The following is a 70,550-nucleotide window of genomic DNA, read 5'->3' as shown; positions in this document are numbered from 1 at the left end:
CCTAGGCTCTCCCGGAGCCACCCCGGGCCGGACCTCGGCTCTCCCGGAGCCACCCTGGACTGGACCTCAGCTTTCCAACTAAATCACAAAGTTTGTTTTCATGGTGCAAACAGTTGTTTCATCTCTAGTTCTGTGGTTTGAAAAGACAGCTACTTTCTGTGGTTGCATCTCTTAATTTTTTCTTAAATCTTACAATAATCCATCTAACCAGACCTACTTAAAACAAGCAGTAGATAATCCCTGATGGATTTAATATTAGTGCCTAGATATACTGCATTTGTCTAAAAGTACTATGAAAATAGTATATAATGGAAGGATATAGACATTTATTTTCTGCTTCATATTTCTATTATGAATAAAAAATTGTTTCAGAAAATTTTGCAGAATTTGAGAACTATTACATAATTCTACGGTTTTTTTAAAAAAGATTTATTTCTTTTTATTGGAAACTCAGATATACAGAGAGGAGAGACAGAGAAAAAGATTTTCCATCCACTGGTTCACTCCCCAGGTGGCCGCAATAGCTGGAGCTGAGCCAATCGAAGCCAGGAGCCTGGAGTTTCCTCCGGGTCTCCCACATGGGTGCAGGGTCCCAAGGCTTTGGGCTGTCCTCGCCTGCTTTCCTAGGCCACAAGCAGGGAGCTGGATGGGAAATGGAGCTGCCGGGATTAGAACTGGTGCCCATATGGGATCCCAGTGCATGCAAGGCGAAAGACTTCAGTTGCTAAGCTACCGTGCCAGGCCCTATGTTGTTTATTTTTTAAAAAATATTTAGTCTGAACAGAATTTTCAGGTATCAAAAATAGTTAACTTGAAACTCCATGACTGATAGAACCAGAACAAAATCAATGGCAAGGCCAATCTGTGTATGTATATGAGTGTCTACACAAGGGGAGGGAGTTGTCACTGGCTCTGCAGACCAAAAATATCTCAAGGTAATTCACATTTAAAAACTGTTATCAGCTTTTGCCTTGAAGGAATGGCTACATATCAAAGCCATCATTCATATATCAAGTACATGGAAAAGAATATTCTTAATTCCTGTTCCCCAATTACCCATGAAACAGAATATATTCATAAATTCTCATTCTATTCACCTCCCTTTCCCCAAACACATAAAAGCTTAAGCTGAATCACAAAACAGACTATAACTTATTTACCAGAGTTTGATTTATACCTTCAGTTAATATTTCAGGAATAAAAAACTGCAGTTTTATATGTGAGCTATTTTATACAACTGAAAGTATGAGAAAAGAGATGAACATTTCAATAGACAGCTTAAATGTGTCTGCCAGTGAAAGGCTACTTGTTTAAGAAAATAATGCATTTAGTGTAAAGAACAGCATGTGTAACACACACAATCACGGACGAGTTGGTAACAGGACACTTAAATATTGCCTTTCAAATCTCTGCCTAGTTTTCTACACAATTTCTTTATCAAAAAAGAATGTTCTGTCCCAAAATGAGTCATGGAAAGAGACAGGCAGCTACTAAGAAGTTTACAATTGGAAAATATCAAAATCCATGTTTAGATGACTAAAGAAATAATTAACAGGAAAACAATTTATAAGAGGAAGGACAAAACTAAGGTTATATGGAGATTGTAACTTTCAATATCAAGGATGGGGAACTTATGTTGTTTTCATTCGTGGAATATAAAAAAGTGACTACATGTTACTAGCTCAAATCAGAGAAAATAGTTACAATCCTCATACAAAATAAAATATAGTAAAACAAAACAAAAAGCAAACCAAATAAAATTCCTCAGCCAACATAAGCTTTAGTGTATCAGGAGTTTCAATATTCCCGGTTAATTGAAACAGACTGTACAAGTACAAACAAAATATCCAAACTAGAACATCCTTTTCATTGAATAACAACACTAATGTGAAAGGAACCTGTAAAACTTACTGCAAACCTAATCAAATACAGCGTAGTTGCCACCCTTCCCCCTGCACAGTGTAGAGGCTTAGAGCTGAGTCTGACCCTCCATCACAGTTACATGGTCTGGTGCATTTCCGAGGATGTGAACATGATCAAGGCTGTGCTTTCCCAAGGACAATGTTTAAGAAAACACTAAGCATTTCTCCAAACAAGTGACGTGATGTGCAACTACTTACACTTGGGGGCCTCATTTTGTTTTAAAAATACAAACGAACTCACCAAAGTAGAAGAGTTTGACTTTCGCACAGTCTATGGACAGGGAGTTCTCGGTTGGAGGAGCTATAGTGTCCTGGACTATTTCCCAGGACCGAGTTTAGTAGATGAAGGTTGGGCTAATCTTGCTTTGCCTGCTGTTGGTGAGGTAAGCGTCTGTATGCACATACCACACTACCATTTGTAATGGAACTGAGACTTGGCAGAAGTCACCGCGTATTTTTGGTGAGCTCACTGCTCGGAGTGGGGCTCTCAGACCATGCTGGTGCTTGTGACTAAATCACACCCAAGGTGAAATTTCGCATTACATCCAGAGCTCCAGCATCAAAGCCACACATATCCAACATGCCCCTGTCATCTGGGTCTGCAATGGCGAAACCATTGGATGTCATTCCACAAACTATCAATTTAGCTGGAATATCCATTTTCTGTGGGGAAAAAAAAAATCAAAATACATCATTAAGGAATTAAGGAAAAGCAAAAAATCTGCCAAAATTAAAACATTAAAATTTATTTCTCTAATATACCTTTTATCATAAACCATTTTTTAAGCCAATAATTTAGGGTCAGACTGTGAATTTTAGAAAAATGGAAAATAAAATTTCTACCTATTCTATATTTTGATTTGTCCTCCAGAGAAGATTCCTGAGCTGCCTGGGCACTTTGTAGCTCTGAAGTCTGTCAGGACAGTCAGGGAGGCCAGAATTTTTTTTTTTTTTTTAATCAGCAAATCAACTGCTGGGAAAATGTTTTGAGTACAAGTAAACATAAAGAAGTTATTTCTTTGAGTTTATCAGTATTTGGTTTATAACTCTGGTACGCACAACATGTCCCATGAAACAACTTGTTTCTTCACAGATGCATTTAAGATGGGAATAACTGATTTTTTGAGGCTGTTCCAGACACCATTATGAACTCTAGGTGGTGAAGATTCAGCACACGGCCTCTCACCCGGAAGGGCTTGTGCAACACAGCGCCAGGCAGAGTGGGCTCAGCAACTGAATTTTAACAGGTACACATGATGCCAAGGCCACGGGGAGGAAGCCAAGCGCCAAGAATCACTGTCCTTCATCAACAAACTCTGTTTCGACTTTCAGCCACTGTAGTGACATTTCAGCGCTCAGTAGCCCCCTGTTAGCAGGGGCTGCCCTGGGGAGAGCAGCTGGCCATGCGCGTCATTTAGAAAGCTCCAATGGAAGGCACTAGCTGTGTGTGCACACCTCACACAGCGATCTTAGCTTTGCTTTGAATTTCTGTAGTCATTCGGCAAAATTCACAAATACTTCTCCTGGGACACAAGAAATTGTTTTTAAAAGATAAGGTAAGACATTTTCTTTTCCAAGAATACACTTTGCAAAGGATATTCCTTGCAATGTTTAATATTGGAATTTATTAAAGTACCAGTAAACTATATGTGTAGCCAATACTTTCTCTTATTCAAAGTATTGTTGAATGCATTTCTGATGCTGGTTTCCTACAAGCAAGGTGCTGGATGACCTTTAGTGATATCTTGAAAAACAGAGTGAAGGAAAATGGGACTGTGGCCAGGCGAGGAGCAGGGGTTGGGTTTACCTGGCGATAGTCCCTCAGAGCCGCAGCAGGACGGACGCTGCCAGCGCAGGCCTCGCTGCCCGTGAAGACGACAAAGACGTCAGCGGCCGTGCCCGTCCCCTGAGCCCAGAGCATCGGGAGGGCACAGTCCGTCGCTCCCGCCGGGATCTAGGTCACAAACAGAACCAGGGCTGCTCCAGAGGCCATGGTGACACGTCCGCAATACCTAAGTCTTAAAAATTCAGGACACAGGACTCTTCCCAAAGCCTAACTGCATTTTTTACTTTGTGTTTTTCATGGGAAGAATCAAGATGAAGCTAGACATGACACCAACACAGCACATGGTAGGTAACGTAGCAGACGCCGCACGGCCTTAAAGGACGGGTTCTCACCTGATTCAGAGCCGACACAACCTGAGGCAGGGTCATGTCCGCGGTCACCGCACAGGGCTGCATTCCGTGTGAAAACGCAACCACACAAGAATCTTGCTCTGTGCGGGCGGCGACCTGAAAAATTCAGTAGCAATAATCAGCAGACTTGCTGGGGAAACAGAACACCTTGACGTTTACACTACCTTATCTTTAAAAAAAAAAAAGATTTATTTCATTATACGTCAGTATACAGAGAGGAGAAGAGACAGAGAGGAAGATCTTCCGTCCGATGATTCACTCCCCAAGTGGCCGCAAAGGCCAGTGCTATGCCGATCCAAAGCCAGGAGCTCTTCCAAGTCTCCCACATGGGGGCAGGGTCCCAAAGCTTTGGGCCATCCTCGACTGATTATCCAGGCCACAAACAGGGAGCTAGATGGGAAGTGGAGCTGCTGGGTTTAGAACTGGTGTCCATATGGGATTCCGGCACAAGCAAGGCGAGGACTTTAGCTGCTAAGCTACTGCACTGGGTCCTACAGCATAGTTCCAAAACAGCGATAAAAATTTGGAAATAAAGTGTTACAGTATTCTTTTAAAGATATGGTAGTGTGGGCCTGGAGTGGTAGCCTAGCAGCTGAAGTCCTCATCTTGAATGTGCCGGGATCCCATATGGGTGCCTGTTCTAATCCCGGCAGCCCTGCTTCCCATCCAACTCTCTGCTTGTGGCCTGGGAAAGCAGTGGAGGACAACTGCAAACCTTGGGACCCTGTGCCCACATGAAGACCTGGAGGAAGCTCCTGGCTCCTGGCTTCAGACAGGCTCAGCTCTGGCCGTTGCAGCCACTTGGGGAGTGAACCAGAAAACGGAAGATCATCCTCTCTGCCTCTCCTCCTCTCTGTATACCTGCCTTTCCAATAAAACTAAATTAAAAATTATATACAGTAATATACTTGTCAAAGTACCTCTCACTAATTCTTAAGCTGGTTTTACAATAATCCTTTGCAGCAAATTTTATAATTGATCTTCAAAGTTCATAGCAAAATGTCTATCATGAAAAAAACCCACATGGATTTCAAAGTTTTTTCACCAAAATAAATTTACCTTTAATTTTATTTTCCTACAATTACCTTGAAGTACCTCACATATTCATTTCGTTTCAAGCTATACAAACTACAATAGTCCCCAGAAGCTTTGCCTGAAATTTGACCGTCTAGTACTCAATGACAGACTCGTATTAGCCGCTTACTAGTTAATCTTATGTTAGAAAAATTAAAGTTTCTGTGAATTATTCCTTAAACATGCCTTTACAATACACTTAAAATTTTGCTTTACAAACATTATCTTTGCATATAAAAACTGCCAAAAAAGCCGAAAAGACCAAAATAAGTGAACACATAATTCTTTATCATATCTAACTTTATAGTTTTGGCCCATAGTAAATACAATTCAGAAGGGCATTCTAGGTTCTTAGGTTTTTCTCACCATGCACATTGCTGCAGCAGCTGTACTTGCGTTGAGTACACCTCCCAGCACTCTTTGGTTCATAGAAGCACTCACATCCACAGCAAGCAGGAAACGCTTCCCAGTCGGCTCCACTGTCTACAGGGAGAACAACCGTTAAAGCAACCAGGAAGTGTAAGTAAACGATACTTACTTGTCTCTGATATACACTGCTTTTGTAGCTGCGTTAGCAATTAGCAGGGAGGTCTCAAAGCCACATCCCTGGGGGCCAGGGACAGCATCTGCAGGCGGTAGCTTCATTTCCACGTCAGTATGCCAGCCCCCAAATGGGAATTTCTAGCAAAAACATTCTGAGCTAAATAGTAACATCTCATTTCCACCTTCCCCTACCTCCTGGTATCTTCTATTCCATTTTCTGTCTTTATATTTTTGCTTATTCTAGCTACTTCATCTAACAAATTCATGAAATACGTGTCCTTTTAATGTCTGGTGTATTTCACTTGGTATGTTTCAAGGTTTATCTGTGTTATAATAAGCACATTTCATTACTTTTGGAGGCTGAATAATAATTCTACTATATGTCTACAATACATTTTATTCAAATGTTGATGGACAGACACTTGATTGTAGCTGTGGACTGCTGTGACGGATGTATGACATCAATGGACAAGGATTTGTTAAAACATTGATGTTCAATTCCTTTGGGAATGTTCTAGAACTGCTACATGCTACTTCTGAGCACCATTTTGCACTGCTGAATTTTGTAAATCGCTTTTTCTTCAGATGAGACGACCATGTGGATGCCACAATGGCCTGTGAGAGGGAGGCATTATCAACCACAACTTTTATGTAGGACTAGCCTGACAAGTCAGCAGTATTACTTGATGCTGCTGTAGAAGTCTTGTAGTTCGCTGATGAATTTCATTATATATCAGGAACATTTTAAAAACCAGTATTTTTAACTTATTATAGCTCTAATGTTAATTTCCATTTTAAAAACTATCCAGTCAGATACACTTGCCAATTGAGGTTAAAAAAGACTAACCCCAAGCACCTCTTAGAAATGCACATTTTTAAACTTAGCAACCTTTCAAACAGATTTATCAAAATGATGTGATAAAAATGCTATTGTCCAAAGGTTAGTGAGAAACACTGTCCATCAACTTTCAGTGTGGACTATGCAACCAGCTTCCCATGAACGAAGCAAAAAGAAATGACCAATGTAATCAAGAACTAAAATACGGTAAGGCGCATTAGCCACTAGACTGAGCCCTGTGCCATCTGTCTCCAAATAAAAATCGTACCAATACCTTGAATGTTTTATAAAAAGCAGTGTCCAAAGCTTTCAAGATTTCTTCATCAGGGTGCCACTTGAGCTTTCCTCTGACAGCATGACCTGTTTTGTAAGTTTCTAGAGCAATTAAAACATGAAGTGGATGGATACAAGCCTGGAAGCAAGACAGAGACAGAAAGCATAAAATTCAAGCAAAAATGGTCATTCCGTGTCTCAGACTGACGCTATCACATTTCATAAAGAAGCAAGTAAAATGAGGGAGTTTCCTTCTAATTAATAGTCAAGGCAGCGTGGTGCCACAGCTCAGCACAGCTTCACACACTGACCCATCTCCCAGCCTGGAGCTGACCGGGCCATGGGCACTGCTCACCTAATAGTCAAGGCAGCGTGGTGCCACAGCTCAGCACAGCTTCACACACCGACCCATCTCCCAGCCCGGAGCTGACCGGGCCATGGGCACTGCTCACCTAATAGTCAAGGCAGCGTGGTGCCACAGCTCAGCACAGCTTCACACACCGACCCATCTCCCAGCCCGGAGCTGACCGGGCCATGGGCACTGCTCACCTAATAGTCAAGGCAGCGTGGTGCCACAGCTCAGCACAGCTTCACACACCGACCCATCTCCCAGCCCGGAGCTGACCGGGCCATGGGCACTGCTCACCTAATAGTCAAGGCAGCGTGGTGCCACAGCTCAGCACAGCTTCACACACTGACCCATCTCCCAGCCCGGAGCTGACCGGGCCATGGGCACTGCTCACCTAATAGTCAAGGCAGCGTGGTGCCACAGCTCAGCACAGCTTCACACACTGACCCATCTCCCAGCCCGGAGCTGACCGGGCCATGGCACTGCTCACCTTCTTTAGCAGCTGTTCATCACACAGTTTTTCACACACTGAAGATACTTCCGAGTTCCCTGGGCCAAGCACCGAGTTTGCAGTCATCTTTCCCAGGTTTCTCAGCAATGTGGTCAGAGGCATTTCTTGTAACAAAGCCTTCCACACCTTTTAGGGTAACAGCAGCAAAACATTTAGGGGAACATGATTCATTGCAACATAGCCACACCAATAACATGCATAACACATTCACTTGAGTCTTTTCACTTGGAATTCAGAATATTTTCAGAATTAAACTTTTCTTAATTGATAACAAAGTTTATCAAACAAGCTAAATTGATTCTTTAGTAGAATAAAGAAGTAAAGTATATTTTACAATGGAAATGCACGGAAATTTTTTCTTTCAAAATTAGGACAGTGTATTTTCTGGAGTATACCTAACACCAAATTTGGTAGTGAGAACTAACTTTGGGTGTCATTCTAGGTTTTTAAAATAGACATTAATTTCAGGGTTTATCGGTTTCACACGCCCCTGTCCCCCCGCAGCAAGGCTGACTCACCTCTTTGGACTTGAGGTGATCCGTCAGCAGGTGCTCCCTAACCAGTCTGTGCTCCTCTATCAGGTGGGTGACTTCCAGCTCGTCTCTGGTACGCTTCACCTTCTCCACCGCTTCCAGGTACTTCAACAACTTCTCTGATTCCACAGAGAGCGCTTTTTCTTTGTATGATTCACGGACTTCTTTCCAGCCCTTTGTAATATATTTGGTCACAATGGCAAGTCCTTTAACAAGATACATAATTGAAAAGGCAAGTAGAATTACTAAGTAAAACACATGGTATTTTCTGAGAGTGCACACAGCAGGTTTAACGAGACAGAAGTTTTACAAAGGCTCAAACTCCCTGACACTGGGACTCTGTCTTCCGTGTTAGGATGAATACATTAAAGCAAGCAGAGGGAATTCATTTTGGTTACCCCATTACTGTTTAAACAAGGCACTTTACTGAAAACTGAAACTCCTAATATTCTGAGTAATATAAAAAGAGGCTTCTTTTTGGAGACACCAACATTGTAAGCCGTGGCTGAGTGTTGACATCAGGTCCACATTCTGAGAACCACTGAAAATAAAACCTACCTCAATGAGCATCATGTTGACTGGGGCCTTCCTGCTGAACACATTTGTATTTATGAATAAAGGAGATGGCAGGTCCAGACAAGCTGATAGGTCTTTTAAAAATACTTTTTAGAAGCCCAATTTTTAAGAGATTTACTGAAAGAGTCAGAGAGAGAGAGGGCTGAGAATGGCGGCTCCTGCGCTTCTGTCCAATGGCTCACTCCCCACGGGGCCACAGCGGCCAGGACTCAGAGCCTGGGGTGGGGAGGGCACAGCGGTCAGGACTCAGAGCCTGGGGTGGGAGGGGCACAGCGGTCAGGACTCAGAGCCTGGGGTGGGGAGGGGCACAGCGGTCAGGACTCAGAGCCTGGGGTGGGGACGGCACAGCGGTCAGGACTCAGAGCCTGGGGTGGGGAGGGCACAGCGGTCAGGACTCAGAGCCTGGGGTGGGGAGGGCACAGCGGCCAGGACTCAGAGCCTGGGGTGGGGAGGGCACAGCGGTCAGGACTCAGAGCCTGGGGGGGGCACAGTGGTCAGGACTCGGGGCCACAGCGGCCAGGACTCAGGGCCACAGGGGCCAGGACTCAGAGCCTGGGGTGGGGAGGGCACAGCGGTCAGGACTCAGAGCCTGGGGTGGGGAGGGCACAGCGGTCAGGACTCGGGGCCACAGCGGCCAGGACTCAGGGCCACAGGGGCCACAGGGGCCACAGCGGCCAGGACTCGGGGCCACAGGGGACAGGACTCAGGGCCACAGGTGCCAGGACTCAGGCTGACTGAAGTCACAGCTTCATCTGCATCCCCCTGTGGTGGCAGAGACATCTTCTCATGCCCTTCCCAAGCGGAAGTGGAACAACCCAGGGACAATGCATCCCATACAGGATGCAGGCATCCGCAGACAATGGCTTCATGAGTTTTGCCATGACGCCAGTCCCATGGCCAAATATTTTTTTTTAACGATTTATTTTATTTTTATTACAAAGTCAGATATACTGAGAGGAGGAGAGATAGAGAGGAAGTGGAGCTGCCGGGATTAGAACCAGCGGCCATATGGGATCAAGGCGAGGACCTTAGCCACTAGGCCATGCTGCCGAGCCCGGCCAAATATTTTTAAAAAGGGAACATAATCTGTTTTTTACTGTAAAGTTCTTTCAATAGTAGAAAGAGCTTTGGATTGAGAGTAGGAAAATCTGGGTTCCACTCCATCAATAAGTGGTAGTCCTTTTAGGTCCACTTCTAAAAAAGGTAGAGATGAAATTCCAATGTCCAAATGTTCATGATGGCAAGCAGGTAAAATGCAGACGTGAAACTGATCATGTGATATAATAGTCTCAGGAACGTGTAAGACTAAAGACGGTATCCACTGTCAAGGACTTTAGTCAAGTCATGACTTAGTGTCACTAAAAACATGACTGAAGGAGCTGGAATACAGATTTTTATGTTGTCTTCTGATTTCTCTTTTAGGATTTATTTTTATTGGAAAGCCAGACTGACAGAGAGAAAGACAGACAGACAGATCTCTCACTCGCCACTTCACTCCCCAAGTGGCCACAACTGCCAGAACCAGGCTGAACCAAAGCCAGTTTTTATGTCAGTTGGTTTCCAAATGTCCACAGTTCTTACAGTTTATCAAACTAGCTAAGGGGCTTGTAATGTCAAGATTAGGTTTCTCATGGTATAAGATGTCATTTCTCTCTCTTTTTATAAATATTCATTTATTTTTATTGGAAAGGCTGATTTACAGACAGAAGGAGAGACAGGAAGATCTTTCATCTGCTGGTTCATGCCCCAAATGGCTGCAATGGCCAAAGCTGAGCTGTTCTGAAGCCAGGAGCCAGGTGCAGGGTCCCAAGGTTCTGAGCCATCCGGTACTACTTTCCCAGATCACAAGCAGGGAGCTTGACGCGAAATGGAGCAGCCAGGATATGAACCAGCATTCATATGGGATCCCAGTGTATACAAGGCAAGGACTATAGCCATTAGGCTACCATGTACCAGGCCCGCTGTCTTCTGATTTTTAAAAATATTGACAAATAATCCATTCCATATCCCATCTCCATCATTGTGTAGGTCAAAATGAAACACAGCTCCGAGCCACACTGAGCCTCACATGCAGGAACTTCTAACATACTGTGACTGCTGCTACTTTCCAGATTTTGGCATAAAAATATCCTTAAGGTCTGGGCTGCTCCAATTCCCATCCAGTGTCCTGGTAATGCACCTGGGAAGGCAGCAGACCAGGGGCCAAGTGGTTGGGCTTGGCCATGTACATGGGAGAAACTCCTGGTTCAGCCTCAGCAGTCATGTCCGTTGGGGGAGTGAATCAGTAGATACAATATCTAACTTTCTCTATTTACTCCTTCAAATAAATAAATAAGTCTTTAAAAATCCTAACTTCTTCATGCCCAAAACACTTCCAACCACATCAGAAAAAAAGAACTCCATATGACAAAGAAAAAATTGGGTGGGTGGTGGCTTCTGCCAGGGTTGGGGAAGCGGGCCTGGGGACTTGCGCACACACTTGGGTCTCAGGTGGATAGGGTCCTAGACCACCAAGTTGGTATGGGCCAGAGGACTCATACACACTTGGGTACCCAGTGGGCAGAGGCATAGGGTCTCAGGCTGGTATGTTGGCACGGTGTGTTGGTGGACTGGGTCTGAGGACCTGTGCATGCTTTTGGGTCCCATGTGGGCAGGCAGGGTTCCAGGTTAGCATGCTACCGTGTCACAGAACTGGGCTGGGGAACCCATGTACTTGTGGGCACAGGGCTATACACTGGTTAGGAGAGGAGGTACAGGAATGTGTGTATGTGGGACAGTTGAGGGACTATGTTATAGGTGAGGAATGACTTCTGGGGACTTCCACTGAGCAGGCCACTGTATCTGCAGGCAAGTGAGGGCGAATTGGAAGAGGGAAGCTGGAGGACCTTTCTGGGTCAGACCTATGTACCCACCCACATGGCAGAACTGAGCTGGGTCACTTAGCATTAACTGACTGCCGCCCACTGCTCACCAGAGCACACAACTCTAGGGCTGGGGGACCTGCCTGGCAGGGCTAGACCACAGTATGCGCTAGTGAATTTCCAAGCAGGAGATGGGTCATGTTTGGCTGGACCGTGACACTAAGCGACACATGAGACAACGGGTCTGGGGAAAGTTTCTGTTGGTGATACGTGGGCATACCCCCATAGGACTGCGAAACCTGCTGATTTGCTCAAGAGCTGGAGGTGGTGATGGGCCAAACTAGGCATGAGCAGGGAATTCACTGACACACTTGGGAACTGGGGCTGGTAACAAGCTGGGCTGGTCTAGGCTGCAGCTCCTGTAGGCCCAACAAAGAAATGAGTGTGGGCAGGCCAGGCCGCAACATCCTCCAGCATAAAGGCTGAGTCTGGGGAGTGGACTATGCCAGGTAAGGAACTAGCACACACGTGTGAAATCTGAGTCTGGGAGTAGGCCTTGGAGGGCAACTTGGGGAACTCTCCTGGTGGGCTGCAGCTCCTGCTCAGGCAGGGCTCGGTGTGGCCCAGTCTTGGCAAGGTTGCTTCACTTGCTGGTAGGTGTGTGTATGTGTGTTAGTTTGGGGGGAAGTTGGGGGAGAAAGGACAGAGCAGGGCCAGGCTAAACCGCAGCATACTGGTATGGCCAACATTCAAGACACACTGCGGGTCATGCCGGGTTAGGCTGTCATACCTACTAATTTGTATGAAAGCCAGGGATGGGAAAGGTCGGGCAGGGCTAGGCTACAGCACCCACCAGCAAGAGCTGGGACTCGGGGCAGGATGCTGGTTCAGGCCAAGCTACAGTATCTGATGGCAAAGGCCAGATGGGGGACGGGTTATGCTGAGCTGGGTGGGAGCAACAACAAGCACAGACAAGATCTGTGGCTGGGAGCAGGCCTGGTTGGGCAGCTAAGGGAACACAATAGCTGGGCTGTGGTTCCCACTGGTGAGCGCGAGAGCTGGAAATGCCTGCAGCATCCCTTGGCATGAGTGTGGACTAGGTCTGGGGTATGCCAGACTGGGCTAGGCTCCAGCACCTGCTGGTATTCGCAGCAGCACAGAGTGTAGGACAGGCTGGGCTAGAACTCAGTAACCACTGAAGCACATGAGTGCTGGTCTGGGGTTGGCCCAGGTGAGGCTGGGCTGGAGCACCGGTAAGAGCAGAACGGGTGGGGGCCAGTGTGGCAAGGCCACTGTACCTTCCGGTGAGTGCTGGGGCAGGAGGTGGGGCAAGCACCTACTGGTGCCACAAGATCTTCGACTGGGAAGTGGCCTGATAGAGAGGAGCTTGGGGAACTCCCCTGTCAGGATGCAGTCCCTGCTGGTGAGTGCAAGAACCTAGGCTGGGAGCAGCCCAGACTGGGCCAGGTTATAGTTCCTATTGGTATATGTTTGGGTCAGGTCAACAAGCAGGCTGAGCCAGTTCATACCACCTGTTGGCAGATTTGAGAACCAGGAGATGTGGGAGAGGCTGGGATGGGCTAGGATGCAGCGCATACCAGCATGAGCTGGAAATGGGGGTAGGCTGGGGAGAGCCACGCTGCAGCACCCGCCTGCTAACGCTAGGGTGAGGCAGGCCACGCCACACAGGGCCGCGGCATCTACTAGTGCATATAAGACCTGGGTGGAGGTAAGCCTGGTAGGGGAGCTGAGAGGGCTCCCCTGCTGACAACTACTACTCCTGGTCAATGTGAGAACTGCAAGTTGGGGCAGACCAGGTTGGGCAGGGCTATGAAACTCACTAGCCTGCATGTGTGCTGGGTTAGGCAGACAGCCAAGCGGGGCTAACCGGCTTAGCCAGAGTTAAGTGCAGGCTGGTTGGGTTCTATTGCAGCATTAGCTGGCATGTGCCAGGAATGGGGGCAAGTCCTGTCAGGCTGCACTGCAGAACTACCTGGAAAGTACAAGAGCCAGGGCTTTGTGTAAGCCCACTAGGGAAACTATTGGCGCCCCTCTGATGGGCTGCAGCTTCCAAGAGTGGGCATGAGAACCAGGGCTGGAGATGGGCCTGACTGGACAGGTGGTTACATAAGTGTGGGCTGGACAGTGGGCTGGATCGGGCTGGGCGGGGATGTAACCCACAGGCTTTTACAACAGCTGAATGGGATGCAGAAGGGTCTGGACCAGTCTGCTGCACAAACTAGCATGCGTAGGAACTGGGGCTGGGGACCGGCCTGGTGGGGATTCCTGGGGGTCACTTCAGCTAGCTGCTTCCTGCTGGTGTACGTGGGGGCCAGGTGTGTAGTGGGCAGGGCTAGAGTGGGCTGCAACATCCACTCGTCTACATGACAGATGGGTCAGTATGAATTGACGGCAACTGCAACCACCAGTGTGTGTATGTAAGCTGATGTGGGTGACAGACTGAGCCAGACCCTGCACTGGCACACACAGGAGTCATTTCTGGAGTAACTTGTGGTAAGGTTTCTTTGAGGACCCCTCTAACTGGACTGCTGGGCTCAAAACTCCAACCACGGGGAAACCCCAGGATCTGTGGTCTGACCCCGGAATGCCTGTGTCAGAATTGGGCCTTCTTGGTTGTTGAAGCCTATGTGGTGGGCGGCATGCCCAGATGGACACGGGAACATGAAAGCTCACTGAGGCTTGCAGAGCACATGGAGTACCATAACAGAGGAAGGAGGGCAGAAGAAATTGGACAGCTCTCCCCACCAAGCTTTGAAAGCAAGTATCTGGGTGAGTGGAGACTCTAAGGTGGACCATGCCATCTTGGAGCAATGAAATTAACACCATCTCAGAACTATCAAAACCACTTAAACGATATTCTTGGAACATGCTCCACATCGGGGAACTTGGGAGGACATTGAGTGCTGTCTCCCATCCCTGGGGACTGATGCGGTTAGGCAGCTGCGAGTGGTCTCTCCCCTTCCCCTTCTCCCAACCCCATCATAGAGGAAGAAAAATAACACCAGAAGCACCTGCCCCATGTACTTCCCCGCCCACCTCAACCTGCCCATCCTAACCAAAGTCTACATAAACATACATTCTTCTTGACTATGCAAACATTATCAAAAACAAATTTATTAAATTACAAAGTTTTAAAACCATTTGGGGAAAAGGTACATAATATATATGAAGTGACTCATCTCTCTAGGTATCCAGTTTTTAGTAGTGTCCTCCATAACAGGTGCTAAGTGAATACTAAATGGATGGTCACTATGATCAGTATTACAGATATGATATTTAGTCACAGCAATTCCTATGGCTTGCTTTCCTTTCCTCTTCATGAAACAGGGAGGCACAAAAACTCAGAAAGCTTGTTACAAAGTAACAGGCATATCTTGGGCCCAGCCCTGCAGCCTAGTGGCTAAAGTCCTCACCTTCTTTGCACTGGGATCCCATGTGGGCACCGGTTCTAATCCCAGCAGCTCCATTTCCCATCCAGCTCCCTGCTTCTGGCCTGGGAAAGCAGTTGAGGACGGCCCAATGCCTTGGGTCCCTGCACCTGCATGGGAGACCCAGAAGAGGCTCCTGGCTTCTGGACTGGCTCAGCTCCAGCCATTGCGACCGCTTGGGGAGTGAATTAGAGGAAGGAAGATTGTTCTCTCTGTCTCTGCTCCTCCTCCCTGTATGTCTGACTTCCAGTAAAAACAACAACAAAAACACAAAGTAATAGGCATATGTAAACTTCCAGTGGCTTTATTTAGTTCAGTGTCCATATTAGTCCAGCCCAAGAGTTTCTATTTCTCTCCAGAGTAGGACCATTAATTACGATAGATCCAATGAGGTCGTCATAAGTTGTCTTCCCACAGGTAGAGACAACCACCCCCAGCTACCATGTCCCCTGGCTGAGTGCTCAGAGGCAATTCACCTGCTGAACTGGTAAGTTCAGCACTGGCTCAGGTAGCCTTCAGGGTGCATGGAACACACGTCCTGGAAGACAGGGAGGGAAAGGCGGGACGAGGACGGAGGACGGAGGACGGAGGACGGAGGACGGAGGACGGAGGACGGAGGACGGAGGACGGAGGACGGAGTGGGGCAGTCTGGCTACCGCCATCTGCTGGCCAAGAGCTGTTTTGCTTACAACCTTCATCTTGTTCTCGCTGCTTTCTCAACCCATCATCACTGGAGTGTGCATCCTGTCTGGCATGGTAACATGTCAAGATTTAGAATATTAACCTGCAGTTCTGTGATGAGATTCTTAACCATTCATGTCTGGACTGCCTGTTGTCCATGTACTGTACTCATGTACTGCCTGTACTCAGCTTGATCCTAATCATGTTTGAATTAATCTATCTGTGTACAATTTAAGAATAAAAGTCTATTTCTAAAAATATTACAAAATGATGCCAAAGAAAACGTTTCCACGTGTGGGGCGCTCTCAGTCCCCACCCTCCCCCGAGGGCCTTACCTTCACTGGAAGGTTTGAGATGTGACAGTCGTAACAGATCTTTGTGAGCCCAGCCGTTTCTCTGTTTGTATTTCGTAACTGCCAGAGCAAGGGCCAGGCCGCTTTTCTCGTTGTACCAGTCCGCGACGGCCTTCCGCAGAGCGCGCCCCCACATGCCGCACTTCATGCTCTCCCTCAGATCTTTCTTAAACTGAATGAAAGTAAAGAGATGGGTGGGGATGCGGCAGACTTCGGACACGGCTTTGAAGGCGGCCTGCTTGGTGCCCGTGTCGGAGCACTGGGAGCACACGGCAAGCGCGAAGAGCAGGGGCTCTGGCCTGGCGGTCCTGCCCCCCTCACTGAAGAGCTTTATGTCCTCGATCACCTCGCAGCCCCTGCCGTCTTCAATCAGCCTCAGCAGAGCCTCGGCGTTCTCAAGGCCCAGTTTCTGCTCTTTGACATGGTAAGTTCCGCCTTCAGAGCCGAAGCACAAGAAGCGGCGCAGCCTGCTCTGGTCGGTGACCTGCCACCCACAGCCGTCCTTAGAGCTGCCAGGCCGCCTGGCGTCCGGCGCCTGTAGCGGGCTCGCCGCGTCCTCCATGGCTGCTGTCCTTCAGAGTACCTAGCAAGCAAAAAGCAAAACATCATCACAATCACGTAAACACAACATAACTATGCAGAGGAAAACTATATTTATTATACGTTTACTGAAATCTGTTACGGAATAGTCTTTTTTTTTTTAAAGATTTTACTTATTTTTATTGGAAAGGCGGATATATTGAGAGAGGGAGAGACAGAGAGGAAGATCTTCTGTCCTCTGATTCACTCCCCAAGCAGCCACAATAGCCAGAGCTGAGCCACTCTGAAGCCAGGAGCCAGGAGCTCTTTTAGGTCTCCCACGTTGGTGCAGGGTCCCAAGGCTTTGGGCCATCCTCAACTGCTTTCTCAGGCCACAAGCAGGGAGCTGGATGGGAAATGGAGCTGCTGGGATTAGAACTGGCGCCCATATGGGATCCCAGCGTATGCAAGGCGAGGACTTTAACCACTATGCTATCGTGCCGGGCCCCTGTTATGGAATATTTATGAGATTTTACTTAAAAACGGAGTTACGGAGAACGAGACCAGCATCGAGGGCAGGAGCAAGTGACAGAGATATGGACACTATTTTCCACACGACGATTGGCTCCCCAGGCAGCTGCGCAGGCAGGGCGGACCAGGCTCAGCAAGGAGCCCTGAGCTCCACCTGCTCTCCCACACACGTGAAGGATCCCAGCGCCCGGGCTGCCTTCTGCTCCCTCCCCAGGGGCTTTAGCAGGGAGCTGGACTGGTGGGGGAGCAGCCAGGACTTTCACAAATGCTCACAGAGTACACCGGTGTTGCAGGGCACAGCTTAACTTGCTGTTCCTGAAGCTAACTCACTCACTCACTACACACTCTGCTTTTGAAAGACTTATTTCTATGTGAAAGGAAGAGACAAGGAGAGACAGGGAAACGTGTCATCCACCCCCTGGTTCATATCTCGAACGGCCGCAAAGGCTGCAGCTGAGCGCACCAGGAGCCAGGCACTTCTCACAGGTCTCCCACGTGGGTACAGGGGCCCAAGCACTTGGGCCAGCCGCCACTGCTTTCACAGGTCACTTGCAAGGAGCTGGAAAGCAAGTGGAGCAACTGGGATGTGAACTGGTACCCAGGTGGGATGCTGGCATTACAGGTGGAGGCTTATCCTACCAAGCCATGGTGCTGGATTCCTGTCCCCCAGCCAAATTATCGGATTTAAAAAAAAAAGATTATAAACTATGAAGGAATATAAAGGGGTCAGACCAAGAGAGAGAGAGAAAAAAGAAAAAAAAAAAAACCTTCTTCACCCTGAAGGGAGGAGGCTACGTGCTAAGGGTTTGAGGGACAGTGATCTGCAAGTTGGGCAAGCTCCCATCTGACAGGAGATGTAAAATTCAACAGGATGCGGAGACGTTGGCTCACACAGAATACTGAAGGCAGATCTCAGATGATGGCGCTGCCAGACAGGGCTAAGCCCACATGACCACACAGCCTCATGTTCTGAGTGTGACTGCTGGAAACAGCTTCCAACTGCGCTGACATTAGGGTCCAAATTGCAAAGAAAGCTTTGGTACGAATGCGCCTGTCAGTATGGGTGCAGGCCTTAGGTGATAGCATTCACGGGTTCACTCCCGAAATGCCTGCAACAGGAGGGATGGACCAGGCAAAAGCCAGGAGCCAAGAGCTTCCTCCAGGTCCCCCATGTTGTTACAGTGGCCCAAGGATTTGGGCCATTCTCTGCTGCTTCCCCAGGCCATAAGCAGGGAGCTGGACTGGAATTGAAGCAGCCAGGATTTGACTGAAGCCCATGGGGATGCTGGCTCGGCAGGCAGTGATTAGCCTAGCACAGCACTGCAGCAGCCCATCATACTGACTCTTACCCGTTTCAGTTTGGCTTTTGTCTTTCAAACCAAATACCTATGAGAACACAATCTCCTCTTCGGGAGATGACGTTTTTAAAAAACATTTATTTTGATTGAAAAGTCAGATATACAGAGAGGGGGAGAGACAGAGAAAGATCTTTCGTTTGCTGATTCACTCCCCAAGTGGCTGCCCAGCTGGAACTAAGCTGCGCTGAAGCTAGGAGCCCTGAGCCTCTTCCGGGTCTCCCATATGGATGCAGGGTCCCAAGGCTTTGGGCCATCCTTGACTGTCGCTGACTGTTTTCCCAGGCCACAGGCAGGGTGCTGGATGGGAAGCGTGGCAGTCAGAGCATGAAGCAGTCTCCACATGGGATCCCAGCTAGGCTACCACGTTGGGCCCAGGAGATGACATCTTAAACTGACCACTGCAGCGGTTTTGTCTTAGTCTGACCATGACATTCTGCTGTACATTTCCAGCTTCTCCACCAGCAGGTCCACGCAAGCTCACTGGTTTTATGTTGGAAGAACACTGAAGTCCCACAGAACGCTAGCCCTTTCAGTCACACCTACTGTCCTGTGCCAAGGCCCACTGGCGAGAGCAAGGGTCCCAACCCAAGCCTCAGGCTTCACCCACCCCCAGCCAAACGATTTCGCTTCCACAGCTCACTGTGACCATGTCTAGCGACATCACTGGTCCCTTAGACCGCGGGAAACAGGCCTGGCTTTTAAGTAATTAGTAACACCTAAGGACAACGAAATCCCACTAGAGGCAATTTTTGGAAGCATTTGTTTAAGGATTAGGTATGACTGGCGTCCTTTCCTGTAATGCATTTATTTTGAAAATAAGAATCTCAACACACATGATGAAAAAATACAGGCATTCAAATCAAATCTTATAGTGAGAATAAGTAAATGTGCTATATACAAATGATGGGAACAAAAGAGAAATGAAAAAGGGAAAGCAATGAGTAATGAATACTAAGTCAAATGATCATGCGAGAACAGTAGTTCTCTGTTAAGGTTTCCTTACTTTGACAACCTATGCAGGTTTCTTTTGTAGAGCAAACGGCTCAATTGATTTTTAAAATTAGGAAGGATGCCAAGAGAGGTAGTCCCCAAATAAACTCCTTGTAATTCCTATTACACGTATCAATAAACATGATGGGAGTTCGCTGTTTCAGATGGAGCTCCTGTGTTGAACTGGACCTTTCTCCTGAAAGCAGGAGAGTCCAGGCCACTGAGTCAGCAACCTCCACCTTCCCCGCTAGGCTCCAGACACAGGGCAGGCCCCAGCGCACGCCGACCAGCCAGCTTCCTCCTGTCACTGTCACCTGCTTCCCACCCGACAACACCCACTGGAAACACCCCTTTCTTTTACAGAATAAGGTGCTGCTGGATTCCAAAAGAACAAATAGAAGTCAACTGATACCCTTCAACTTACTTTGGTTGTAATTCTGTCTTTTGACAAAAGATGTGACTTTTCCACAGCAATGCAGAAGGAATATTCCCCATTTTTGCACAATACATCAACGATTGCCATGAAGAGCTACGCCTTCTGGCAGCAGACACTGCTTATGCTTAGCCTCTTGCGCAGTCCTGACCCGACCCTCCAGGGTTCAACACAAAACAGCGAAACAGATCATACTAGTGACAGCCACGACGCCTTTCAATTTGCACACGTAAATTCAAGAGGTTCAAACTGTTCAGTGAAAGACGGACGAAGGAACGGGCACCACATGCCACACTACATTCTGTCACTTTGGCTAATATACAAATTAACTTCATCATTGGCTACGTGGTATGACCCTGTGGTATAATAAAAATATCTGGCCTTCATGCTTGGATTCTGACAGTTTAAACAACGAAACCCTTAGAATTCCCTGAGTGACAGCAGTGTCCTTGTTGTGCTAACAGGGCAACTGGTTGGAGGCTTCCAGAAAGCTTCAGGGGAGTGGATTCCTACAAAGAGGGTACATGTGATTACAGCGTGGGAACTCTGGGCAGCCCCACATCCTGCAATGGGAAGAAGTGACATAGCACCCTAGCATAATTAATCAGCCATGCCAGCACAAAGAAACCGCACTTAAAGCTTTGGGACACGGATGCGCGCTGGCACTGCCCGAGTGCTGCTGGGAAGGACACATGCTTCGATCCCACAAGGAGGGCCAGATACTCCGTCTCATTTCCCTGCCTCTAGACATCGTGGGCTCCCCGACTCTTAGTTCCTAAGCTGTGTCCCTTTAATAAAACTGCAATGTTAAGTACAGTGCTGGCAGGCTACTGAGGGCTCTAGGCACTAGCCACTCTCAGGGCTTGTGGCCGTGGGAGCTGGGCTCTGCTTGCAGCTGCCAGCTCCCAAACAGGCGATCTTACTGAGCACTGTACCAGTCCGGCTGGGTAATGTCAGAACGCAGCCGAGCTGTGGGACACTCAGCCAGGGCCAGAAAAGTGTTTCTACTAGACATCAAAACCACTATTGACAAACAATGTAAATAACCAAACCAAACCTATCTTTATCAAAATTGTGCTTAAATGACATCACCTAGAAAATAAAAAGACAACTCATGGAATAGAGAAAACATCTGCAAATCATATGTATAATAAGAGATACAGCTACAATATATAAACAACACTCACATATCAATAATCACACAGTAAAACACCCAGCTAAGCAAACAAGCTAACGGTTGAAGCAGACTTAAAAGATACTCAGAGCAGCCAAGAACTTCTCGACCCTCACTGTGGCCCTCCTTGTTGGGCTGTGTCTCATCAACTGGCTCCTGTCTTCTACCTGGGAACAAACTTCTTTGGTCAAACTTCTGTGGGCTAGGTGCAGTAGCCTAGCAGTTAAAGTCCTCGCCTTGCAGGCACCGGGATCCCTTTTGGGCACCGGTTCTAATCCCGGCAGCCCTGCTTCCCATCCAGCTCCCTGCCTGTGGCCTGGGAAAGCAGTGGAGGACGGCTCAAAGCCTTGGGACTCTGCACCTGTGTGGGAGACCTAGAGGAACTTCCTGGCTCCTGGCTTCGGAGTGGCTCAGCTCCAGCCGTTGCAGCCACTTGGGGAGTGAACCAGTGGATGGAAGATCTTTTTCTCTGCCTCTTCTCCTCTCTGTATATCTGACTTTCCAATAAAAATTAAATAAATCTTAAAGAAAAAAAAAAGAAAGAAATGCTAACACCACGTTTACTTCCAGGGTGTTCAAAGATTAAATTCTGCATGGTGTTTCTACCATAGCTGTCCAAGTTCAGTATCAAATTTTAGTTCTGATGTTTCTATGTAGCACAGAAAACAATTCTTTCCACAGATCTGATTATACCACAGAGAGCTTTTGTGTTGTCATAAAGCGTTCATGGTATGTTTGATGAGGAAATAAGGTTAGAACCCTGTGCTTCTCACTTTGCCAATGAAATATCTCCAAGAAAATGAACACCAGGGCTGTGTTAATGCGGGCAGCGGGCTCGGCCTTTGGCGCTAGGCCTGCATTCCACAGGGACACCGGGTCATCCCACCTGCTCCACTTCCAATCTAGTCGCCTGCTTAAGCACCCGGGAAAGCAGATCTACGGGCCGGGACCCTGCCCCCAAGTGCGAGGCTGGGACCCAACTTCATGCTGTTGGCTTCTCCTGGCTGTAGCCATCCGGGGGAGTGAAGCAAATTCTGCCTTATGAATATTTTGAACACAGAAAACGCTACCCCCAGCTTGGCGGCTGGAAGAAACTCGATGCCTCAAAGGAAACAAAGGGGTGGTCTCAGGTGCAGCAGCAGGCCGCGGGACGGAAGCGGGGCGGCCCAGGGCTCTCAGGCCACACCCGGCTCCAGCAAAAAAACTCATTTCAGAGCAACATTCCATCATGCGCTCAGGCCGTCTGTAAGAGGCCAGCCGGTGTGCCCTGTGCCTCCACACAGCGCTGCCCAGGGCAGGGCACTGGTCCCTGAGAGGGAGGCGAGCAGTCGCACCTGCGTCTTCTCTAGGGTGTTTTCCCCCTCTGAAGGGCAACAAAGACGCTTCTTGCAGGCGCAGCTTTTCAAACACCCTTGGTTCCGCTGTCCGTCGGGGCCTGCAGCCCGAGGCCGGCAGCTCGCAGCCCCCGAGTCTGCACACACTTCTCCTGCCCGGCCGCCCTCCCGACGACCGCGGGCCGCAGCTCCGGGCGCCCTCCTCTCCCTCTCCATCCCTGCAGGACGCATCTACCTGGCGCCGTCCCACAGCGGAGCTTGCCCCGCAAGCCTGGAATGCGGGGGACACGCCTGGCCGCGCAGACACCGCGGGAGCAGACGAGCGGGCCGGCGGACGGTGGGCCTCCCGGATCCCGGCGTCCGCCCAGGCCCGCCCAGGCCCACCCGGGCCCCTCACCTCCGACCGGCCGCCGGCCGAGCCTCCGCAGCCGCAGCCCCGGGACCGCCGAGCAGCCACGGCCTGCAGCAGCTCCCGCTCTCCGCACCCCGCCCCTCGGCGCAGGCCCCGCCCCGGAAGTCCCCGCGCCCCAGCCCCGCCCCTTCCGCGTCCAGGAGCGGGCGGGCCCAGCGTCTCGCTGTCGGCCGGCTGGCTAGAGCGTCATCCCGCGCCGCGGCGCGCTGCAGGAGACGCGGCGCGGAGGCTGTCGGGAAGTAGGCGGGGTGACGTGGGTCTGAGCGGCGCGGCGGCGGGCTGGCGAGGCGTCGGGCTGGTGGCGGCTGGACTTGAGGGGATCCGGGCGGCTGTGTGCGGCTGCGGCCATGACGGGCAACGCCGGGGAGTGGTGCCTCATGGAGAGCGACCCCGGGGTCTTCACGGAGCTCATCAAAGGGTTCGGTGAGCAGCAGACGGCCCCGGGCCGGAGGTCGAGGCCCCGGGCCGGGGGTCGAGGCCCCAGGGATCAGGGTTCGTGGCCCGGCTGGGGTTCGAGGCCCTGGGGATCGGGGTTCGGGGCCCGGCTGGGGTTCGGGGCCCGGGCTGCCGGTCGAGGCCCAGGGGATCGGGGTTCGAGGCCGGGGCTGGGGGTCGAGGCCCCGGGCCAGTGGTCGAGGCCCCGGCTGGGTGTGCGGTGGCTGGCCGCGGCCACTGCAGTGGGGGCGGCTGGGGGTGCCTGGAGCCCAGGGCGGAGGCGGACGGGCGCTCGAGGGCAGGACTCGCCTGTGGTGTGGTCAGGTGCAGTGCGCAGGCCGGCGCCCTGGCTGCATGGGCGGCCCAGGTGCGGCCACCGGGCCGTCGTGGGACATGCACTCGGGCAGTAGAACCGGCCGCCTCTGGCCTCCGGTGTCCCCATGGCTATCCCCACGGCCTGCCGTCCTGACCCGCACGGGTGGTTTGTCTTATCCTCGTCTTACTCCAAGCTTCCTTATTGGACAGGGAGTTTGCGTTTTTCTCTAATTCTTTTAACTATCATTGTTGTAGTTTTCTTTTTTAGAGGATTGACTTATTTTTATCTGCAGAAAGATCTTCCATCCACTGTTTCACTCCCCAAATGGCCACAACAGCTGGGGCTGAGCTGATCCGAAGCCTGGAGCCCCTCCGGGACTCCCACGCAGGTGCAGGGTCCCAAGGCTTTGGGCCGCCCTTGACTGCTTTCCCAGGCCACAGGCAAGGAGCCGGATGGGAAGCAGGGCTGCCGGGATTAGAACCGGCGTCCACATGGGATCCCAGTGCCTGTAGACAGAGGATTAGCCCTCTGGCCCCCTAGCTGTGAAGTGCAAACTTGTACTTGGCCTGCTGCAGACACTGGCGCCTCCAGTGGGCTTTGTCGAGTTGTTTCTGGGTGACAGCTTCCTGTGTGTGGACACGCTGGCAGACGGCACGCAGTGATGGCTGAAGGACCCAGTCCTTGTGCCCCTGTAGGGGACGCCTGTTCAGTGCCCAGTCACTGCAGACAGTTGGATGCAGGACACTGTGGTACTTGTTCCCCTGTCTCTGGAATGTTACTTTAAAAACTCCATAGAGGGCCTGGCGCGGTGGCCCAGTGGCTGAAGTCCTGCCGTTTTACGCGCCGGGATCCCATGTAGGCACTGGTTCTGATCCCGGCGGCCCTACTTCAGCTCCCTGCTTGTGGCCTGGGAAAGCAGTGGAGGGCGGCCCAAAGCCTTGGGACCCTGCACCCATGTGGGAGACCTAGAAGAGGCTCCTGGCTCCTGGATTTCGACTGGCTCAGCTCCAGCTGTTGCAGCTGCTTGGGGAGTGAATCAGAAGATGGAAGATCTTCCTCTCTGTCTCTTCTCCTCTCTGCATATCCACTTTTCCAATATAAATAAATAAATAAATCCTCCATAGAACTTGAGATAGCATTTTATCGTCATTTGCATGTTGTCTACAAGGCTAAGTATCTGGACTGTAACTGATTGGGTCTGTGTTACCCGCTGTATCTCGCACATGCTGGTGAAAGTCATACGTCTGTAATGCAGCTTAACCATGACTGCTGCTCTGAAGGACTGACAGGCTCTGCTGTGGGATGTTCACAGTTCAGCACAGACAGACCAGGTTGGAAGGACACCAGTCAAGGGCACAGGTGGAAGGGGACGGTAGTAGTGCAGGAAACTGCCTGCCAAGTGACGGCAGCACACAGGAGCGTGCTGGAGCACTGCTTGGATTTGAGGTGGATGCAATCAGCCGCCATAGTGTGTGCCATCTTGCACACTTTGCATTGCTCTTGATGGGCAGTGATATTCAAGTGTTGCCTGTGTTGCAGGGAGGGGATTGGAGGGAGTGGTGGTGACCTCACACGGTCCAAGTCTGAGGTGGCTGACCGTCTGGACATGATGGGATGCAGAGTGGAACAGGTGGACTCTAGTGTGCAGTGTTTAAAGCAGCCGTTGCATGTGGAAGTTCCTTCTCCTCACTCCTTGTGGAGGAGGAATGCATCCGTTACATGCTACATTAGCAGGAGTTCTCAGGGCTGCCGGCCTGCCAGGAGAGGCTGGGCAGTAGTATATTGCTCCAACACAAGAAAAAAAATTAGCGGGCCTGCTGATCCATGAGACGGGAGGAAAAGAGATGCCAAGGACGGATGAAGTGCAGTACAGTGTAGTGAAAGTGCAAGCTCGATGTACACGAACATTGGTTGTTCTGGACACACACTGAGTTAGAGGTGTTTCCGGGTTTGAAACCTCAGCTGTTGGCAATACTGGACTGGATAAGTTCCGTTAGTTCATTAATAGCCGTTGCTTCAATATCCAGGAAGCTTGGAATTAAAAATGACTTGAAGTGATAGAAAATAATGAATGTTGTTTTTGTTAAAAAATTATTTTTATTTGAAAAGCAGAATTAGAGACATGGGGGAAGAGCCAGAGAGCGGTCTTCCTTCCACTGGTTCGCTCCCCCACATGATTGCAGTGTCCAAAACTGAGCTGATGCCAGGCCAGGCACCAGGAGCTTCGTTGCGGTCAGCCAAGTGCATGCAGGGGCCCTAGGATTTGAACCATCCTCACTGCTTTCCCAGGCCTTAAGTAGGGAGCCAGACTGGAAGCCTAGTAGCTGGAACTCAAACCAGTGTCCATATGGGATGACAGTGCGGCGGGCAGAGGCTTAGCGTGCTATGCTGTGTACTGTGCTTTAATGAATGTTCTAAACATACATGCTACACTAGGAAATACTTGTGAAAAACAAAGCAGGAGTTATTAATGGATTTTTATTTTTTAAAAAAGAACCTCGCAGAGCATCTGATGATGGTTTGATGGTGGTTATAAACCACCATGAGATGCTTCAAATGCAAATCATTTCATCAAGTTCCATTTTTTAATTTAATTTAAGGATTTTAAAAAGCGTTTGGGAGCAGATTCTTTCAAAGGTAAAGTGTTTGATTGTTTTGTGAATGCTATTGTAAATTCATTTTAAGAGTCCAGGGTTGGATGAGTGAATATACAAGTACAGATTTTGGTGGACTATGAAAACAGAAATGTTTGCGTCATCCAGAAAGCGACAGGGCAGAGCTGCGCTCTAGCGGGTCTGTGGCATGACGTGAAGCACACTGTGGCCTGGCGATGCAGTGAGCGCTGTGCGGGCGAGGCTGTGGCGTGCTTGGACGTCTGTCCCCTGCCAGAGTGCCTGCGTTTCACTGCTGGCCCCAGCTTCCTGGTGCTGGATGCTGGGAGGCAGCAGTGAGGCCCGAGTGATGGGGCGCTGCCGCCCACGTGGGAGCGCAGCCCAGCACCGTGGAGCAGGCCAGCGGATGGCAGCTGTCTCCTAAGTAAATAATGAAGTAAATGCTTGAAAGTTAGAAGCTGTGAACTTGCTTCTAGTCAAGATGGAGTAATGGGGACTTGATTTACTTTTCTTGCAACAGACCAATGATCCCAGCTTTCATTTTCAGAAACTGGAAGATGAAAAAGTACATTGAGCCTAAGACAAACTGCTAAAATCAAGTAATAGAGGTTAGAATGGAAATTAATAAGATTAAAAGAAAGCAGAGAAAACCAGTGTAAAAGCTCTTTTCTTTGAGAACAGTAAAACTTGGCAAACATTTGGCAAACTGATTAGAAAAGAGAAGACGAGATCCCATATGGGCGCCGGTTCTAATCCCAGCGGCCCTGCTTGTGGCCTGGGAAAACAGTTGAGGATAGCACAAAGCCTTGGTACCCTGCACCCATGCAGGAGACCCGGAAGAAGCTCCTGGTTCCCGGCTTTGGATCAGCGCAGCTTTGGCCCTTGGGGCCACTTGGGGAGTAAACCATTGGACAGAAGATCTTCCTCTCTGTCTCTCCTCCTCTCTGCATATCTGACTTTGCAATAAAAATAAATAAATCTTAAAAAAGTAAAGAGGAGACACAATTCAACGTAGGAATGAGAGATAAGACATAGTAACTGTAGATTTTGCAGCTATTAAAAGCATAATAAAGGGATAATATGGACACTTGTAGGCCAATGCTCAAATTCCTTAAAGATTGTGATTATCAAAGTGCTCTCCAACAGATTAACCCATATGGCTCTTTATTTATTTAAAAAAAATTGAGCTTGTGGTTTTAAATCCTCCCATCAAGAAACTAGCGACGATGGCCTTACTGGTAAATTCTGTCAAATATGTGAGGAATAAATAATAATCAATTCTATACAGATACTTTCCCAAAATGTTAGGAATATTGCCCAGTGTGAGGGCCAGTGTTACCCTGAGGCCAAAACCAAAGACAGTGAGAAAGCTGTGGCCCCATATGTATCACCCACATAGATAGAAAACTCTACAAAATGTTCACCTGTGCCTCAGTAAAAGGACGATGTATCATGGCTAAGAGGAGTTCAGCCTTGGTTTAAGTCACGTTGTAATAAACTCAAAAACCGGTTGGCAGATTGTTACAGCTGTTAAGAATGGTGACATGTCAGGGCTGTCCTGCTGCCAGCTCCCAGGTAGGCCCGTCATCCTGTGGGTGCTGTCTGCCAGCTCCCTGGTAGGCCTGTCAGCCTGTGGGTGCTGTCTGCCGGCGCCCAGGTAGGCCCGTCAGCCTGTGGTTGCTGTCTGCCAGTCTGTCGGCCTGTGGGTGCTGTCTGCTAGCCTGTCAGCCTGTGGGTGCTGTCTGCCAGCTCCCAGGTAGGCCTGTCAGCCTGTGAGTGCTGTCTGCCAGCTCCTGAGGACCGTGTGACTCACAGCAGGCAGCAGGGGACTTACCACTCAATGGATGCCCTCTGACTGTGAGTGGGCAGCGCTGCAGGTGGCCCCGGGGGCATGCCACAGGGCAGCATGCTGGGAGGCAGGAGCTTCAAGAGCTGCAGACTTAGGAAGGGGCTGCTGACCAACCTCTGCCGTTGTGGGCACGGCTTTGTCATCCTGGACCCAGCGGACATCTTCTCTCCGTCCTGGAGAGAGATCCTGTTGGATTTTCCCAATCTCTTTACAGTTGGAACATTCTTGAACAGATGATCCTGAGGAAAGAGTAATTTTTCTCCCCAGGCTTGTGGAAGCAGGAGAGCCCTCAACAGTATCCACAGATCACACAGATGAAAGGATGGGAGTGGCAGGATTGGTAACAGTTTCTGTTGCCTTTATGTTAGAATGTCATTTTGCTTTTTTTTCCATGTGTTGACCTGTCCTCTTGGCTAAAGGTATTAATCCGGGCAGGGCGGGGTGTACAGGGCTCTGCATGAGGTGGCATGAAGACACAAGTGCGAAGTAAGGAGGTCCTTTGTGTCAACTCTGACCTCCAGGAGTTAGGGCATCCCTGAATGGCTGTGGGACCGAAGGGATGTTTCCTGGACATGAAGGTCTGTTAGGACTGTTCCTAAGATGCCTTTTACCTTATCTTGGAGAAGGAGTCAAGTTTCTGTTTGACTTTCCTGCACGGAGTAGAAACACAAATTTGGGGATGCACAGGCCGCCTCTGGAAGCAAGGGGACTCGCCCCGTGGAGGTGGAGCGGTTCAGATGCAGTGTCTAACTTAGGGCTGCAGTTGGTGCTTGGCTTCTGAGAGGCTAGGGTCTGCCCACCTGTCTCTTGTGTTTGTTCACATCACTGGCAGATGGCTTGTGTGTCAGGAATGACCGAGAGAGGGTATTCTTTGCGGATGTTGGGAAAGCTGAGGCCTCCCTGCTCCTCCTGGTGGGCTGCTCTGTGAGGCTAGGACGTGTGAAAAAGGCCTGAAGGCAGCGCCCCTAGTGGCTGCTGAAGGCACTGGTAACAGCCTGAGAGCTGTTGGGGAAGAGTCCAAATATATTTTCAGGAAGTTACTTTTGTATACTTTTAGAATAGGATGATGTTATAGACCCACCAGTATAATTATGATTATCATGTTTAGGGCCCCGTTCAGTTACCCATGGTGGTTTTTCTGGCCAGCACAGATCATCTCCCCTGTGGAATGGCTTAGGACCACTCGTGCCGTTTGTATGTAATTTCTGCATGCTGAGCTCTGGGTTGCATGTGCTGCCTCCTATACGTTGTGAGTTTAAATATTGTGATGCTTGTTCAGTAATTCTGTGCTTGCTAGGGTCCATGCTTTTCACAAAAGATTTTTGATAAATGCCAGTGTTTTGTTAACCTGTTGAAAGCTTTCCCTCTTCCCAACTCCTTATTTGGCATGTATAGATCACGTGATTCCGTGTTCAGCCTTTGTTTACCTTGTGTCCTTAGGCCAGAACCTTACTGCATTGTAGTAGTTTTCATTTAGTTTTATTTAATGGTAGAGGAAAATACGATTCATTTTCTGAAGAAAATCATTTATTTCAGGTTGCCGAGGAGCCCAAGTAGAAGAAATATGGAGTTTAGAGCCTGAGAGTTTTGAGAAATTAAAGTAAGTACAATTTCAGTTACATTTAAAAGTGTCTGGGTGCCAGCATGGCCGTGCAGCTTCTGCCACGGGGCTCCGGTTCGTTTCCCGGCTGCTCCATCTGAGCTCCAGCTGCCTGCTGATCGCCTGGGAGAAGCAATGCAAGGTGGACCAAGTGCTTTGGGCCTGTCACCCCCGTGGGAGACCCGGAGGAAGCTTCTGGGCTGATGGGGCCATTGGCAGCAGAGGACAGCCCAGTGCTTGGGTCCCTGCATCCACACGGGAGGTCCAGAAGAAGCCCCTGGCTCCTGGCTTTGACCTGCCCCAGCCTTGACCATTGTAGTCATTTGGGGCATGAACCAGTGAATGAAAATTCATCTGACAGTCTCTCGTCCCTCCCTCTGTAACTCTTTCTACTTAGCAAATCTTTTAACTAGAAGAGGCTCAGTGAGGTGGTTCCTATCAGAGCTGGTGTTGTAGCACAGTGTGTGAAGATGCTGCCTGCAACACTGGCAGCCATAGGGGCATTGGTTCAAGTTTCAGCTGTTCCACTTCTGAACCAGCTCCCTGATAATGTGCCTAGGAAACAGCCAAGGTTGGGTCAAGTGCTTGTGTCTCCACCACCCACTTGGGAGACCAGGGTGGAGTTCCTGGCTCCTGACTTCAGCCTGTACCAGTCTTGGTTCTTGTGTGACCACTTGTGGAGTAAACCAGCAGCTGGAAGATTTCTCCATTTTCTCTCTCTGTAACTCTTTCAGACACTTAAGTGTATCGTTAAAGAATGAAAAAGAACACGGAAAGAAAGAGAGGAGATTGTTATAAAAACAACAACACAGGGGCCAGGGCGAGTTTTTGCTGCTGTGTGCAGTAGGAGTGCGGCCCAGCGGCTTCCCAGGCGGCAGTGTGCCAGTGCACAGATGAGCTCCAGACTCCCAGCCGTGGGCATCATCACTTCAGCTCGTGTCTGTTGCCTTCTTAATGTTAGAACATGCTCCAGATGTTAAAAAAGATGTATTGACTTACTTGAAAGGAGGGGAAATACAGAGAGGCCGGAGAGAGAGAAAGGGATGTTCTGTGGGCTGGTTTATTTCCCAGAAGGCAGCAACACCCGGGAAGCCAGGGGCCAGGAGCCCAGCGCAGGGCTCCCCTGTGGGTGGCAGGGCCCAGCCGCTCAGCCCGAGTCTGCAGTAGCATGGAGCTGCACCAGAAGAGCAACCAGGATGCGGACCAGCACCGTGAGGTGCGTGTGAAGTGATGCAGGCAGGGGCGTCCCGGCAGTGTCACAGGCTGGCCCCTGTTCCTTGTACTTATCTTATTCATTCATAAGAAACTTTCGTGAAAAACCAGCCAGTCAGTACTCTGGCTGTGCTAGTAGGGACAGGTTTGAATCCTTTGCAAACTATTTATCTGTGAGCCTCAAGTCTTGTTCATAAAATGGGAATATGTCTCTCACAGGATTGAAAAGAAACAAAAAGAACTTAAAGGATTTAATGTTTTCAGCCTAAGATGATCTAAAATAGAGATTCAATAACTAAAATAATTACCATTTATGAGTTAGCTATAGGGACTAGTGCCTTGGTATAGTAGGCCAGGCTTTTGCCTACTGCACCAGCATCCCACACGAGCACTGGTTCAAGTCCTGGCGCCTCCAGTTCTGCTCCCTGTTTGTTTTTTTTTTTTGTCCTGGGGAAGCAGTGGAGGATGACTGATATCCTTGGGCCTCTACACCCATGTGGGAAACCCAGAGAGGGCTCCTGGCTCCCCAGTTGGCTCAGCTCAGCCGTTGCGGTCATCTGGGGAGTGACCCAGGGGTTGAGATGCCTCTGTTTCTCCCTGTGTTCTCCGTGACTCTGGCTTAACAGTTAAATAGATAAATGATTTTGTAAAAGTCTATTTCAAACTCTTTTTTTAGGACTTTGTTTGTTTGAAAGGGAGAGTTCCAGGGAGACACATTAGCAGGGAGCCAGACTGGAATTAGAGCAGCCTGGACTTGAATTGGCGCCATGTGTGAGGCTGCCATGCAGAGCGCAGCTTGCGCTGCTGGCCCACAGCCTTTTCTTCCTGCAGCCTCCACCCGTGCTCTTGGCCTCGCATCTGCAAGTGAGACAGGGTGTTTCTGGATGGTAGAGTTCTTGGGTTCTGGGAATGTGGACAGAGAAAGGCTCTTAAAGGGAAAATTGGGACTTGAGGCGGTGGTTACAGTAAGAAGGAAATGGCTTGCTACGTCCTGCGTCCTTCTGCACCAAAGAGCAGTCACCTTAGACAGAACAAGAGGTCAGTTAAAGGCGCTGTCTGCACTGTGCTGATTTTTAAGGTTTATTTATTTGAAAGGCAGAGTTAGAGATGTTCATCTGCGAGCTCCGTTCCCAGTGCCCGTAATCCTGCCCGGGGCCAGGCTGAAGGCAGGAACCAGGCGCTTCTTCTGGGTCTCCCTGTGTGAGTGCAGGGCTGCAAGCACATGGTCCGTCCTCTGCTGCCTTCCCAGCACGTTTGCAGGGAGCTGGATCAGAAGCAGAGCAGCTGGGTCTCAGCCCGGCACGCCTGCGGAATGCCGGCTGTGTAGGCAGTGGTTTTCCCCGCTACACCGCCGTGTAGGTAGGAAGGGTTTTGTCGGGTGCATGGCAGTTGTGGAAGGTAGACTGGGGGGGACCGATGGGCAGATTGCATGTCTGGTGCACAATGTTTTATTTTTTGCGAATGTGAATGACTCCGTGATGTGTGAAGATTGCACAGGAATCCACTAATTATATGAAAGGGACTCCCTGTATTTAGCAGCACCTTCTGTCAGCCACTTGCCGTCCGCACACTGTGCAACTGAACGTAGGGTTCACACCACGCTGCTGGTTCTGCTGCGGTTGTTTTCTGTGAGGTGATAGAAGTAGAAATGCATAGTTGGCAGATTTGAAAATCAATTTTTCATTGTAATTCTGTTGTAATGGGTGTTATTTTTTAGTTTTATTATCATGGAAGTCAACATTCTAGTGACTGAGTGGCAGCAGTGAACTTAGCAAATTTATATTAATATTTGTATTATACTTAGTAAAGTATCACCTATGATTAATTAGTGATGTGTTACAAAAGAAGCAGGAGTTGGTGTCACTTGCTTGTATTTTATTTTACAGGCCAGTTCATGGGTTAATTTTTCTGTTCAAGTGGCAGCCGGGAGAGGAACCAGCAGGCTCTGTGGTTCAGGACTCCAGACTGGACACAATATTTTTTGCCAAGCAGGTACGGTCCTTGATGCCCCGCAGAGGCCTCGGAGCGGCGTGGCTCTGTTGGGCTGTGTGCCTCTAGGGAGCAGGACTGTGAGCTTTCTTGTCTGGGAACCCATTTCCCCTCTTAAAGAAATATTGTGACCTACAAAAATATTTTGTTTATGGGATCATCATTCAGTGTTATACTATATCAGACTTAAACATTTGAAAAATCTATTAATTATTTAAAAAATGAACTTGTTACATGTTAATATGAATACTGTTCTTAAATGAAAACAACGAACTATTTGTTTTCACACCCCTTTTTCGTGCCTGACTTCCTGGCTTCCTGCTGGCTCGTGCTGTGTGCTTCCTCGGGGTGTCTGCTTGTGTCTGTGGTGTGTTAGATGTACCTGGAGAACAGCCAGCCCTGAGGTGTGTGTGATGGTGGGAGTGGGAATGGCCCTCCCGGCTGTTACTCTCTGACACTGTTGTTGAAACTCAGAAGCTACGGCTGTTCTGAAGATTCAGGACAGTTAGACGTTTGTAGTTTGTTGTGTTAAAATTCCTGGGGTTATCTTGCTCTTCAGATGAATTTCGTGTACCTGTGTCATTTTGTACCGTCGGACATTGCCTGTTGGGAATTCACTGGATTGTGCATTTTCTTCATTTATTGACACATTTGATATGGCTTGGCATTAACTAATCATATTGACTAATATCAAATCTTCACTATCAGAAAAGTCACTAAATATCACACATTTTAAGCTGACAGTGGTAGACATTTCCTCAAATTCTAATTTTCACTCAAAGTTCAGTGTTGTCTGGTGACGACAGATCCCATCAGGTGTCTTCCTTGAAGGCCTGGGCTCATGTCACTCTTTCTCAAGAAACTGCCAAATATCCTTGTCTGAAAACCATACGGTTTGATTTTTCTTTCAAGTAAGAATGCCACCAATAAAAGCTGCCATCTCGGCCCACAGTTCAAGCAACATTTGAATTTCTGTTACTCTAGCACAAATAGCTTATTTAATAATTAGTATTCAAATACCTATGCTAACATCATGATGTTTTCAACAGTTATGATTTTAGAACCATAGTTGTCATGATGTTGCTGTTTGGCGCATGATGGAAGCCGTCTGGAGCTGGCTGGCTCTGAGTCCCATCTGCTTCTGAGCTGCCCTGCTGCTGATGTGCACCCTGGGAGCAGGGCATGGTTCCGGTCCATGGGCCGGACCTGCACTGACCTCCAGGCTCCTGGCTGGGCTGGACGTTTGGGGAGTGAAGCGGCCGATGGCAGCTCTGGCTGTTACTCTGCCTTGAGGGGGAAAAACAGACATGGGTGGGCTGGGGGTTGAATAGTTTCAGTAGTTCTTCAAGTTGTTTATCCCCTTGCTAAAAAACGCTTTTATTATTTCTTTAACATGTTTGGGAATATATGCTCATTATACCAGATTCAAGCATTGTGGAATGCATGAAGTAGAAGATGCTTCTTGTCCTCACTCCAGAGAGAAACAGTTTCTATCTTCACACACTTTTGTGTGTGATGTTTCTTGGTATTTGTTTCTTCTACACTAAATTCTAAACCTAAGAATCAAGGCTTTTGTTTCTTGTCTGTTTTCTCCTGCATCAATGTCCAATAAATGCAGACTGACCTGTTCCTCTCTAAGGTGGTTATTACAAATTGTGTTGCAAGTCACCAAGTTCAGGATGCTGGTGGTATCTAATTGTAAAGATGATGTTTAATTTTCTTTCTTTTTTTTTTTTAAAGATTTATTTATTTCATTACAAAGTCAGATATACAGAGAGGAGGAGAGACAGAGAGGAAGATCTTCCATCCGATGATTCACTCCCCAAGTGAGCCACAACGGCCAGTGCGCGCCGATCCGAAGCCGGGAACCTGGAACCTCTTCCGGGTCTCCCACGCGGGTGCAGGGTCCCAATGCATTGGGCCGTCCTCAACTGCTTTCCCAGGCCACAGGCAGGGAGCTGGATGGGAAGTGGAGCTGCCGGGATTAGAACCGGTGCCCATATGGGATCCCGGGGCGTTCAAGGCGAGGATTTTAGCTGCTAGGCCACGCCGCCAGGCCCGATGATACCATTTTTGATATAGGCTTATGGTAAATGTTTTTGTTAGACTGGTGTCAGTAAATTGCAAATAATATCCTTGGTTACTGTATGCCTCCTAGGAGCCTATTATAGGAGTGTTATGGTAAATGGTGCGTGAATATATGATCCTTGGTTGTAGGTCTCAGGAACAGATGACTCTTGTCTTGGAGTAGTTTCAGAATTTGAAAAATTAAAAGCATGTTTACTTGTGATAACGTTACATAGTTTAAAGGAATGTGTATTTACACATGGCAGGGCTTTCTGTTTAGAGAGGTCACACTGGCTGCCTGGTGCTGAGCATATGTTCTGTTGGGAGGGCATGTGTCTGGTCATATGTTCTGTTGGGAGGGCATGTGTCTGGTCGTATGTTCTGTTCGGAGGATGAGTGTGTGAACATATGTTCTGTTGGGAAGACATGTGTGTGGTCATGCATTCTGTTGGGAGGGTGCGTGTCTGGTCATGTTCTGTTGGGAGGGCATTTGTCTGATCATATGTTCTGTTTGGTATGATGCGTGTCTGATTATATGTTCTGTTTGGTAGCATGTGTGTATATGTTATTGATTTATAAAATACTGAGCAAGATTGTGCTCCACTATTTGCAATTTGTGTGTAAATGTTCAGGAATGATACTTAGACTGCTTCTCTGCAAAACGTAGTCATCTTGTTTCTGATTTGCTGCTGAAAACATGAAGGTGTGGTTTACCTGGGTAAGGCTCTGATACAGTGATACTAGGCTTGCCTGATTCTGATCTGTTCAGTCGTTCTAGAAAGAGAGCTACGGTGTGTCAGTACTGTGCTTGGTACTTGGAGAAAAGAAAGCCGTCATGAGTCCCGCCCTCGGCCGTGCCTAGGGTGTAATGCAGAGCAGTGTTTGTCAGCTCAAGGCAAAACACCACATCCCGTGAAGTGAGAGTGTTCCAGGTCGGGGGCTAATCCGACAGACCCCCACCCTTGGAGCGTGAGTTGTAGTCGGTGGTCCCTGTGGTGGTCTGTTCTTCCGATAGCAGTGACAGGTTCTGTACTTCACCAGGAAGATGTGCAGGCTTCATCAAAAGTAGTTACATTCATGGTTATGGTTTATTGCAGTACAAGAATATAGATTAAAATTGGCCAAGAGAAGGGAAATGGTGCACACAGAATCGGGCAAGTTCCATTCACAGAACCTCCAGGGGTTTTGTTGTTTTATCCATTTGCGTCACCACGGTGCTCGCTTTCCTGGCAGCACTGTGTGGTGATATGCAGACTTGCGGTTCTGAGAGGCCCAACCGATTCTTTGTGCTCAGTTTTGATTGGGCTTCTCTGCCATGGACTTGGCTGGCTGTCCACGTGTCTCGTCTCAGTCACCTGTAGGAAGTGGAGTGCTAGTGTTGATCCTAACCCCTACCTAAGTCAGACTAAAATTGCAGTGAGTTTGTGGGACAAGTCTCCCAGGCAAGGATGCTTTCTCAGGTAAGATTCTTTCTGAGGCCTGGGAGATTGCTTTCTAAGAGCTGAGGGTAATGGCCAGACTTCTGTTTGGGGAAGGGTGAGTACACAAGGAACTTGACCTTGTCAGGTGAATTAAGTGATTGATGAGGTGAAATCCAAGGTTAAGCAGGTGTTAACTAGGAGACAGAGATTGAGGTTATTCTGGATTAAGAACAGCTTTGTAGCAAAAGCAAGTAAAAGATACTAGAAGACCTTTGTAACCAGGGCATGGGAGCCCGGACAATGTGTCAGTCAGGCTTAGGTGCAGTTAGGTTTATGAAAAAAAGGGCGGGGGATTATGAAAAATAGTGTTTTTTTTAATATTGTACCATTCACTGCAGATTTTATTTATTTATTTATTTCAGTTTTTTGCTTTCTGTGTTTTTCTTTATTATTGTTTGCCGGAGTCCAGCTCCAGCCGAGGTTCGGAGCTCGGGAAGGGTGCGTGGATGAGGCGTGAAGAGAGAAAGAAAAGAGACGGACCACCAGATTCCTTGATCGTAGTGGACCCAGCGAGAAAGCTGTCCGCTTTATTTATACAGAAGCAGTACAAAGTTTTTTCTTAGGGGCATATTAACATAGCTTCAGGGGGGCACAATTTACAACTTCTTGAGAAATGATTGAGGAAGGATTCCACATTCCTTGCTTATCTTGGCTTGCCAGTCTTCATCTGCTCTCCTCAGGTCTGGGCTATAACCTAGGCGCCATCTGCATCAACCAGACCCCTATCTTGTATGAGTTAAAAGGACTGGGGCCTTGTTCTATGGGGATCAGGATTATTGACATTAGTTGGCCATAGGTCTGTAAGCTCACAGTTTGTTAACCAAACAAGTAAAGCAAGGGTAAAAACGGCGGAAAGAATTGCAGTTAGCAATGAGCTAAGTTACTCTATTTAAGTTTCAACTCTACAATGGATGAGTGAGTGTTTCCAAAGACAATTCTACAAATTGTTTCAGTATTAGGCAAGGCATTATCCATTCCAACGTTGCAACCAAGAGTTTTTCAGTAGACAACACATCTTATGCAGTAATACACTCCTAATACAATTCTTGTTCTACAACTTATCTATCACTAAATGGGAGAAATACATCAAGAGAGAAAAAACATGAAGATCTAAAACAAAAAGTTATAAACATTACACTCCTCTACAACTGCAGGCTCTACAACTTCATAAGTGATCAAACAATAATCAAAAATATCTCTTTATGATGTTAGTGAAATCACCCTGTATTTCCTCTAGCTAAAAATGTATGAAAACAACTAAAACAGCTACATTTTCTATATTCTAAAGAATTGCAAGGACAGGCTAACCTTTAAGACCACAATAACTATATTTTTTGCCTTAGCAGGATAGGCTTCAGGGTTACAGTAGCTATATTCTTCGTCATATCAGTATGGCCTTTAGGGTCACAGTAACTATATTCTTTGTCATAGCAGAATGACCTTTAGGGTCACAGTAACAGGATAACTTTTAGGGTTCCTCTTATCAAGCCATTCCCCAGAAAGCATGATAAATATCTGGGCCAGATTTTATGGCAATGGGTAAACAGCACAGACTTAATTATACTCCTGTGTGTAGTTAAAGGCCCACTCACCAGGACATCCTCAGTAACATTAACTCTTAAGCTCATGTTGGTTGTAAAAGCCATCTCACAGGGGCAGACAATGCCTCAATAGATTACATAGTGGGGTGGTTGAGAGTCCATGCGAGGGGGAGTGAAAACTGCGCCAAGGTGGTCAGAGATGAATCCACTTAGCCCTGCTAAGCAGCTGGTAGCTCCCCGGGCCCTGCCAGTCAGGGAGCTGTTCTCTTCACACCTTCGTGTTATACACACCTACTGCATGGCCTCCATCAATTGTTATTTTATTTTGATAATCTTTACATTAGGACACAAAGGGTCAAGGACTACAGGAAAGTGGGTATGATCATCATTTCCAACTTCTCTCTCTCTCTCTCTCTCTCTCTTTTCCTCTGTATCTGAGGTAAAGGGGGGAGATAAAGGGAGAAGTCCCAGCCATCCCAGAGTCCCCCCTGTGGGGTGTGCTCCTAGGGCACTGCTCAAGTGGTTTGTGAGGTTGTAGGCTACTTCATGGCCCGAGGTGACCATTCTGTCTCAGTTCCAACTTCCAGGCAATAGTACAACACCCCTCTACGTCCTTTGCCTTTAAGTATATTTTTGAATTTGCCTGTTACGTGCTTATTTGCCTTTGGCAGCAAAGGTAACTAGGAACATTTTCATCTTTCCACATGGTAAGGAGCCCAGATGAAATGTGTGGACTGAAATCCGGTGTGAGAAGATGTGTCTGAGGTTGCATTCACTGACATAACGTGTTTCTAGAAATCTGAATTCCAGAAAAGTCTCGCGAATTCCTGAAGACAGACGAAAGTAGAATTAAATGTGTTTAGTATGTTTATGCTAACTTGGAGACTGTTAATTCCTATTTTGGAGGTCATTACCACCAGTAAACGGCTGCTTTTTTTTGAATTGGCACCGCCTCTGCTCTCCTCTCCAGGTGATCAATAATGCCTGTGCTACACAAGCCATAGTGAGTGTGTTGCTCAACTGCTCCCATCAGGATGTCCACTTAGGAGAGACGCTGTCCGAGTTCAAAGAATTTTCACAGAGTTTTGATGCTGCTGTAAGTACAGTCCTTTCCCTAACGCAAGGCACGACTGCTTTTGATGGTACTTGTTTTGACGACTATTTTCATGTTGTCTCAGATGAAAGGCTTGGCCCTGAGTAATTCGGACGTGATCCGGCAAGTCCACAACAGCTTTGCCAGGTAAACAGGCTGCTTGTTGGATGCACGCCACTTCTCTCTGCTCCTTGATTCTCACCGTTTTCTCTCTTTAGACAGCAGATGTTTGAATTTGATGCAAAGACGTCAGCCAAAGAAGAAGATGCATTTCACTTTGTCAGCTACGTTCCCGTCAATGGACGGCTGTATGAGTTGGATGGGTTAAGAGAAGGACCGATTGATTTAGGTAATGTAAATCCTGGCGTTTCACTGTTGACAAGGGAGAAGTGACAGACATTCGCCAGAGCCTCAGTACTGCTGAAAGTGTGCAGGTGAAAGTGACTACGAGTCAGTGTGAGATCAAAGTCTTAGGGTCTTCAGTGCTTATGAAATTAAAATATGCAAAGAGTGTATTGATTTAAGGCCTTAAGAGAAAATAAACACATAGATCACATTATTTTTCAGTTAACTTTTAAAAGCTGCTGTTTGTGAGTTGATGGTATAACAGTTAGGGCAGCCCTTGGCTGCCTACATTCCTTTATGGACTGCCGCTGCAGCTGATCGCAGCTTCCTGCTGAACTGCGCACTGGGAGGCCCTGGGTGTCGCTTGGGTCCTCAGGGCCTTGTCACCATGGAGTCGCTCGCGTTGTTAGGGCCCTGTCACCATGGAGTTGCTCGGGTCCTCAGGGCCCTGTCACCATGGAGTCGCTCGCGTTGTTAGGGCCCTGTCACCATGGAGTCGCTCGCGTTGTTAGGGCCCTGTCACCCATGGAGTCGCTCGTGTCGTTAGGACCCTGTCACCCATGGAGTCGCTCGCGTTGTTAGGGCCCTGTCACCCATGGAGTCGCTCGCGTTGTTAGGGCCCTGTCACCCATGGAGTTGCTCGGGTCCTCAGGGCCCTGTCACCATGGAGTCGCTCGCGTTGTTAGGGCCCTGTCACCATGGAGTCGCTCGTGTCATTAGGACCCTGTTACCCATGGAGTCGCTCGCGTTGTTAGGGCCCTGTTGCCCATGGGGAACGCCAGCTCCTGGCTTCAGCTTGGTCCGGCTCAGCTCTTGCAGGCAAGGGGGGGAGTGAATCAGCAGTCTGTCTCTGTCTCTCTCTCTCGGATATAAAAATGAAACAAGTGAGGAACAACAAGCATTTCTTACACTATTTTCATTTGGATTGAATTACTTTAATTCATTGTTTATCAGCTTCTTTTTTCGAAGTTTTAATTTATATAGTGCAATCGTATGCTATCCTTTATGTCAAAGAATAGATTTATACTGAACCCACCCTCTCGTTGTCCTGGAGCAAATGTAATCAGATTGTGATGTTAGGGTGTTGTCTGTGATTCTGAAACAATAGGCCAGCAAGAGTTCTGACTCCTTATTTTGACCTTACTACATTTTCTTATTTGTTTTTTAAAATTAAGTTTGAAGTTCAATAAAAGTTTAGTTGACTCCAATGTTTTGTGCTGTCTATAAAATTATATACTTCTGGAATTTAAAAAAAAACCGTATTGATTTTGTTTGTACTGTGTGATCATGGGCCGTGTATAGAACTCATAGTTGGCGCACATTTACATGCTATCGTGCTTCAAAATATTTATTTTCCAATTCTGTGGAAGCTCTTTTTCCTTATTTTTTAAAAAATATTTATTTTTATTGGAAAGCCAGATATACAGAGAAGAGGAAAGACAGAGAGGAAGATCTTCCGTCCGATGATTCACTCCCCAAGTGAGCACAACGGCTGGTGCGCGCCAATCCGATGCCAGAAACCAGGAACCTCCTCCAGGTCTCCCACGCTGGTGCAGGGTCCCAATGCTTTGGGCCGTCCTTGACTGCTTTCCCAGGCCACAAGCAGGGAGCTGGATGGAAAAATGGAGCTGCCGGGATTAGAACCGGCGCCCACATGGGATCCTGGCATGTTCAAAGTGAGGACTTTAGCCTCTAGGCCACACCACTGGGCCCTAATTTTGTTTTTAAATATTTTTATTGGAAAGGCGGAAAGACAGGAAGATCTTCCATCCGATGGTTCACTCCCCAAGTGACTGCAACGGCTGGAGCTGAGCCAGACAGAAGCAAGGAGCCTCTTCCAGGTCTCCCATGCGGGCGCAGGGTCCCAAAGCCTTGGGCCATTCTCGACTGCTTTCCCAGGCCACAAGCAGGGAGCTGGATGGGAACTGGGGCCGCCGGGATTAGAACCGGTATCCATATGGGATCCCGGCGCGTGCAAGGCGAGGACTTTAGCTGCTACGCTATCATGCCGGGCCCTGTTTTTCCTTAATTAGCATTCTCGGTTGGCTTCTGTCTACTCAGTCATTCTTTGTTCATTGGAACCATCAAATGACAGAAGTTAAATGATCAGGCAGAACTGCTAGTTTTACTGTAAAGCTGGTGTCCACGTTACACTTTCAGATGAAAAAAAGCAAGGATTAAGATAACTTAATAAAATTGGTTTGCATTATAGTGGATTTGCATTTTTATTTTATTACTCTGCTTTTATTCAGACAAATCACAGAATCCTCATGGTCACTATCATGTGGGTTGGCTTTTCTTTTTTTTTTTTTTAAAGATTTATTTATTTTCATCACAAAGTCAGATATACAGAGAGGAGGAGAGACAGAGAGGAAGATCTTCCATCTGATGTTTCACTCCCCAAGTGAGCCGCAACGGGCCGGTGCGCGCCGATCCGAAGCCGGGAACCAGGAACCTCTTCCGGGTCTCCCATGTGGGTGCAGGGTCCCAAAGCATTGGGCCATCCTCAACTGCTTTCCCAGGCTACAGGCAGGGAGCTGGATGGGAAGTGGAGCTGCCGGGATTAGAGGCGGCGCCCATATGGGATCCCGGGGCGTTCAAGGCGAGGACTTTAGCCGCTAGGCCACGCCACCGGGCCCATGGGTTGGCTTTTCATTAGTCTTATTTTTTTAAAAGATTTATTTATTTATTATTGGAAAGTCAGATTTACAGAGATGAGACAGATCTTCCATCTGCTGGTTCACTCCCCAAATGGTCTCAACAGCTGGAGCTGAGCCAATCTGAAACCAGGAGCCAGGAGCCTTCTCCGAGTCTTCCACGTGGGTGCAGGGTCCCAAGGCTTTGGGCCACCTTCTGCTTTCCCAGGCCACAAGCAGTGAGCTGGATGGGAAGTGGAGCAGTCAGAGTTAGACCCAGTGCCCAGATGGAATCCCGGTGCTGCGAGGCGAGGACTTCAGCAACTAGGCCACCACGCTGGGCCTTAGTCTGACTTTTGTCATCTCCAAGGTGAAGAGTGTGTTAACTGTTTACTACTTAGGCTTGTAAATGGCAATGCAAATCATGATGATTCCACCTCATAGTTACATAGGAAATAAGAATTAAAGTTTAGCACAGTTATTTTAGAAATAGTTTTACTGTCCTATTTGCAGGAATATTTTTTTAAAAAGTATTTTAGGTCACGCTTTTGAAATAATGTTAACCTTTTTTATTTATGTTTAACTATCTTTAAATTCCTTTTTAGGTGCATGCAATCAAGATGACTGGATCAGTGCAGTAAGACCAGTCATAGAAAAAAGGATACAAAAGTAAATATTTCAGCTCATCTCACTGCCTGACGTTCTGGCTTTAAAGCATGCTTGGTTTACTTGTAACCTTGCTCCTTGTGTGTGTGTGGTCCACCTGCTTGTGGAGTGCTTGCTGCAGTCCGGAAGCCTCTGCCTTTTGCAGAGCAGTGTGGCGGCCTGGCCTCAGCGCGCCTGCGCGTTGGCCTCAGCGACTCTGCAGTGTTCGTGTGGTTACCTGGTTGGGCCTGGCCTCAGCGCGCCTGCGCGTTGGCCTCACTCAGCAGTCACGCAGTGTTCCTGTGGTTACCTGGTTGCTAGTTTTGCTTTGGGGATTTAGGCAGTCTCCTAGGTGTCCATGATCCGTGTTTCTATCTTTTTGTGTTTTCAGCTAACCTGCATAATTTTGTATTTGAAGTGAGTTTTCTGTAGGCAGCACAGTGTGGTTCATCTTGAATCAACTGCTGATGTTTGTCTTTTACTTGGTATATTTAAATCATTTATATTAACTGTAATGTTCTATGAAATTACATGTAAATTAGATACAGTAATTATTTTTTGTTAGTCTGCGTACTCTTTTTATTTTTTCTGTTTTTTCCCCCTTTTTGTGAAATATTCCAACATAGAATCTTAGGTTTACCTGAAAAAAAATTTAAGATTTATTTATTTTGCTTGAGTTATGGAAAGGCAGAGAAAAGGAGGAAGCCCTTCCGTGCACTGATTTGAGTCCGCAGTGGCTAGAGCTGGGCTGGGCTGAGGCCGGAGCCGGGCGCTCTTACCCGCGCTGCCTCGGTCCTGTGTGCCTGGCTTTCATTGCTGCCTGAGGTGAAAACGAAGTTTCTGGATATTCAGGCAGAGGTGGGAATTGCAGCTTCCGCCAGGGCTTCCCCTGAGGGCTGCGGCAACGCCAGGGCGTTGACCCTGCTGCCCACGTGGCCCTGTGCGGAGGCTGAGGAGCCATCTTTGCTGCTCGAGGCTGTGACACCCTGGTTGTGACACTCGCTGTTTGCTGCTCTGGTGGTCCTGACCTCCTGGGCAGGGAGGCAGCGTGTCTGCTGACTGCTTAGTGTGTTCAGGCTTCCTGTTTGTGAGACCTCCCCCGTCTGGTTTGACTAGGAGGCTGATTACCATTGGTTTTGGCCTGTGTGTGTGCTGACCTTCTGGCCGCCTGGCTTCCACACCTGCTGCTCTGGGGTCTGGGGGCGGAAGGTGAGCCCAGCGTCACCACCATGCCTGTGCTACGGCCTGTCAGAGGTTACAATAAGTATAATTACGTCAGATGCCACTGTAATTATCCATCAAATGTGGCTTCTTAGTTTAATTGCTGATATATTGATGAAAATATTATTTTATTTTTTAAATTATTTCTAATGTTTCAAATGGCACTTGGCATTACTTTAAAAACATTAAAAAAATTTTGTGATTTGTGAAACCCAGCTCTTTTTTTTGTCATCAGTTCTACTTTTGGTAGGTTCATAGATCAGTTTTGTTTATCCAGATAATCAAGAGGTAAGCAATTAGATTAATAGTGGTGATTTTATGATTTGTATTTTATTATAAACTTTAAAATATCTTTTACTAGGTACAGTGAAGGCGAAATTCGATTTAACTTGATGGCCATTGTGTCTGACAGAAAAATGATATATGAACAGAAGATAGCAGAGTTACAGAGACAACTTGCAGAGGTTTGTGGCCATTGGTTTTTTTAAAGACATTTATTTTATTGGAAAGGCAGATCTATAGAGAGAAGGAGATACAGAGAGAAAGATCTTTCATCTACTGGTTCTCTCCCTAAATGGCTGCAACAACCAGAGCTGAGCTGATCTGGAGCCAGGAGCTTCCTCTGGGTCTCCCACGCTGGTGCAGGTCCCAAGGCTTTGAGCCATCCTCTGCTGCTTTCCCAGACCCCAGGCGGGAGCTGGATGGGAAGTACAGCAGTAGGACAGGAACCTTCACCCATGTGGGATCCCGGCTCATACAAGGCGAGAATTTAGCCAGTAGGCTACTGCTCCAGGCCCCGGGGCCATATTTTTAAGTGTAAAGTTTAGCGTTATTCCTCTCTCAGGATAAGTATGTACTTCGGTGTGTAATTTCTGTCTGCTGTCTAGTGGATGCATGAATCAGTTGCTTTGTATAGCACGAGAGGAGCATTTCCCTTGTCAGTTTGTCACGAGGACTAAATTGTCAAGTTACACGACCAGATTACAAGTGCTGTGTAAATGTTAGCAATTGACTGCATGGAGTGTTCACTATGACTTCATTTTACTTACAAGAGAACAAGTTAAATTATATTTCTCAGTTAATTAGACTTTACTTTCGCATGTGGCCTTTATGATCGAACATCTGTAATAGATGGACTTGGAGCACAGAATTAGTAATAGGCAAAGTCGTTTTATGATCTTTGATCAGCTTTGTTGAGTGTATTTAAGCAAGTTGGTAGCTTACTACGCAAGTGGCAGTATGGTATAACAGATTGTTTTCAGGTGAACATTTATACATATTTTAGAACTTGGATGTGGACGCACAGCTTCGCGCTTTCATCACTTGAAGCTGCTGCTGTTAGAGTGATGTTCTCTTAGCAGCATCCGAAGTAGAAATTTGAAAATAGTCAGACTTCTGATCGTTTTCAAGCACCTCTGCACTTAAGCCTCAATCCTTAGGGTGTGTTGTTTCTTTTTCTTTCCCCTAAGGAGGAACCCATGGATACAGATCAGGGCAGTAATATGTTGAGCGCCATCCAATCAGAAGTTGCCAAAAACCAGATGCTAATAGAAGAAGAAGTACAGAAATTAAAAAGATACAAGGTATGTTTTTCAGACCACTTTGCTGGGAAGTTGCCTGGCAGACCAGGGAACTTCGAGGTGAGAAGGTGTGTTCCCTGCATCCCTGCCGGGCTTTTCCTGCTGTGTGGACAGTCCTCCTTGTTTGGCCGGCATCCTATGAAGATAAATCAGGAGCTTTAAAAAAAATGTTTATCATGAGCTGGATTTTAGCCCGTTTGTGGCTTCAGTTCTCTGGAGTTGTTTTCTTAATTACACCCAGATTAAGCCCAGCCATTGGGAGCCGCTTCACCCTGGCGCCTGCGCCCTGTGACCTAGTGGCCCTGAGCTTTGGCCTGCTGCTGTTTCCTTACCGATGGAATGCTTCAGGTCCCCTGGTGTGTCTTCTGCCTCAAACATTATCAGACATCCCTGGGGCCCTTCCATGCCCTCATTACTTCTAGGTCTTTGCTGAGCTAAAAGTACGTTTTTGTTTCTTATTCTGTTTTTGAAGAGAAAGTGCGGTATGAATTCCCATTAGTTTAATTACATGCTGCGTGTTGCCATTTCAGTGAGGGAGGGCCTGTCCAGGTCCCCAGCAGTGCACTGTGGTGTGTGCATACAGAACTGTCTGATGCCGTTGTTTTTGATAATGTCATTGTGCACCTGCAGTCTGACCTGTGTGAAGGCAGTGGAGGGGACTTTGATTTTGGTGTGATATGGTAGAATTCGGAATCTTCTGTGAAGCTCATTTGAGAGCAAGAGGTGCCATCTGCGTTTGTTGTTCAGCACAGCATAGGCATAGTTTTTTTTTTTTTTTTTTAAGATTTTTATGTATTTTTATTTGAAAGTCAGATATGCAGAGAGGAAGATTTGCTCTCTGATGATTCACTCCCCAAGTGGAGTTGAGCCAATCCAAAGCCAGGAGCCAGGAGCATCTTCTGGGTCTCCCACGTGGGTGCAGGGTCCCAAGGTTTTGGGCCATCCTCGACCACTTTCCCAGGCCACAAACAGGGAGGTGAATGAAAAGTGGGGCCTGGGCCCGGCGCTGTGGCCTAGCGGCTAAAGTCCTTGCCTTGAATGTGCCGGGATCCCATATGGGCGCCAGCTCTAATCCCAGAAGCTCCACTTCCCATCCAGCTCCCTGCTTGTGGCCTGGGGAAAGCAGTCAAGGACAGCCCAATGCTTTGGGACCCTGCACCCGCGTGGGAGACCCGGAAGAGGTTCCTGGTTCCCAGCATCATATCAGCGCACACTGGCCTGTTGCAGCTCACTTGGGGAGTGAAGCATCAGATGGAAAATCTTCCTCTCTGTCTCTCCTCTACTCTGTATATCCTGCTTTCCAATAATAATAAATCTTTAAAAAAAAAAAAAGAAAAGAAAAGTGGGGCCTGCAGGAATTAGTACCAGTGCTCATATAGGATGCAACGCATGCAAGGTGAGGACTTGAGTCACTAGGCCACTGTGCTGGACCCAGCATGGTTCTTTGCTTCTACTTTAACAGCCAGCAAGTTTTTTTTTATCAAGTCAATGGGACCTGAACTAGAAGGGTTTCTTCAGGTAGAATTGGTATGGAAGAACATGTTTTAGTATTGTGGGCAGGGAAAGGAAAGGGCCAGATTTAGGGAAATGGCAAAGTAAGAAATAGCGTCTTTAGCAGTTTACATTTGACATAATGAAAAAAACAGCAAAACTGTCATTTATATTAGGGTACTTCAAAAAGTTCATGGGGGAAATGGGATTTTTTCAGTGGGTGTAGTATTGATAATGAATTTATGTTGTTTTTGATGCTGTTTGCATAGTTAAAATGGGTGCATGCCCATGTGGACCTCTGATTAGGGTACGGAGGGTCGAGGAGTGGGGAAGTTGGATGAGACAGCTGCCTCCCATCTCCTTTCTTCTTCCCGTACCTGGCTGAAGTAGGGAGAGAAGGGGAGAGGGCTGCTCCCAGCGTTCCAGCTTCCTTAGTACCGGGAATGGGGGACAGCCATTCCATGTCCTCCGAGGGTCCCTGAGGGAGAGCACGTCCCAAGGACACTGTCTGAGTGGTTTTGATGGTTCTAAGATACTATTGATGTCATTGCTCCCGGGCAGAGTAAATCCCTCCAAGGTCACCGGCTGATGTAGTCTCCGCATTCCCGATACTTGCTGTCGAAGCTTGGCTGGGAAAGCTCCCCCCCCCCCCCCCCCCCCGTTTCTTCTGCTCTCCATGGTACTAGATGGCTTTGCAAGCCTGAATGAACTGGTGGTCTTGTTCCACATGTGCATCTGGGCATGCAATCCACTGCACAGGTTTCAACAGCCATGGAGACCTGGTTCTGACACATGCCTTCTGGGTCAGACTGCATTACTGTGATTTTCCCCGTGGTTGTAGTTCTGAATTCAGTGTGGTCCAGTTAGGGGTCCCCAAAGAAACCTCACCAGGTGTGACCCCAGACCTCTGCCCTGTGTGTGCCAGCCAGCGTGGGTCCAACTTGGTCTGTCAGCCACATCAGGCAACATACACACTGGTGGTTGCAGTCACCTGGTCAGTTTTGTCTTCGGTTCCATCTCATACACAAACCAATGGATGGTGCAGCCCAGCCCATCCCTGCTGCGTGCCACACGCTCAGCTCTCACGTACCCCAGCAAGAACCACTGCCTAGTTCAAGCAGCCCCCACCCGTCAGACTTGCTCCCAGCCCCTATTCCTGCACATGCCGGTGTGTGCAGCAGATTGGTCTGGTCCGTCCTGCATCCCATTTGGCTCTTTTACACGTTGGTGGATATTGGAGCCTACCTCAGCCTGACAAACCCCACTATCCAGCCCACACTTCTACTGGTGGTTACCACTGCCTGTCCAGCCAGACTAGCTCCCCGCCCTGGTTCCCATGTTCGCCTGTAGGGGCTGCCATCTACTCCTAGGTGGTCCGTACTCAGCCCACTCACACCCATCTTGCACTTGCCAGGTGGTTCTGTGTCTAGTCTTAATTGGACTTGCCCAGTCCCAGCACTTGCCAGCTAATGCTGCAGCAGTATCCCACCAGCCTGCACTTACTCTAGCTAATGCATGTACCAGTGGATATGGTCGCTTATCACAGCTTGACTCTTTCTCCAACCCAACTCAATGCAGGCCAGCAGGTTTGACAGTCCCGTCTAGCCTGGTATTCCCCCAGTCCCAGATCTCATGGTCACCCATGGACGTGGCCTAGCTGGAGAGCCCTCTGCAGACCCCCTATTAGACTTACAACCACTCTCTGGGTTTTATGCGTGCTGGTTGGTGCTGCGGCCCAGTTTGGCATGACCTGCATTTGCCAGTGGGTACTGTATCCTGATTCAGTCCCAGCTCTTGCTGGTGGGTGCTATAGCCTAGCCCAGCCTGAAATGCTTCTAGTACCGGTCCTAATGTGAACTGGCTGGTGTTGTAGCCAAATTCAGCCTGCACTGCACCACGTCCTGGTTCTCACGTCTACCAGTGGGTGCTATAAACTGGGCTGCTCCCAGCCTTGGTTCTAGTGCTCACCTGCAAGGACTGTGTCCTAAGCTCCTTTATCAAGTCACCTTAAAATTGCAGATCTGACACACTGGTGGGTCCTTGACCCATCCTGACTTGTCCCACCTCCTGTCCTGACAGATGCAGTGGTCTTGCCTGACCAGTCTACACCTATTCTGGCTCTTACCTTTTGGTGGTGTAGCCCAGCCCTGCCTGGCTACACCCAGACCTAGCTATTACAAGGCTCAGTGTGTTTGGAAACCTGGCTCAGCCTGTCCTACACTTGCCCTTGCTCTTCTGAGAACCAGCAGGTGCTGGACCCTAGCTCAGGCCGGCACACCCCAGATCCAGTCCATACCCATCCTGAGGGATGCTACAGCCATATCCAGTCCAGTTCACCACCCCCATTCCAGCCCTCACGCTCACTAGTGGTAACTGCAACCCAGCAAAGGTGTGCTTAGCTCCCACATACCACCAGTCCTGCACCCAGCCACAGATTTTGTGTGTGTTGAAGGTTGCTCTGACCCAGCCTGGCATAACCCATCCCCCATCTCGGCCTTTACCGTCAGTTGCTGCAGCCTGTCCTGACTTGACCTGGCCCACCCACAGTCTAAACTTTCCTTGGTGGGTGCTGCAACCTAGCACTGCCCAGCTTGCCCCCATCCATGGCTTTCATGCATACCAGTAGATGTGATAGCCTAGCCTAACCCAGCATGACCTGCACCCCATCCTGGCTCCTATAAATGCCAGTATACTGTGGTTTAGCCTAGCTTTTCTTCACTCTCCCCTCTCCCTCCTATCTCCCCCCATACCCCGAGGCAACCCACTCATCTCCCAAATAAAGCAGTCCTGCTTGGCCTGACCAACAGCGAGTGGACTCCTGTGCTCACCAGTGGGAGTGATGGCCCACCAGGGGAGTTCTCCAAGTTACCCCACCAAGCCCACACGCAGACCCAGAGCTCCTGCATGCCAGTGGGTGTTAGTACCCGGCAGTCTACCCTCCAGTCTCGGCATTTGTGCTGGAGGGTGTTGCAGCCCAGCCTGCTCCACACCCAATTCGTAGGTGTGCCTGCTGGTTCTACAGCGTGGAGCAGCCCGGCCTGTTCCCAACCCAGCACCCGTGAGTGTTCTTGAACTCCATGGTCATGCCTGGGTCAGCCTGTCACCTCCCAGCCCTTGAGCAAACCAGCTGATATGGAAGTCCCACAGGGGTGAGCCCACAAATCTCCCACAAAATCTGCCCCCAGACCTGGTTTTCTTATATGCTGGTTGGTGTCCTGGTCCATCCCCTGTTTGGTTTGTACTGTGGTCCAGCCCTGCCAGTTAGACAGCCCCCCCCAGCCATGACATTCATATGTGCCCATAGGTGGTATTGATATAAACAAGGCCAACTCAGGTCTCCCATATGGGCGGGTATATTGCTTTGGCCCTGAAAGGTGCTCCAGTTTCCCTCCTGCAAGTGCGGTAGCCTGGTTGGTGAAGTCCCAGTCGCTCCTCACCTGTCACATGCTTCCTCAACAGTCTTCCCTCCCACACATCCCAGACTCCCTTCCTGAGCAGTCCGCAGTCCGCAGTCCGCTGCCTGCAAGTGTGCAGAGCCCCATGCCCAGTCCTCCAGCAGTGTGTCGTGCCACCTCGGGGTCCTGCCCATCTGCCCGGGACTCGTGCATGCTCTGGCACGGGTCCCACGACCCAATTTGCTGGCATGCTGGTGTCTGCCCCACACGTATCTTAAACAGGCAGCTGTGATGGCACACTGTTGTGTGATAGCACACGGATTTGGCATTAGTCAGGCCCAGAATGCCCCCCAGCTATGAGCTGATTTGTCCCGGGAGTGTAACACCTGCCTAGGTGCAGTGAAAGCTCGGCAGTTGCCTACAGCTTGGTGGAAGTGGAATGTAAAAGTAAGTTTATGTTGATGTGAAGCAATTTTGAAATAAATATATATATATGCGCATAGCTTTTCATAATAAGTACTTTCCATGATTTTTTTTTAAAGGTTCACTTATTTATTTGAAAGTCAAAGTTACAGAGAGAAAGACTGAAAAAGGGATCTCCATCTGCTGGTTCATTTTCCAAACAGCCAAACGGAAACAGGGAGCCAGGAGCCCAGACCTGCGCCTTTTTTTTTTTTTAAGATTTATTTATTTTTATTGCAAAGTCAGGTACAGAGAGAAGGAGAGACAGAGAGGAAGATCTTCTGTCCGATGATTCACTCCCCAAGTGACCACAACGGCCAGCACTGCGCCAATCTGAAGCTGGAAGCCTGGAGCTCTTCCGGGTCTCCCACGCGGGTGCAAGTTCCCAAAGCTTTGGGCTGTTCTCGACTGCTTCAGCTGCTAGGCTACTGCGCCGGGGCCCCAAACCTGCTTGTTTTGTTTGCCACAAGGATGCAGGGACCCCCCACACTTGGGCTATCTTCCACTGCTTTCTCGAGTATAAAGCAGAGAGCTGGGTCATAAGTGGACCAGCCCGGCGGCATGGCCTAGCGGCTAAAGTCCTCGCCTTGAACTACCCGGGATCCCATATGGGTGCCGGTTCTAAACCCAGAAGCTCCACTTCCCATCCAGCTCCCTGCTTGTGGCCTGGGAAAGCAGTCGAGGACGGCCCAATGCATTGGGACCCTGCACCTGCGTGGGAGACCTGGAAGAGGTTCCAGGTTCCTGGCTTTGGATCAGCGCGCACCGTCCCGTTGCGGCTCACTTGGGGAGTGAATCATCGGACGGAAGATCTTCCTCTCTATCTCTCCTCCTCTCTGTATATCTGGCTGTAATAAAAAATGAATAAATCTTTAAAAAAAAAAATAAGTGGACCAGCCAGGTCTTGAACCAGCTTTCATGTGAGATGTCGTTGCCTCAGCTGATGGCTTTACCGGCTATGCCACAACACCAGCCCCTACGTTCCATGGAAGACCTCATGTATTCCTGCTCATGGGAGTGAGAGCCTAGGACACCTCATAACTTGAAGGGGGTCCTCTGGACAGTGCATGTTTTTCTGTGATGCACAAACTTTTCCATAAAATCTGTTCTCTTTCTATAAAAAGCAAAGGAAGATTACTCTTGACCACAACAAAGCTTGTCCCGCTTGACTTGATCTGATGATTTGCATAGGTATAAAGGCGAGAGTGTTAATTTATCATGGAAATCTAAATTTGCTTTTGAGGGACATTTTTGTAAGTGATCTGTGGTCGGACTTGGTTAAGTAAAGGCTTAAGTAAATTTTACCCCCTTACTGTGTTTTTTTTTTAATGCTCGTTGAGAACAAATTTATTTCTTTTTTTCATTTTTTTTTTCATCATAAAGTCAGATATACAGAGAGGAGGAGAGACAGAGGAAGATCTTCTGTCCGATGATTCACTCCCCAAGTGAGCCACAACGGGCCGGTGCGCGCCGATCCAAAGCCAGGACCTGGAACCTCTTCCAGGTCTCCCACGCAGGTGCAGGGTCCCAAGGCATTGGGCCGTCCTCGACTGCTTTCCCAGGCCACAAGCAGGGAGCTGGATGGGAAGTGGAGCTTCTGGGATTAGAACTGGAACCCATATGGGATCCTGGGGCGTTCAAGGCGAGGACTTTAGCCGCCGGGCCCAAATTTGATTATTTCTAATAGTTTCTTCTTAGGAGAGCAGAAGAGTGTATTCGATTCTAAGTTGAATGTAAAAGTGAAATACCAAAAAAAAAAAAATTTTGTGGCTATTTATTGTTTTATTATCAGATTGAGAACATCAGAAGGAAGCATAATTATCTCCCGTTTATCATGGAGCTGTTGAAGACGTTGGCGGAGCATCAGCAGTTAATCCCGCTGGTGGAGAAGGTGAGTGCGCTGCGGGAAGCTCTAGCTCGGTCCGAAGTGCAGCACACAGGTTTCGATGTGAATAGAGGTAAAACACCTTAATTTTACTTTTGCCAGTTCTTTGTATTCTATGAAAATTAATTACAGAATTGCTCAGCTGCTTTCAGATTTCTTCAGGAATTCAGGTTGTGCTATATTAGCATTTCAAACACTATCTTTTTTTAGAAGGAAAACCAAAATTTTCATGTTATGTATTTGAAGCATGTTTTTCCACTTAATTTAGCAAAATTTGAATTAGTATTGTAAAATTTTTTTTTTTTTAAGATTTATTCATTTTATTACAAAGTCAGATATACAGAGAGGAGGAGAGATAGAGAAGAAGATCTTCCGTCCGATGTTTCACTCCCCAGTGAGCCGCAGTAGCCGGTGCGCGCCGATCCGAAGCCAGGAACCAGGAACCTCTTCTGGGTCTCCCACGCGGGTGTAGGGTCCCAAGGCATTGGGCCGTCCTCAACTGCTTTCCCAGGCCACAAGCAGGGAGCTGGATGGGAAGTGGAGCTTCTGGATTAAAACCGGTGCCCATATGGGATCCCGGGGCTTTCAAGGCGAGGACTTTAGCCGCTAGGCCACGCCGCCGGGCCCAAGTATCGTAAAATTTAAAGCTGGAATGAACATTGATGGGAGAAAAACAATTAGCGTTGAGCTGAGACAAGTAGCGTTGAGCTGAGGGTAAACTAGCATAAGTTAGTGAAAATTTTTGATTTTTTTTTCGGTTTCAGACACTACACAAAATATTTGTGGAATAAATGAAATTGCACTTGTTCTTTCTAAGTTTATACTGTAAATCAGTGTTTCTGATAGTTACCAACGCTGAATATCCTTTAAAATGCGTGTTACCTGGCCTTCCCCAGATATCTGATGTAGGGGAAGGAATCTTTATTAAGCCCCCCAGGCGGGTCTAACGCAGCTGGTCTGGGCACCACATTTGAGAAACACTTTGAGAAGATACCACTAGGCAATAAAATTTTGGACCATTAATTTAAAGACCAGAATATATGGTAGGTATATTTTTCTTACTAATTTTTAAAATTACTACACCCAGCTGTTTCATATTATAAATTTCAAATAATATGAGATGTGTGTGAATACATTTTTTTGCATATGCCTTTTTACTTGAGCGATGTGACCCAACTTTGAGCATTAAGTACAGAAGGCTCGCAAGACTGCTGAGTCTCGTGCTTCCATAGAGGTTTTCTCTCTGTGCATCGCAGGGTATTTCAATGTGGGAAACGGATTTTTGAAATGTTAGTTAACATTTAGTGATACATGATTCTCAAAGTGTCACTGCTTATAGAATGCCCAGATAATGGTGTTCTTTATATAAAACCTTACGAAATTCTACGTTAAAAAAACCTTAAAAAATATGAGGGGACTTGTGAAAGATGACTCAAAAAAACGAAATTAACAAGGAAGTTTATTTCAGTGCAAAAATGTTTTGGAATCCATGCATAGTTGTTTCGTAATATACATTTTCCTTGAACTTTTTGAAGGCTGCTTGTTTGTGTGGATTCCAAAAAAATTTTGCAGCAAAAACTTACTTTTCCACTTTATTTTCCAGGAACTTGTGAGTGGCCGTTTGTATGTATTGTGCTAAAGCATGCGTGGACTAGATTTTCTTGCTAGAAAAGCGTTCTCAGCGGCCAGTGGCTGTGACTTGTGTGCCACACAGGAGAGCGACTCCCTGTGTGAATTGTGACAGTGGTGTGCCTGCTGCGGCCTGGGTGTGAACCTGAGTTCTTTGCTTTATTTTGGACACAAGGTGGCAGTAGGTGAATGCTGCCAGTGGACTCACTGCCGCAGGCCTGGCCTTTGATTTTTGCGCTAGTAATTTTTTTTTTTTATTTTGGTAAAGATTTTTCTTGAAAGTTAGAATTACAGAGATGGAGACATCCACCCTCTGCTGGATCGCTCCTAAATGGCTGCGAAGACGAGCCAGGCTGGCCGGAAGCCGGAAAGCAGGAGAAGGGTGAAGACGTGGGCTGTCCTCTGCTTTCCCAGGTCGTGAGCAGGGAGCTGCATGGCGAGTGGACCTAGTGTTACGTGGGCGGCACCACAGGCGGAGAGTTAGCTTGCTACCACGCCGCACTGACCCTGCACTGGTGTTTTACTCAAAAGGTACTTAATCACCTTGGTTTGCCCTAAGTTCTTCGATTAATAATTTTGTATAGGCAATATTGAGATAAAGTTACTTCTTGAATAATTTATTCTCCTAGTTTCTGAGGAAAATTCAGGCTCATCATTTGATTGCAGTTCTTGAGATGCAGCTGCACATGCATTCCTCTCTTATTAGGCCTGGGGATGTAAATGTAATTGAACGCCTTCTCCTCAACAACTCCGAGCATAGCTCGGCAAGGAAACAAATAGTGTTTGTTTGGTGCTGAATATTGTCATTCTGACAGGTACCAGCATGGAGTGAGATTACATTCCGAAAAGTACAGGACAGCTGCTCAGCAGCTTGCCAGCGATCCTACAACTTTCATATCCGCAGCAACTGTGCTTGGAACTCAGTGCCCGTCTGTACTGACGGGCTGCATTCTATCGGAAAGGCAGATTTACAGAGAGGGGAGAGACAGAGAGAAAGATCTTCTGCTGCTTCACTCCCCAAATGGTTGAGCCAGGATCCTCCTCCTGGTCTCCCATGCACGTGCAGAATGTCAAGGCCGTGAGCCATGCTCCACTGCTGCCTAGGCTGGAAGCAGGGAGCTGAATCGGAAGTGGCACAGCTGGGACACCAGCGGGAGCCCAGATGGGACAGCAGCACAGGTAGGAGGATACTGCACTGGCTCCTCTTTTCTTATTTAAAAAAAAAATCATTATGCCAGAAGGATGTGTCCCACATTTCCGAATCACATTTAAAGTTTGGGATCAAAAACCTAAAGATTTGTAAGTATAAGATAAATAATAGAATAGAAATAAATAGAAGTGTCATAAATAGAATCTGAACCCTGCTGATTCTATTTATATTTTAAGAAGTAGATTTGGTGTATGGTACAAGAATCTGGTTTTTTTTTTTACTGTATTTTTAGGTTACCTCCTGAGCAATTCAAATGTAATGTATATAACCGTCATGTAACAACAGTGTCTTTAATAAGAGAGTGCCTGGATTGGACAGCTGGCTCCACTTCTGGCCCAGTGCAGACCCTGGCAAGTAGTGCTGATGATGCAAGCAGCCTGAAATACTGCCGCCTGTGTGAGACCAGTGGGGCTGACCCAGTCCCGGCTGTGGTCGGTCATTGCAGTTTGGGCGAATGAGCCAGTCAATGAGAGGGAGCTCTTTGGCTCTCTTTCACTCTCTCTCTGTATACATCTTGAATAAATTAAAAAAAAAAATGCAGAACTTTAAACATACACTGAGTCTGCATTTTAGCAGGGTTCCCAAGTTGTTGGCGTGTATTTTGAGAAATAGTGCTATAGTACAAGAGATTTAAGTTTGTGAAAGCCTCTCTGCTCTTGGGTATGGGACTGGGTATGTTGACAGCATAGGGGAGCTCTGGCTTCTTCATTGACTAGAATGAAATGGAATTACTGTGCTTAAGCTGTATAGTTAGGATCAAATGACACGTGTAAAAACTTTTGTAAATCATGGAAGTAAAGTTGATTGATCCCACAGTTACATAATCCTTGAATGACATGTTAAGCTTACGTAAATTGTTATGTTAAACTCGTGTATGTGTCTGTGTCTATCTATATCAACTTATTGAGTATAACATCAACTTATACTCAATTTGAATAGGAAGTCAGAAAATGTGTGTGTGTGTGTTTTGTTTTGGAATGACCTTTAGTAATGACCTGTGGAATAATTTCACGTTTTAAAATTATTACTACTATAATAATATTTTCAACTTGAGATGAGAACGCCAACCAACATAATGGTTTCTGATTGGGGCAGAAAGTGACTTACTAACTAGCGAAAGTTTGTTGCAGATCTGAAGTTGAAGTTCAGTGCTCTGAAAGCTTGGAAACGCTGTGTTTTAGGCTCTTGGTCTTGGTATGCCCTCTCATGGACATTTGTTTTAATACAATCTGAACAGACTTTTAACACTATCTTTTATTTTTAGGCAAAAGAAAAGCAGAATGCAAAGAAAGCTCAGGAAACGAAGTGAAGATGGCCCTTTGACTGTGTCTACCTTTCTGCTTCTGTGCTGCTGTTCATGGAGACCGTTAAGTGTAACAAACTTTGAGCAGCCTCCTGCTCAGCTCGGTGCACGGGTGGCAGCAGTGCCGTCTGTGTTGTCTTGAATGCATGGATCCTTCAGCTCTTCCCCCAGCTCCATCATGTGCATGTAGTGCGTGTTTAATAAAAGTGATCATTAGAATGCTTGCCCGTATGCCCAAATTCCATTATTTGACACTGGATTTGAGAACTGCTGGTGACTCTGAACATGTATGGTGCCATGATGAACTTAGAAGATGCACAAATGATATTCTGTACCTGCAACTGTCATGATTTTCTGATCTTCATATTCAGTTGCATAGTTACAATTTATAAATTGCAGATCTAAAGCTGATTTCTCCTCATTAGTGGGAAAAAAAAATCAGTATTTCTGTCTTTGATATGAGTGATTTGAGGACTTCAAAACTGAATTTTGTCTCTTATACCAATTATTTGGAAAAAGTTTGATTTTTAAGGCAGATAATTTGAAATGAACAGAAGTATAATTTGCGTCAGAATTTTATTAAACATTCTTTAGGTGTTTGGGATTATTCATTTAAATATTGCAGTACTATTTTAGGAAATGTCACAGTGTTGTGTTTCAAAGCAAAATTTCAAATAAGTTGTAAATCTTGATGTATTTTGATGTTAGTTTCAGTTTGTCAACTTTTTCAAGCTGTCAACCTGTATCTATTGAAAATGGTTCACAGTTCCGGTTACCTACTGAAGCAGTGACGGTGGGGCAGCAATCCCTCTGTGCCAACTGAACAAAATTAGTACAGCCTGCAGTTTTTTAGAGGCATGCACGATTTGCTTACAGTGGATTTTTTTAAATTTAAAAAAGTTGCTTTAGAGTTGCTTTGGTTTTTTCTTACAGAGTAATGCTGTACTATATTCTTAATCCTGATGTTTTCCAAGTTAAACTTAAAAGGAAGTTTTATAAAAGTTTTTATAAGAAAATCTACCTTTTTCTTTACAAGGCACATAACTGAAGTTGATTCATGACTTTTTAAGCATCTATTATTTATTATAAAAAGATTTCACATAATTTATTTTATTAGAGAAAACTGTGTCCATCTTTTAGCTTCCAACATGTGAATTTTATAATTTGCTCATGGTATTATTAGATGACTTTAATGAAGGGAAAGTCGGTGGGACATTGAATAGAAAATGAATGAATTATTTTTCATACATAATTTCAGTTGGTAATAAAGAGTAATGTATAATTTTCAGTTATTTATGGGAAATATATTTTGCTGTGATGCAGTAGTAATTATGGAATGTTGTAAAGATCTAACACAACTTTTAAAATATCCTGAGGTGTGTTTTAGGCTCACCTTGATCTCATTAATTTATTTCAGATGGAGTTATGTACTCTTATTGAAGCAAAGTAAGGATTACTGTAGTAAGAAGTATTCATTAATCAGTACAGTGTGTTACTGGCATAAGGATCAACTGACTCAATCCGCGGAGTCGGAGAGAGCCTGGACAGGCGCACGTTTGGCCGGCACTCGAGTCTCGGCAAAGGTGGCAGAGCAGTCCGATGGGGAGGAAAGCCTTTTCAAACAATGTAGCCAGAATAGAACAGCTGAATATTCAACCTATGTAGATCAATGAACCGTGACCCCCACCTCACAGAAATTAATTTTAGTTGCTTCATAGGCCTAAATGTACCTGTTAAAAAGTGCAACTCCTTTCAGACACATGGGTGAGTATCTGTGACTGGGGATAGCCCAAGGTTTCTTAGGTCACAAAAATAACCACGAGAGTTCTAAAATTAGAATTCATCACATTTTAAAACTTGTCAGTGAAAGACACTGTTAACAAGAGTAATTATCAAATAGCATTTAAAAAATAACTTTATAAAGCTATTATGTTCATAGACATAGAGATCATGGTTTATTAATCTAATAAAATTCCTTGATATGAATTTCCATAGTTTTAGAATGAATGGTTTATTTTATTTTCCTCTTTGATGATTGCAAATGCATTGTGACACTTCATGATTATTTTCTGCCTGTGAATAAAAAAGTATGACATGATGTAGTCTGGGTCCTTCCTTTGTGTTGCTGGCTTGAAACAAAAGAGTTGAAGATGGGGGATGAAGAACTTAAAGCAATCGAGAGTTGTCCAGAAATAAACATTATTGAGGCAGATTTTTCTAAAGGGATATTTTAAAGAAAATCTATTTTGTTCATTTTACTTTTGCCCTTTTCTGAAATCTCCATTATTGATTGAGTAGGTGGAGGTACTCTGATTCTGTTGCAGCTTTTTACACTAGCCGGACTAAGGGATATTCTTTGCTAATATAAACAGTGAAAGCCTGTGAACAGCTGCGCTGCTGGCTAGTCTCACCTCTTAGATTTAATTCCCGAGATAGCTGCCCTTTTCCTAGCAGGGAGCAGTCAGCTGGATCGTGCCACCAGAAAAGACAAATATTTGTTCTGGGCTCAGGACCATGGGGATTTGCCTCCCTTTTAGGACCAAGCTATGTATTTCTTTGTTATTTTGGTGTTCCATGCAGACTGATACCTTTGGTTAATCTTAATTGCCAACAGCATTTCAAGATAGACTTGAAGTGTTTCTGTTCTTTTGAGAGGATGTTGTTCTGTTTGATAAAAAGTTTAGACAAAACAGAAGAGCAAAAGCAAAATTTCCGTTCACATAGTTCTCCCAAAGGGGCTGACCATGTTCAATATATTCAGTTTCCTTTTTCTGCTTGTGTACACACATTTCTCTGTGTTAGCCTTGGCATCTCTCCCTTGTACTGTGCATTAGATTTATGTGGTATAGTGTGATTTTTAAGCTTAATAATACTTAACTTTTACATTGATGTCATTGATGACTTGCTTTCAGGAAACCAAGAAAGCTTTTTAAGTAGAACAATTTGAGGTTAATATAGGGAAATTTGAAAGTGCCTGCTAGTTCCTTGGTTTGGAGAAGTGAGCTTGAGCTTGGAGCTCCAGCCAGGACTCCCAGCAAAGCATATCATGCTGTGATGAGGCAGGCGGTCCCTAAGGTCACCACTGGGGCAGCTGTGTTCCAGAAGTGAGGAGCTGGCACCGCTAGCCTGGCACTCGGCACCCGAGTGCTGCAAGCCAAGGGCGCAGCAGGCAGATGGCTTCTGCCTTGATTTTGAAGCCTTCCAAGTTTTGTATGAACTACTTTTGTGCAGTGTCTTCTGGACAATGAGTTTTCAGCTTTCCAGTGTTGGCAGCACACAGAACCATGGAGGAGGTTGGAATGGAAGTTCAGTCCAAATCCACTCGGCATTGAACATTTGGTGGCTGCATGTGGCGAGTCAAGTCTCCACTTGTGATCACAGGGATCCTTGTTGGTGCCGCTTGTGAGTCCTGGCTGCTCCATTTCCAATCCTGCCACCTTCTAAGTGCCCAAGATGACACTGGAAGATGCCCCAAGTCTGCACTTCTGCTCCCCACATGCGAGCCCTTGGAGTTGAGGCTCCTGGTTTACCCCGAAGTGTTGCGGCAAATTGGGGGATGGAGTCAGTCAATGCAAGACCTCGGTCTTTCTCTAACTACCTTTCAAATAACAAATGTTGGGGAGCTACAGAAGGCACCCCCCAAAAAAGAAAAAAACATTAAATATTTATTTTTAAAGAATTGATTTATTTTTATTAGAAAGCCAGGTTTACAGACAGAAGGAGATACAGAGACAAAGATTTTTCTCAACTGCTTTCCCAGGCCACAGGCAGGGAGCTGGATGGGAAGTGGAGCAGTCAGGACACGGACCAGCACTCATATGGGATCCTGGTGTATGCAAGGCTAAGATTTAGCCATTGAGTCATCATGCTGGGTCCAATAAAGAATTATTTTAATTTTAGGGAAAGTAGAAAATACCAAGAATAAAAAAGTATAAAAATCTAGTAATTTCCAGACATAGTCACTGTCTGTGCTTTAAGAACATGTCTCTAGAAATGTTCACTCCCCAAGTGGCTCCAAAGGCCAGAGCTGAACTGACCGGAAGCCAGGAGCCTCTTCTGGGTCTCCCACATGTGTGCAGGGTCCCAAGGCTTTGAGCCATCCCCTACTGCTCTCAGGCCACACGTAGGGAACTGGAAAGGAAGTGGAGCAGCCGGGATTACATTACACATTCATGGTTTCACTGTGAGGACTGAGGTTTTATCTCCAATACGTAGAAGAAAACCAGGTTGAGTAAATTACGGCTTTGGTCTCAAAGAGTTAATATAACCAGAACAAAGATGGCCGGGCATATTGTTAGCCAGTGAACATAGGTATTAACGATATATTAGGGAAATAACAAAAGGCCATGCACATGGCAAATTTAAAATGGCTTTTTTGTCCCTAACAGTGAACGACAGTAATAAATTAACCAATTATTGTAACTTCTCTCTACATTCATATGAGCCAGTCCATAGGCAAATGCAGTTCATGTTGAATAATACAGTTCCTGTGCAGTCCTTTGTTACCTGCGATGCCATCCTCGCACTACTGCTATTGATTCTGAGTGCTCCGTGCTTGTGGCCATCCTCCTGGGAGTTCCCATGTGTTTCCCTTTACCTTAAAGCAATCCTATGCTGTATTATTATCTTCCTTTTACAAAGTCTACTGTCTTTCTTCCTTGGCTCCCAGCTGATGCAGGTGTTGGAATGCCAATGTCATGGACTGGTGGTGCTAGGAGGCCAGAGGAGGTACAGGAGGTGGCAAGTTGCTAGATCACGAGGGCCGAGTCAGGTGAGTTGTTCTCATCTGTACTTCCCGTGCCCTCACTCAGCCTTACCAGATGCTCGAGCCTGTGGGACCCTCCGAGTTTGAATTATGAATCTTCAAAACTGTGAGCCAAAATAAATCTCCTTACTTTACGTGTATCTTAGGTCTTTGGTTGACCTTATAAGAAGCTTGTTAATACATTCATTGGAGTTATTTTTCTCCCTTGGAATTAAATCGTTTGTGGCCTGGTGAACGAGAGCGGTCTGCAGCCCAGCAGAAACAGGCATCTCCTAGGCCTCTGCTGCACAGTCACATCCAGAACCCGGGGCTCCTGTTGGACAGTAACATCCTGAGTCCTAGCCCAGAGCTGGGAAATCGCACCCATTCTAACGGGTCTTGCATGTGCTGTGGGTGCTGTGGCTCAGTCTGGCATGGCCAATCTCACCTTAGCACTTGCCAGTGGGTGCTGTAGCCTGGCATGGCCCGGTCTGCTTCTAGTTCCAGCTTGCACTGGTGGGTGCTGCCGCCCAACCTGGCCCACCTAGCCCCTAGTCCCAGTCCTAATGGTACTGGCTGATGCTGTGGTCTGACCTGGGCCCTCCCACACCCCGTCCTGGTTCTCAGATCTGCCAGTGGGTGTTATGAACTTGCCAAGCCTGGCCTGACCCCCCGATCTGAGTCACACGTATGCCGGTGGGTATTGTAACTTAGCCTGGTCTGAACTGCTTTTTGCCTTGGTTCTGTGCTCGCCCACAGGGACTGCATCCTGAAAAAGGAGTTCCCCAGGCTCCTGTATCAGCTCTTCTCCCAGTGCCAGATACACACACTGGTGGGTCCCCGGCCCAGCTGACTTAGTCCACCTCCTGTTGTGGCCCAACTGAATGCCTTCACTTTTAACCCATCTCCATGTCGGGGGCAATTTCCTATCAGGAAAGAATTGCTATCTCTGGTCAATAGTGTCAACATACATTTCTTAATAGTTTTCCCCTGAAGCAGTGTTTCTTATTTACCAGTTGTGACGCTCTGCATGTTTATTTTGGTGTGGTGAGCTTTTAGCACACTGAAGACTGTTGGAATAGCTTCCAGAGATCTGGCTGCTCCTTCACTTGTCAGGAAGAGGAGTACTTGAACTATGTTTCCAATAAAAACGGTGGTGTGACAACTGAAGTATCCTCATCATGTCTTTCATGGGTAGCTTGGTCATTCTAGCCCAAACTACACTTCCTCGACAAAACTTTTGAAATCCAGCGTTAAGATGCTGAGTGTTGTGCACACTGTGGACATAGTATTCTCGAACTGTGACTCCCAGGTGGAGTTTATTGGTGAGGCAGACCCTTGGGTTTAGGCTTGGGCAGCCTGGACGTCTAACCCTGCTAGCCAGTGTGCGAGCTTGGCTCAATTTCAGTGTCAGCACAAGTGTACTTTGTCCTTTGTTATCAAGTTCAAGTAGCATTACAGAGCATGCTGATGGTTTCTCTTAACTACTAGACTTTAAAACAAATATCAGTGTATTAAAGCTTTATTGCGTTAAATTCATACACACTATGGGCCTCTCTTGTTTTCCCATGGTTGGATCTAAATATGGGAAATCAGGTTATAAAATTTCAATGCATACACGCACATTTCATATTTAGAAAAGGTTTTGTTCCATTTCTAAAGCTGTTATGCCTACATGTGGGGAATCTGCCCTACTGCCAACCAGCAAGCTCAGAAATGTAATTGATGTTATAAAGCAGTGCTCCTTGCTATTTTTAAACTCTTAAGGTGGTGTGAAGGGTGTAAGCTAGTATAAACAATGTACATTCTGTCAGAGCTCCTCCAATTTGTAGCCATGTGCACACAGAATTTTTATAGCTGCTTTCCAGATGTATACTCCAAAAGGAAGTGAATGCCTTTCTGTGTTTGCTTTTTGATAATTGTAGAGTTATGGAACCCAGTAGCACCATGATTTAAACATTTTGAATTACATGTTTTTAGCATCAATGACTAGTAGAACACATGCCCTACTCTAAATACTGCATGCATTCCTCTGTTATAATATAATGATCAAGACTGAGCATTACTTACTCATCCATTTGTCCATTCTTTCGTTAAAAAGATATTTATGATCTGCCTGGAGTCAGGGTGGATGCTGTGTGTTTGGGGATACATGGATGACAGGATGTCTTTGCATCATGCTTCCTGAATGTCTGTGCAGGCTTGTGCTGGGCTGTAATTTTTTTAAGGATTTACTTATTTTTATTGGGAAGACAGATCTTCAGAAAAAAAGGAGAGAGAAAGATCTTCCATCCACTGGTTCGCTCCCCAAATGGCTATAATTGCTATGGTGAGCTAGTCTGTAGCCAGGAGCCAGAAGTCTCCAGGTCTCCCATGCGGGTGCAGGGTTCAAAGGACTTGAGCCATCCTTTGTTGCCTTCCCAGGTCACAAGCAGGGCTCTGGATGCCTTTATGGGATGCTGATGCGTTCAAGTGAAGGATTAGCTTATCAAGGCATGGCACTGGCACCTAGGCTTTAATCTTGTGGGGTTATAACGCTCACTGGTGGATAATACTACCCCCACCACACCACAGACAACAGGAACAACATCATGATTAATAATGGTTACCAGAAAGTTAGACAAGACGGGCTAAAATAAAACTAGTTTACCCCCTACATGCAGCGTAGTGTTTATGTGTTTAAGCAAATGTTTATGAATCAGTTTCCACTTGAAACACCGTTTTACTGATGTATTTTGTGGTCACAATATAAACATTTCTGTTAACTTTTTTTTTTTGTTTCAGATTTAGTGACAGTTTATTTCGGAGTGGGATGGAGTGGGTACCAGCCAGAGACCAGTGGGTTTTTGTTTAGACATTTGTATAGACATTATGTAGTAATTTCAACATTTAAGTGTTACCAGCATTTGGAGGTTACTGAGGTGCTTCCCAGGAACTTGAGAATTAAAACAGTAAGATTGTGTTATGGGAGTTCAACTACAAAATGGGCTTGTAACAGACAGATGGAGCACAGGCTAGAACTGGGGCATGTGGTCAGCTCGCCGGCAGTTTGGATGTGACTGTAGGCAGGGCTGCTCAGGCAGCAGCAAGGGGTGAGCTAAATGAGCTCGTAGCATAGTGAGTGTGACAAACATTCTTCATTCCACAAATATAGGTAGTTTTTTGTTTTTTTGAGAAGTGGACTCATCTTTGTCCAATGTTCTGTTTTCTTCCAGATGAGAGATAGAGCAAGATGTATTTAATTTTCCACTGAAGTTTACTAAGGGCAAGATGGGTGAGCAGATAAGGAACTGTTTCAGGTTAAGGCAAGGATGCTTGGCTGGTGTGGTGACTAGGGCAAAGAGGCTAACACACACCCTGCCTGAAGGGGGCAGACTTTCTTCAGCTGGAGCTGGTTGTTGCCAAGCAAAAAATACTGGCTTTTTTACATAAACCATTTCGGAACCATTTCAGTGAAGTCTGAGGTTGAAGGAGATACTTGAATAAATGTCATGAGGGATGGGAAGTATAGAAGTGAATAAAGCAACCAGAATGATGTTATCAAAGATTCAACACAGTGATATTTAAGATGTGTAAAACAGAAGGGTTATCTATAACATGAAGTCTAAAAAAGCAGCAGAAAACTAACTTTCTGCCATTTTTATTTAGGGATTAGCTTTCTGGATTTCCTGGTTTTAGGAAGATGGGGAGATGAAGAAACACGCTTGGATAATGGACTGGAGGAAGTGAGAGGAGCTTAAATGGGGGAACAAGTGTTGGGTTGGTGGGACCCAAATCCATCCCTTCAGCTTCTTCTGTTGTAATGATCTTTGGCCATCCAAATCATTGGCAAAGCATGTCTTTATTTTTTTTTGGGGGGGGTCATTTCCATTTCTGCAAGTGGCCAGGGTGTGCCAAGAGCTAAGACTGGAATAGTTGCCATTTCACTCAGCATTATAAAATTTATGAGTAGAATCAAATCCTCCAAGTTTCCAGCAATTGACTCTTAATTATTGTAGAACATATTTCATGTATTCTGCATCCTCTGAGTATTTTAGGAGAAGCTAGGAGAGACTGTGTAACCATCACACTAACAGCCTTGAATGCAGCCTCTTCAAACGTATTTTTAAGATTTTTTATTTAATGTTGCACAATGAGGTTGTAAAACAAGTAACATGACTATTTAAATTTACTCCCACATAATTTTTTCCATTCTTTTTCTCTCCTCTGAGTTCCTTCCCCACTTGAAGGGAACTCTGATTCTGTTATAGTTCCTTCAGTGTCCATTGGTGACATCTTTCTCCTGGAGCTGAGTGACTCAGTTGCCTCCTGACTTAAGGTTTCCAGCCTAACTACTCTTCCCACAGTGTCCTTCAAACCACTGTTACAGCCTCATGTATTCCATCCTCCACCCTCACCCACAGGTGAGACATCTGCAGAAACAGGTTAACCTGTTTGCCCTGGAGTCTGGAAGCAAACTTCCTATCAGTAACAGGCTGCACACAATCGCATCCAGGAAGAATTCAGCCTTCGCCACATGTCGCAGGGTAAGCAATCCCTTGTACTCTGTCTTCCCATGCTCCCAGTCACATTCCTGCCGAATCGCCTCCACTTTCCATTCTCCCTCATACACCTAAGAAGGTAGCAAGGCTTTGATTCTGTCAGGATGAGGGATGTGAAAAAAAAAAGTACTTTTTAAGGAAATGTAACATTGTTGTTCTAATGTTATACTCGTGCGTTCTATTGAATTTAACATAGGACTGTTTAGAAAACTCCCAAGGTTTGAGTTCTCAAGTTCCTGTCTAGCCACATGCTCAGCCTCTATCTACGTATCTGTCATAGCCCCCAGTACACTCACCCAGAAGTTGGGTGGCAGTCAGCTCTGAGCCATCCTTTGCCTTCTCCCACACTTGGTATCTATCTCCTGGAGTTGGTTCACCTCTGTGATGACTCATCATCACCTTCATCTTTCCATAACCACCACCCTGACATTCGCAAGGCCTTGGCTAAAAGTTTAAGGTTCCTTCTACCTCTGTACATGACTTAAAATGAGAAGAACACCATGCATGTTCATCGGTGAGAAACTGCAGATTTTTGATGCCTTAACTTTCCTCTGCCCCTAAATCCATTGTTTGTGAAATAGATCAGTAACTCTGACCTTATCCAAACAAAGAAACAAAAATATTTTTAATGTGAAAAATCAATGATTTATTTCTAGTGTAGAAAGTTGATGGCTGGATCAAACAGAAGCTCTGTGGGCTTGCAGTAATTTTTTTCCATGATACAGTTTTGCAGGCATAGGAATCCTCCCTCCCCTTCTTCTTTGCTCTCTGTTTTGTTCCTATCTGATCACAATGACACAATCCCTTAGTGGCAGTTATGAGTTTAACTTTGTGCTGCTGAAGGGTATCATTGCATGGTAGCTATAGGCAAACGTAGACTATCTAGCATCAGACTGCCAAGGTATACATACTGTTTTTTAGGAGTCCTTTCATTCCCAAGTAGAGATGCGTACTGCAACATACCTTCACTTCCCAGTATGCACTCATCCATGAGAATATATAGAAATGTTTACATAGATATGTATATATACATTTATTTTGTATTTTGCATGAAGGTTGCCTAATGTCAGAGAAAACATATGATATTTGTGCTTCTGGAACTGGGTTATTTCACTAAGCATGAATGGTCCTGGTTGGGACCATTTAGTTACAGATGGTGGGATTTCGTTCATTTTATGTGACTGTGTAGCATTCCATAGAGTAGATGTATCACATTTTCTTTCCCATTTGCCTGCTGATGGCCACCTGGGTTGTTCAATGTCTTTGATATTATGAGTTGTGCTGATGTAAATACAGGGTTGCTTCCTCTTATGCAGATTTCATTTCGTTTGGGTAAATCCCCAGGAGTAAGATAAATTTTCAGTTGTCTGGGCACTCTCCATACTGACTTCCATAGTGGCTGCACTAGTCTATACTGCAAACAAAAGTATTGTTTTTAATTGGAAAGACAGATATACAGAGTGGAGGAGGGACAGCGAGGATGATCTTCCATTGATGGTTCACTCCCCAAGTGGTTGCTACAGCTGGAGCTGAGCCAACCCGTAGCCAGGAACCAGGAACCTCCTCTGGGTCTCCTATGCAGATGCAGAGTCCCAAGGCCTTGGGTCGTCCTCGACTGCTTTCCCAGGCCACAAGCAGGGAGCCAGATGGGAAGGGAAGCGGGGCTGCCAGAATTAGAACTGGTGCCCATATGGGATCTGGCATGTGCAAGGTGAGGACTTTAACCACTAAGTTATTGCACCCTAAATCCTCCCTTTACAAGCATCAGGATCCCATATGGGCACTGGTTCATGTCCTGGCTACTGTACTTTCCATCTAACTCCCTGCTTGTAGCTTGGGAAAGCAGTTGAGGATAGTTCAAACCTTGGATTCCTGCACTCAAATGGGAGACACAGAAGAAGCTCCTGGCTCCTGACTTTCGATTGGCTCAGCTCCAGCTGTTGGCTGCCAGCTGGGGAGTGAACTAGAAGAGTTCTTCTTCTCTCTGTAAATCTACCTTTCCAATAAGTATATAAATCTTTAAAAATGTATACTTGAAAGGCAGAGTTACAGAGACAAAAATATTTCAATTCCATTACTGTGTCTCTTTCCTTCGATTTGCTTCTCTGCTGTAAATGAATCTTGCCCTCGTTTTCCCAACAAGGTTCTAGTTACTTTCTAGGGGCCTTTAGAACATTTTCTTCTTTGTCAGAACCACCTTTCACCTTACAAACAGGTGAACAAATGAACTTAGAAGATGAAATGCTCTCCTTTTATTCCACAGACCACTTTCAGAGTTTCCTGTAACAGTTGGTTTATGGTGCATTGTATCAGCATGTATGTATGAACTTTAATTTTTTTCTAAAAAGGCATGGGCAAGATCCTCAGCTCATTTCACTTTGCAATTGTGTGTGTGTGTGTGTGTGTGTGCACATTTCTTCTTTAGACAGATTTCCCAAAGTTTATTCTTTGCCGCGGGAGTGGAGAAACCTGATTTTTTGGAGAGTGGAGATGTTCCGGCAGCAGACCAGTTGTTGAGCACTGCCAGAGCCTCTGGGTGGTGATCAGTGTGGTTTGCAACATAAGTGCTTGCAGCTATAATGTACCAGTCTCGGAGGAATTCAGTAGGTTTACAAAATTATCTCATGTTTGTCATTTAAAATTTTTTAAAAGTCTCTTTCACTTGTGAGACAGGAGAAGAGTAGTCCTTAAAACATACATTATGAGTCAAGATGGTCGAATAGGATAAGGACATGTTTAAACAGATGGAGAATCATCAGCCAGAGTGAAGCAGAGAGGGCACACTGCAGGTGACGAGAGAGGACAGCACCTGGGGAAAGCAGTGGACACGATGGTGTGCTGCTGCGTTCAGAGTGCTGATCTGCGATCCGCTGGCTGCCAGAATGCCACCAGCAGCCAGGTGGGAAGGGGAGGTCACTGGGAGCTCAGCAGGTCACCCGATTCTGCTGATTCATTTGATTCGACCAGGAGCAGAGAGAGCAGCAGATCCCAAACAGGCAGTGCAGGAACAGGGTGGTTTTCATAGCCCAGACCCCCACCAGAGCTGCTTTGGGTGCCATTTCGTGTAAGGAGGCAAAGCCTATGGGAAGGACTGTGGACACACGAAGCTGAGAGTGAACTCATTTCTGGTTCAGTGCATTGCACTGCATTGGCATCTTATAGGATCCACCATAAACAGGTCCAGGTAGCTCTCAGACCTAACAGCCGACCCAGAGCTCCAGAGTGGCACATCACGTGCCATTTTATACAGTGTGGCAACGGCTATGAGACTGCAGGGACAACAGTGAGCTGCTCTTGTACTTGTGCTGAGTGAACTCACTTCCAGTTCAGTGCACTGCGCTGATCCCACAGGGAAAATAATACCAACTTTGGCATCCTCTGGGTCAAAATAGGTCCTCAGACCTTACGGTTAGCAGGTTCTGGTACTCCCTAATCCTGGGGCCAGCAGGTTCTGCAAGATCAGCACCAACAACAACCTAGTTATTTAGGACACCTGGTGTCTCCCTAATCCTGGAAAGTACTTGAAATGGAAGTAGGAGAAAGGTTGTACAAACAACGGTACAGCCTTCGCACAGGATCAAAGTGGTGAGCTAGGAGCTGCGGCGATGAAGACTGATTTGTCAGTATAACACAAGAGCCCAGACCTGAAACTCACTAGATGGAGTGGCACAAGTGACTACAAATAAAGAACTGGGTACCAACTACAATCAGTAAAATTGAACTGTAAACCAGTGGGTGACACAGCTTAGAAACCTGTCCCAAGGAGAAGAATCTGCTAACCAGAAGTACAATGATCAACAGCAAAAGAACAGACAGAGGCACAATGAATATTACTTAAGACTCCTCTGCAAAGGAGCAAAACCCTATGCCAACCTCAGAGTTAACTGAGGAATACATGGAGAAAATGGGGATACAGAATTCAGAAAACTCATTATAAAGTTTCTTATCAACATTAAGAAACACAGGAGTTCAAGGAATTTAAGGAATATGTCACACAATAAATAGCAATACTGAAACCAAATCAAGCTGAATTATTGAAAATGAAGACTACAATAGAGAAAATTAAAAGTTCAGTGGAAAATCTCAGTAACTGAATGAAGGAGGCAGAAGAAAGAATCTCAGAATTGGAAGATATTTCTAGCCACATGGGTAAACAATCAAAAAGCTAGAAGCAGAGCTGGGTCAAGCTAAAAAAATTATCCAAGACTTAAAAGACACTATTAAAAGGCCAAATATGAGTTATGAGAGTTCCAGAAGGTGCAGAAAGAGAAGCTGGTTTTAAAAATATATTCAATTAAATAATAAAGGAAAACTTCCCTAATTGGGAGGAGGAATTGGGAAACAGTAGAGTAGGGGCA

The 70,550-nt window shown here is 46.8% G+C and overlaps 2 protein-coding genes and 1 non-coding gene across 5 annotated transcripts; 2 read left to right on the top strand and 1 right to left on the bottom strand.

Annotated features, from left to right (window-relative positions):
- Window positions 1-2,141: 2,141 nt before the first annotated feature.
- On the bottom strand, window positions 2,142-16,730 carry RO60 (Ro60, Y RNA binding protein). The gene is made up of 8 exons (XM_004578804.2): window positions 16,142-16,730; window positions 8,225-8,445; window positions 7,686-7,832; window positions 6,848-6,985; window positions 5,559-5,675; window positions 4,101-4,214; window positions 3,730-3,876; window positions 2,142-2,585 (listed from the first exon to the last, which is right to left on the bottom strand). Exons 1-8 carry the CDS (start codon window positions 16,719-16,721, stop codon window positions 2,433-2,435), a joined length of 1,617 nt encoding a protein of 538 aa, XP_004578861.2. The 5' UTR covers window positions 16,722-16,730; the 3' UTR covers window positions 2,142-2,432.
- Window positions 16,731-23,130: 6,400 nt separating this feature from the next.
- Window positions 23,131-57,018, top strand: UCHL5 (ubiquitin C-terminal hydrolase L5). Of its 3 annotated transcripts, none has more exons than XM_004578807.3 (11): window positions 23,131-23,333; window positions 29,659-29,722; window positions 32,821-32,926; window positions 38,983-39,108; window positions 39,191-39,252; window positions 39,324-39,454; window positions 42,692-42,755; window positions 44,314-44,416; window positions 45,425-45,535; window positions 52,673-52,771; window positions 56,869-57,018. In XM_004578807.3, the coding sequence occupies exons 1-11, from the start codon at window positions 23,258-23,260 to the stop codon at window positions 56,911-56,913; spliced, it is 987 nt and encodes a 328-aa protein (XP_004578864.1). In that variant the 5' UTR covers window positions 23,131-23,257; the 3' UTR covers window positions 56,914-57,018. The 3 variants fall into 3 exon arrangements, with proteins under 3 accessions (XP_004578864.1, XP_004578863.1, XP_058524940.1); XM_004578806.3 differs by having other exon boundaries at window positions 23,144-23,333; window positions 45,422-45,535; XM_058668957.1 differs by lacking the exon at window positions 29,659-29,722 and having other exon boundaries at window positions 23,232-23,333; window positions 45,422-45,535.
- Window positions 25,325-25,457, top strand: LOC118759185 (small nucleolar RNA U109). Its single transcript, XR_004996030.1, has one exon. It is a non-coding gene; the product is annotated as a small nucleolar RNA U109 (small nucleolar RNA).
- Window positions 57,019-70,550: the final 13,532 nt, after the last annotated feature.

The sequence above is a fragment of the Ochotona princeps genome, chromosome 10, assembly GCF_030435755.1.
Source record: "Ochotona princeps isolate mOchPri1 chromosome 10, mOchPri1.hap1, whole genome shotgun sequence".
In the NCBI taxonomy this organism is placed as follows: Eukaryota; Metazoa; Chordata; class Mammalia; order Lagomorpha; family Ochotonidae; genus Ochotona; species Ochotona princeps.
This window is presented reverse-complemented; position numbering and strand designations above follow the sequence as displayed.

Bases quoted from the DNA above. Each gene is read 5' to 3' on its own strand.
- RO60 (XM_004578804.2), bottom strand. From the start codon at position 16,721: ATGGAGGACGCGGCGAGCCCGCTACAGGCGCCGGACGCCAGGCGGCCT. The intron at 8,446-16,141 runs GTAAGGCCCTCG...ATCTTGTTAAAG, and splicing joins TCTCAAACCTTCCAGTGAAG to GACTTGCCATTGTGACCAAA. The intron at 3,877-4,100 runs GTGAGAACCCGT...TTTGTGACCTAG, and splicing joins TTGTGTCGGCTCTGAATCAG to ATCCCGGCGGGAGCGACGGA.
- UCHL5 (XM_004578806.3), top strand. From the start codon at position 23,258: ATGACGGGCAACGCCGGGGAGTGGTGCCTCATGGAGAGCGACCCCGGG. The intron at 29,723-32,820 runs GTAAGTACAATT...TTTATTTTACAG, and splicing joins GAGAGTTTTGAGAAATTAAA to GCCAGTTCATGGGTTAATTT. The intron at 39,455-42,691 runs GTAATGTAAATC...ATTCCTTTTTAG, and splicing joins AGAAGGACCGATTGATTTAG to GTGCATGCAATCAAGATGAC.